Below are 71,328 nucleotides of genomic sequence, written 5' to 3' on the forward strand. Positions count from 1 at the left end.
TACTCCATTAAGGAAGATATTTTCTAGTCCCATCCATTTGTCTGCAAAATTCATGATGTCCTTGTTCTTAATAGCTGAATAGTATTTCCCTATGTAAACAAACCATGTTGTAGTCAATGGAAATGTTAGAAAAACCAATGGTCTCTCGGTTGGCCCACTGTCAGCATGGGTTGATTCTATCTTTTTCACATTTCATTTATCTCAACATTTGCGGATGTAATACATTTATCCATACACTGTTGTAGCCAAATCAGTCTATTTTTAAACCCTCATTTTTCTTTGCTGAATTCTATGTATGTACAGATAAATAAGAAAATCAATAAACATTTTACTATAATTTTTCATTTAAATGAAGTAATTCAGATGCAAAATCCACAGTTAGAGATTGTTCCCATCTTCTCCATGTGAGAAGGATTGTGGGGAGACTAAAACGACAATATTATAAACATACATGGACAGTTATGTACTCTGTTATGAGCAGGCTGGACACTGTGTTCTCCATAATCACATGACCTCTGAATTTCAGACACTTCTGTTACTTCTATTAGTATGCTGTTCTCTGGGATTTTTCTATCTGCAGTTTCCCAAACGTATATGTACCTTAACAGCACTATGTTACTTTATTTTTTTAAAGTAAATATAATAATATTTATTACAATTAAAAAACTAACTTGATCATCTTCATGGTGTCTTTCATTGATCCTGTATGATGTCCCACTCCATGCCCATATCCTGAGTAGTCAGTTTTTAACCCAGTGTTTATTTGATGGATGGAATGGGAAACAACAATGTATAGTGGCTGACTTGAAATTTCTGCTATCTATTGTTAAAATGGATGGGTTCTGCACCTTTTACCCATTCTGCACAACAGAAAAACTGGTGGGGGGAGCACCCCAATGCTCTGGGAATGCTGGGAATTGAAGATCAGGGTGAGGATTGGATGGTAGACACCTACTCTATCTACTAAGCTTGAGAAATTGAACAGTAGAGGGCAGCAAGGCTTCGTGTATCTAGATTCCATAAGCCACAACAAGAGAAGTAGAAGAAACACTCAGTAATGAATGCACAGAAAAAAGAAAGTTGGCAAACCATTAAAGGTTAGAACTTTAAATCTGAAAATGATTTCATTTGCACATCAATACCTAGGATTAAATTTTGTGTAGAAACAGAAATTTGAACAAATGCTTTGATATTGCATGAGCTTTGAATATTTATTCTCATATTCTGCAGTAAGTAGAAGGATTGTTCCAGGACTCTATATCACATGTAGTATAAACCGAGCTTAAAAGAAACAAAAACCTTGTCAGAGAGCTGCATCCCACAGTAGGTTTCCCTTGTCATTGATAGTCATGTTACTTTCTAGAGTGAAACTTGTGTTTTACCTTGAAGGAAAGGTGATGATTGCCATGTTGTCTCTACTTATGCTTTGTACACATCAAACAAAGCTACTTGGGGAAGTGTGGCAAAAACATAGATATACTAGAGTGAGAGCTTTTTATAAATTTTTTTTAAGAAAGTGAGTTTTTATGCCTTAGGGGATGTACAGATTCAAACATTATTATTACCACTATTTGTTATTTAGTAGCCAATTGATCGTATTCCCAAAATATATTTATTTTGTTTTTCTATTGACTCATGTTTATTCTCATAAAAGTAAAAAGAAATCTTTGGTTTTATTTATCTGTGTTTCATATTTGATCATTACAATCACTAAGCATTGTGTCAACTGACATGTACCTCCTAATGGTTTGAATATTTTCAATATTTGGTAGGCAAGAATAGCTTTATTAGGTTGATACATTAGACTAGGAAATGCTGTTAGCTCACTGTCTTGTCCTTTATATAGAGATATTATTGAAAGGAGAGAGTACTGAATTCTTGACCAGATCCATGTGCTATAAGTACTACCGTTCTTAACTGTGGTTGATCTGGTAACAGAGTGTCAGGATTAAAAGTTGGAAATTATGTGTGTTTTTCTGTGATTGGGTTACATAATCCAGGATGATATTTTGCAGTTCCATCCATTTCCCTATGAATTTCATAAAGTCATTGCTTTTGATAGCTGAGTAGTATTCCATCGTGTAGATGTACCACAATTTTTGTATCCATTCCTTTGTTGAAGGGCATCTGGGTTCTATCCAGCTTCTAGCTATTATAAACAAGGCTGCTATGAACATAGTGAAGCATGTTTATTTGTTATATGTTGGGGCATCTTTTCGGTATATGCCCAAAAGAGGTATTGCTGGATTCTCAGGATTTTAACTGTCCAATTTTCTGAAGACCCTACAGACTGATTTCCAGAATGGTTGTACCAGTCTGCAATCCTACCAATCACAGAAAAACACATATGGTATGCACTCATTGATAAGTGTATATTAGGCGATATTACCCTAGATGAATTACCCTAGATGCACAGAACACATGAAACTCAAGAAGGATGAACAAAATGTGAATGTTTCACTCCTTCTTTAAAAGCAGAACAAGAATACCCTTGGGAGGGGATATGGAAGCAAAGTTTGGAACAGATCCTGAATAAACACCCATTCAGAGCCTGCCCCACATGTGGCCCATACATATATAGCCAACAGACTAGATAAGATGGATGAAGCAAAGAAGTGCAGGCTGACAGGAACCGGATGTAGATCGCTCCTGAGAGACACAGCCAGAATACAGCAAATACATAGGCTAATGCCAGCAGCAAACCACTGAACTGAGAATAGGACCCCAGTTGAAGGAATCAGAGAAAGGACTGGAAGAGCTTGAGGGGGCTCGAGACCCCATATGAACAACAATGCCAACCAACCAGAGCTTCTAGGGACTAAGCCACTACCCAAAGACTATATATACATGGACTGACTCTGGGCTCCAACTGCATAGGTTGCAATGAATAGCCTAGTAAGAGCACCAGTGGAAGGGGAAGCCCTTGGTTCTGCTAAAGCTTGACCCCCCCAGTGAACTAGATTGTTAGGGGGAGTGCAGCAATGGGATAATGAGGAGGAGAACACCCATATGAAAGAAAATGGGGAGGTGTTAGTGGGATGTTGGCCGGGAAACCAGGAAAGGGAATAATATTTGAGATGTAAATAAGAAATACCCAATTTAATAAAGATGGAGATAAAAGGAATATAAGAAAAAATATGAACCAAATGTATTTACCAAGTATTTGCATAACATTCCATCCTAAAAGAAAATTATTTACCCTCTTCTCAGCACCTCAGAATCTTCCAAATCTTACCATATAATCCATCACAAAGTAAGCCTTAATAGATACAGGAAGATAGAAATAATCCCATGCACCCTATCAGATCACCACAGACTAAGGCTGGTCTTCAATAACAATAACCTCAAAATGCCCACATATACATTGAAGTTAAACAATGCTCTACTCCATGACAGCTTGGTCAAGGAAGAAATAAAGTAATTAAAGATTTCTTAAAATTTAATGAAAATGAAGATACAACATACCCAAACTAATCGGACACAATGAAAGCAGTGTTATGAGGAAAACTCATAGCTCTGAGTGCCTGCAAAAAGAAACAATAGACAACATGCATCAGCAGCTGTACAGCACACCTGAAAGCTCTAGAAGAAAAAGAAACAAATACACCAAAGAAGAGTAGAAGGCAGGACATAATCAAACTCAAGGTTGAAATCAACCAAGTAGAAAGGAAAAGAGCTATACAAATAATCAACATAACCAGGAACTGTTTCTTTGAGAAAATCAACAAAATAGATAAACCCTTAGCCAGACTAACCAGAGGGCACAGACAGTGTATCCAAATAAACAAAGTCAGAAATGAAAAGGGAGACATAACGACAGAATCTGAGGAAGTTCAAAACATCATCAGATCCTACTACAAAAGCAAATATTCATCAAAACAGGAAAATCTGAAGGAAATGGACAACAACAACGTGTTCCCTGAACATAAAGGCATCTTATTAAAATCCAAAATTCTTTGATTCCAAAATTAAAGAACGTCCTTCACTTGATGCCCTTTCTATTGGAGGTGGACTCTAAAAGTTCCCTCTTACCACTGTAGGGCATTTTCTCTATAATATCTTCCTCTCAGTCCTGAGAGTCTCTCATCTCCCAGATCTGAACAGATTTATATTTCCTTTTCTTTCATGGCTACCTCATATAAAAAACGACTCATTTATGTTGAGAAAAATGGTAATGTAGATGACTTGGAGATGGTCACAATGGAAGCTAATAGGAGAAGAATAAATACACACGCACACACACACACGCACACACACACACAGTACTGACTCTGCAGAATAGAATTCTTACCCTTTTCTGAGGACAACACATATTATTGAGAATTACCTGTTAAAATAATTAATTTTCTAAAACTATTTCTATATTCTTCTTTCCACCATTCAGTACAAAACCACTTTTATTCAATGATGCATATTTCTATAATCCAACTATCCATTCTCTTTTCATAGGTCAACTGTCATTCACAGTCTTACAATCATTCATCACACCTACCATTCATGCGTGTGTCTTTTCAGTTGCTCTCTCATGTATTTGGAGCATAAATATGTAAATAGTATCTACAGAAATAATTTCTCACAACTTCCCTGTTGACCAAATGATAAGGTATAATGTGCTAAAAAATTAATAGCTTCAAGCGCTTAGAAGTACAAAGTTGTACAAGGTACAAAAATTATGCTTATAGTTTGTTAAAATGTACATCCACTTTTCCGTGCTTCCTCCTTGATAAACATGGTTGACCATATGGACTAAAGGTAGTTTTATAGTTACCTCCTTTTACCTCACTCTACCTTTACTCCCATGTGCTTATCTGTATTTGCTGTCATCTTAACTGCTTTCTGATCTCTGCTCTTTCACTGATCAGAGACAAACAATACTACTGTGTGCAAGAGTCATCTGCATGGAAACATTTCTCCTCCAAACGGCTTTCAAGGAAGCCATTCCTCAATTGAAGAAGGCTGCCACAATTGTTCTACTTCTCCCAATATTTCATTATTAAATCTCAAAATAACTAAAAAATACCATTTAACTATGGGCAGTAGTTTACAGCAATACACCCATGCTTCTCTTTCTTCTGATTAGAAACAAAATAATATGAATAAATGTTATGTTCAACAATCACATTGATGATAACTCTATTCCCTGTGTTTGACTGAGAGGTGAATAAACATCTCCCCAAATATTCCAGGGATTATATAAATGCCCAATCTCCAGCTTCTACTAAAACTAATTTTCTCCATAGGAGAAAGGGAAACTCATGGGATTACTGATGAAACTGTTTTCTGCGTAGTCTTCCTTTTCTGACTATGATGATTTCATGCTTAAATAACTGTAGATAACACTGATTAGGCCAATGATTGTGAAATACAGGGAGATTTCATGAACTTTCACAGTGAATAGAGCCAACATACTTATGAGTCACCAAGAGTAATTCCTCACTATCTACACACAGGTGAGTGTCGACTTTAAAGTTTGTGAAGTTCTTGAGAGATATGGGCATAAAAGAGATAGTATGTGTTAATACCATTGTGGTTCTTCCAATGGATGCTTTCCAGAGCACAATGGTTGAGTCTATGTAGGCTTTTGAATGAAACGATGGACGTTTATTTATTCCAATATTTTCTAATTCAAACACAAATGAGGTTTTTTTATGGTTATCACTCATGTTTTGAACCTAAGAAGGTTAGACCAACATGGACACATAGGTCTGCATAACAATAAAATTTACTCAAAAAAACAAATGAATAATACTGTAGTAATAACTTTGTGATAATAGCCATGGGTCTGGAATCAGAAAAATCTGCCCGGCATGAATGTCAATCATCTTTTTTTTGCTTTCTGAGTACTAGGAAAAGGAGAATTACCAAGAGGAATTCTCAATTTACAACGTCATGGCGGGGCAACTGATTACCAAATTCAAAAAAGAAGCAATGTCTTCAGGGAGTGCAGGACTTGAAACCAGTCAGACATCAGCTCAAATCTATTATTTTAGCAGCTGTAGGGCATTAAACAAATTAGTCACCCCATTCTCCCTTTAGCCTACTTATCTATAACATTATTGTTAATAAAAACATTTCACTTTAGGATTCTTTCATTCAACAAACATTCACTAATAAAAATGTACTTTGACTCCTTGATCCATGGTAATTAAATGAGATCATTAAATGGTCATTATGTGTCAGTATTCTGAACACCCTCATACAGTAATGGGACGACTAAGATGAAGATTTTATACTATTCCAGTCACAGTGGAGATGTGTGGGAGTTTTGCTGAGAGCGGAATATGATCTGATACCTTTAGTTTACTCATATACAAAGATCCACATGTTGTCTTTCCTGAGAAAAATGGGGAAAGCAGCAGGGTAAAGCACAACTGTAATGCCTGTCAGAGGGACTTGCACTCACCCTACTGCTCCATCCCACACAGCAGAAATTAATGGATATTTTCTGTATGTGTTTGCTTTTGTTTTCCCAGATAAATTTGTTCTGAGAGTGATGGACCTGTTGGTGAAGTTAGATGATGACATTCTTTTATAAAGAGTTTGGGGGTTGGGGATTTAGCTGGGGTTGGGGATTTAGCTGTGGCTGGGGATTTAGCTCAGTGGTAGAGCGCTTGCCTAGGAAGGGCAAGGCCCTGGGTTCGGTCCCCAGCTCCAAAAAAAAAAGAACCAAAAAAAATAAAAAGAGTTTGTTGGTTTAAGGTTTGAAAACAGTATATACAGCAAACAGAACATTGAAATAACACCTGTATGATAAATAAAAAAAACAGACTTATTTAAAAAAAAAACACTGAGGGTTTTATTCATTTAGGAACAATGGAAGGTAAGTTTAGTTTAGTTTTTGTTTTTGTTTCATTTTACGTTACTGTGTGTGTGTGTGTGTGTGTGTGTGTGTGTGTGTGTGTGTGTGTGTGTGTGTGTGTGTGTTTCTAGCATTACTTGATATATTTCTTGGATGTTTGCTGTATACTGAGATAGTGAGGCAATAGAGATGCTTTGGAATTTTTTTTACTATTATATAATAATTGTTAACCTGTGTGAATTGAATGTAATAATTATGTCTTAATCTTATCTACGTATTCTTCCATCATCTCTTCCTTCCCCCCTACTCTTATTCCTGTACTCTAACAACCTCTGCCTATTTTTATTTCAGAACATATTTCAGCTTATATTTATAAAGGAAAAAGGACACTATGTGACCTTATGTATTTATGTTAATTTGCTTTATTGGATCATACAGTTTTATTTGCTTTCCTCTAAAAACAGTGTTTAACTATTTTTATTTCTGATAAACACATATATTTTATTAGCAACACATATTCTTTATTAACTCCCTTTAACACATCTTATTGATCTATACTTTAGCACTTGCAAAAATGCATTAATGAACAAAAGCATAATATGCACTGATTTCATTTCCAGTTTTGTATGTACTCAGGCAGGGTATGTCATATGACAATTTTATTTTGAGGTTTTGTTTTTTACAAAAAGCACAATAGTGGCAGAACTACTATATATATATATATATGATAGATATATATACATATATGATATAAGATATATATGTGTGTGTGTATGTGTGTGCTTCCAGTATAGCAAACGTGTATTTTGGAACCAAATCTCTGTTTTATCCAATTCTGTGCTTCACACTCTGCCTATCCATGCCAAATTTCTAAAGTAATATTTGTAAACTGAGGACACTTTTATCCCAGGATGCTCTTGACTTTGGAATTTTAAGGTGTCCAGAAGATCCTACTAACATCTCACAGATAGTGAGAGTAAGGCACTCTTTTTACAATACACAGATGTCAGAGACTTAACTGGGCAGGATACAGCACTGGACAAAGTCAAAGACTGATTATTATTTTGTCCTAAAAAGCACTGGTTTCCTTTATCTCTGCCTTAAGAAGTTCTTGCTGGCCATAGAAGAAGCTTGGAACTTATTAACTCTTCATGAACAAGAGAGAAAAGAAAGAAAAATAAAGTGAATCATTTGTACAGATAACATGTACAAGCACACACACTCTTGTTGATCCCAACCTCCTGTCTCATCCATAAGTGTTCTTACATACCTGCATACATAAACATATACCTATACACATATACATAAATATAGACAAACAAACACATTCATATTACATTTGGTAGATGGGACTGAGCTCCACAAACCACACATATGGGGCAGAGCCTCCCTAGTCACGCATGTACATTTGGATAGATGTGGCAGATCCCCCCTAAACTACCACCTTATTTCTTCCCTCTGATGTTTTTTAATTTTTAGAAAAGTGATATCTAGAAAATTACCTTTATAGATAAAATGTTACATAAAAGGGGAGTTAAAAAGATGTTGATAATAAGTTCAAAGCAGGTTTCATTCTATAACCTTATTTTAGTTCAGAAAAAGAATTTTTCATGGCCTCACTTTATCAAAATGCATACTTCATCCTTGGTCCTGACTTAGAATGAATGTTTTTCCTTGAAAACAAATTGGCCCCAAGCCTATTTCTCTTAGTGTAATTGTGAAAACTCATTCTAGTCCTTATTATTCTATGGGGAGTGCTCATATTCTATTCTTGGTTTTAACTTTATTACATATTTCTGGTAAAACCATCTCCTTAAATTTTCTTCATAGGACTATTTGAATCATATAAAATTATTTTTATTTCATTGGTTATTTTATTTATTTAAATTTCAAATGTTATCCCCCTCCCTAATTAAACTCCCTATCCCCAGTCTCATCACCTCTGCTTCTATGAGGATGCTTACCAACCCACTCACCCACTACCACATAGCACACTAACATTCCGATAACTGTGTCATCGACCCTCCAGAGGACCAAAGATCTCCCTTCTCACTGATGCCAGATAAGGCCAGCCTCTGGTACATATGCAACTGGAGCCATGGCTCACTCCATGTGTACACATTGGATTGGATTGGATTGGATTTAGTCCCTGGGAGCTTTGGTGGATCTAAACAGCATTAACTCATAAAAGTTCATCTCCATGTCACCCTTCAGAAAGTTTTCTCCATAGGGCAGATTGATGACCAGGAATTATTAGGCTATATAATAGTGACATAAAAGGCATACCAACAGTAAAAAGCCATCGTGAGATGTAGTCTCTAAGGATCCTGCATTCTTAGAGCACACCTACCACAAGTCAAGCAATATTGTGGGCCATGCCCAAAAAAATTTACTTACATGTTTTCAGCCTTTCCTATATGGCTTCTGAAACCCAAGAGAGTACCCTGTGGCAAAACTTTTTCTTCAATAATGCCAAGTAATAAAACTCCTGATGTTATTGAACTGGAAAAGGTAATGAAATATTTCAAGGGCTTGTAAGCAAGAGTTATCAGGGTCTAGCAAAGGGGAAGTTTTATTTGACTTGTTCTAATAATGCACTGGATAACTGTAGAGAAGAAATTTATTGAGTAGGTTCAGGCTTGGAAAAAGCATAATGTTTAGTAATAATAGCAAGAAGAAATAACTTATCATCAAAGATTTCAAAATCTTTTACCATGTAGTCAAGACTAGATGGCTAGACATGTATCATATTTTTAAAATACTTTTTAATTTTGCATTTACATGTAGTAATTGTTTACATAAATATTTATATTTTAGTATACTGGATTTCAATACATATTTATATATCAAATCACTGTAATTTTCATTTTTCTGGCATCAGACATATATAATTTCATCATGTTGTGCATAGTCAAACCATTTCTCACAGTTACTTTGAAATGGTCAATTAATTTTATCAAGAACTCTAATACTGCTATAGAGCAGTTGAAAGTTTTTTCTCATCCAACTGACAACTCATCTATACCCATTAATTATTTTGTCTCAATAATATTATGTATTTTAAGCCTACTTTTAACTTAAAAATATGTATCTTTCTTAGTCAAATTTATATACCTTGATATAATATTCTTCCTTTCATTCATGTGTACTATGTGAATTTGGATGTACATAACTCGTGTGTGTGTGTGTGTGTGTGTGTGTGTGTGTCTGTGTGTGTGTGTGTGTGTGTGTGTGTAATAGAAGACAATGTTGGCTGTCTATTTGTTTATTATTATCTGCAATATTGCTTGAAAGGTGGTCTGTTGTTTATTCTGTGTACTATGCTCCCTGACCTGTGAGACTCTGTAATAATTATATCTCTGATCACTATCTTCCCAAAGGAGCATGAGAATTCAAAGACCTGTGGTTAGCACCCAACATTTGCATCTGTATTGGCAGTTCAACGCATGTCATCATATTTACGCATGAGCCAGTTCTGTAGCCCCAGCTCTTTGATAAGTGGTTGAATCAAACACACACACACACACACACACACACACACACACACACACACACACACACACTTTATTCATTTACTCATATATTAGCAAGTTATATTCATTTTTCAAATATTCTGAATAAGGTTATAATAAAGATAAAAGTATATCTATTTTTAATATATTAACCTCAATTGATTTCTACAAACACCACAACTATGGCTTGCTCAGTAAGTGATTTTAAAATATTTCCACACTACAGAATTGGTATTATTGAGCACTTACCACATGACATCATCCTTTGATTTCGCTTTAACAGCAGTGCTAGTAACCATGATCTTTGCCAAATATTTTTTGGAAGAAGAAAATTATGTCAACAAATTATCCAAGATCACTCTGTTGCAACTTAAAGTATTTAAGCCCAGAATAATTATATTTTTCCCAAGCTCATGCAAAGCATATGCATTATTACTATTTATCTGCTATAATATTCCATATTCTAGCTGCCTGAAAAAAATTGTCATCTTACAAACTTACTCCAATGTCTTTCTGTGCATTGATGTTGGTGAAATTGTGCATGCCAAATGAAATCTAGCTCAATGTCAACATTGCTGAGAAAATATTTTCCTGATTTAAGTGTGTGAGGGCTGCTGGTTCTTGATCTTAATACTTGACCATTTTAGTCACCCTGTAAATCTATATCCGATATTTTAAATCTACTTCTGTATCATGGTATTGTTATACCTAAAGAATACTTTAGGTATCTTTAAAACTACATAAAATAAAGCACACTGCTCAAAATAAAATTAAGCCATCAATAATGACTTGTTTACTGATGACTCCATAATAACTCACATTGTGAAAACCTAAGTCTACTTTCATTAAACCTATGTTCATGGTATCTTCATGTTTTGTACTCCATAGAATATTAAGAGCAATTTTATCCCATGATGACTGATGACAGATTTGTTTCTGTCTATACTTCTATCCCAGCATTTATGTATAGTCCCTTGTATGCTGTACTGAGTCCCTAGATGTTACAAAAAGTTTGCCATACTTCCCAAATCTCACCAGAGCATCCCAGGGATGAATGTTATATTAACATCTAGAAGTCTAGTATTTGTAATTTTCACCCCAAATATTTTAACAAAAATCAATAGTATTTTTTTAATTTTATATTTGTACTTTTATGTGATAAACACTTGTGTGGGCTTATACATCCATAAGCAGGTGGGTTCATTTTTTGCAGACTTCGCGCACACACACACACACACACACACACACACACACACACACACACACACACATATATATATATATATATATATGAAGGCATTTTATTACATGGAATCTTCACTGTTTCTCCATGTGATATATTGATGCCCAGTCTTTCAATTAAACCTAATTAGCCCAAGTGACTACTCTAGATATCCAGCTTATTTAAAGGATTCAATGTCTCTACCTTGTAAAGAATAGAATTATAACCACGCTGCTATACCTACTTGGCATTTATAGGGTTCTGGGTATTTTAACCTTGTCAATCACACTTGTTGACTATACAGCATGCATTTTGCCCACTGATCCATCTCTCTAGATTCAGTGGTTATCATTTAAATTGAGAGTTTTCTTCAGATATTCAAATTGCTTGCTTTCTGCTCTGTATCTAGTAAACATTATTAACTGAACAAGGCTCCATTCTCTTACTCATTTTACCTGTGGATGTATACATTTTCTCAGGATGGCTACCCAAGTAGCCAGTAAAACTTGAGAGAAGGGGTTGGGAATTTAGCTCAGTTGTAGAGTGTTTGCCTAGCAAGCACAAGGCCCTGGGTTCGGGCCCCAGCTTCAAAAAAAAACAAAAAACAAAAACAAAAACAAAAACAAAAACAAAACAAAACACAAAAACAAAAACAAAAAAACTTGAGAGACATCTTCATGAGAGATGCAAGTGACTTGCCATTTTGGGTTTCTTGATACATCTGTTATTCCTTGAGTTAAGCATTGTACATTAGACATAAAGCATATGAACCAATCAGAGTTCTTCAACTTTATTTTGGTGAGTCTCTTCAGCAGATCAGGTTCACCTGAACTCCTTTTCTCTCTGGTGGCTGCCATGTTTATCATTGGCCTTCTGGGAAACACTATTCTACTCTTATTGATCCAGATTAACTCTAAGCTACATACACTCATGTACTTCCTGCTCAGTCAGCTTTCCCTCTTAGATGTTTCCCCGATCACAAAAAAAGAAAACAGGTCCACAGGAGTGCTGACACACAGGCCTACAGGGTGATCAAGCCACTGTAAAGACAGAAGACAAACTAATACCAGAGACAACCTGATAGCAAGAGGAAAGCACAGGAATCTAAGCAACAGAAACGAAGGTTATGTGCCATCATCAGAGCCCAGTTCTCCCACAAAGAAAATATTAGACATCTAAACACAACACAAAAGCAAGATTTGGATTTAAAAATCATATTTTATGATGATAATGGAGGATTTAAGAAGGACATAAATAACTCCGTTAAAGAAATACAGGACGGGGTTGGGGATTTACCTCAGTGGTAGAGCACTTGCCTAGCAAGCGCAAGGCCCTGGGTTCGGTCCCCAGCTCCGAAAAAAAAAAGAAAAAGAAAAAACAACAACAAAAAAACAAGAAATACAGGACAACACAAATAAACAAGTAGAAACCCTTAAAGAGGAAACCTTAAAATCCCTTAAACAATTAAAGGAAAACACAACCCAACAGGTGAAGGAATTGAAAAAACACATCCAGAGTTTAAAAATGGAAATAGAAACAGTAAAGAAAGCACAAAGGGAGACAACCATGGAGATAGAAAACCTAGGGAAGAGATCAAGAGATCAAGAGTGCAAACATCACCATCAGAATACAAGACATAGAAGAGAGAATCTCAGGGGCAGAAGATACTATAGAAAACATCGAAACAACTGTCAAAGATAATGTAAAACCCAAAAAGTTCCTAGCCCAAAGCATCCAGAAAATCCAGAACACAATGAGAAGATCAAACATAAGGAGAAAAGGTATAAAAGAGATTGAAGAAACCCAAATTAAAGGACCAGTAAATATCTTCAACAAAATATAGAAGAAAACTTCTCTAACCTAAAGAAAAAGATGCTCATAAAAATACAAGAAGCCGGTTGGGGATTTAGCTCAGTGGTAGAGCGCTTGCCTAGGAAGCGCAAGGCCCTGGGTTCGGTCCCCAGCTCTGAAAAAAAGAACCAAAAAAAAAACAAAAAACAAAAAACAAAAACAAACAAAAAACAAAAACAAAAAAAATACAAGAAGCCTACAGAACTGCAAATACATTGGACCAGCAAAGAAATTCCCACCGTCACATAGTAGACAAAACACAAAATGCACAAAACAAAGAATATTAAAAGCAGTAAGCAAAAAGGTCAAGTAACATGTAAAGGCAAACCTGTAAGAATTATACCAGACTTATCAACAGAAACTATGAAAGCCAAAAGATTCTGGGCAGATGTCATACAGACCATAAGAGAACACAAATGCCATTCCAGGCTACGATATTCAGCAAAACTCTCAATAAACATAGATAGAGAAACCAAGATATTCTATGACAAAGCCAAATTTCCACAATATCATTCTACAAGTCCAACCCCACAAAGGATAACAGATGGCATACTCCAACACAAGGAGGTAAACTACACCCTAGGAAAAGCAAGAAAGTAATCTCCTTGCAACAAAACAAAAAGAAGAGACACACGTAAACATAATTCCACCTCTAACAACAAAAATAGCAGGAAGCAACAATCACTATTCCTTAATATGTCTTAACATCAATGAACTGAATTCCCAAATAAAAAGATAAAGACTAATAGACTTGATATGTAAAGAGGATCCAGCATTTTGCTGCATAATGGAAACACATCTCAATGAGAAAGACAGACGTTACCTCAGAGTAAAAGTATGGAAAACAAATTTCAAAGCAAATGGTCCCAAAAAACAAGCTGGAGTAGCCATGCTAATATCAAATAAAATCAACTTTCAACCAAAAATTAACAAAAAAGATGGGGAAGGACACTTCATATTCATCAAAGAAAAAAATCAAACAAGATCAACTGTCAAATCTAAATATCTATGCTCCAAATGCAAGGGCACCTACATTCATAAGAGAAATCACACATTGCACCTCACACAATAATAGAAGGAGATTTCAATACCCGAATCTTGTCAATGGATAGGTCACGGACACAGAAATCAAACAGAGACATAGAGAAACTAACAGAAGTTATGAACCCAATGTACTTAACAGATATTTACGGAGCATTTCATCCTAAAACAAAGGAATATACCTTCTTCTCAGCATCTCATGGTACCTTCTCCAAAACTGACCATGTAATCAACCACAAAACAGGCCTCAACAGACACGAAAAATTCAAATAATCCCATGCATCCTATCAGAATTCCATAGGCTAAGGCTGTTCTTCACCAACAACAAAAACAAGAGAAAGCCTACATATACAGGGAAGTTGAAGAACACTCTACTCAATGATAATTTTGTCAAGGAAGAAGTAAAGAAATTAAAGACATTTTTAGAATCTAATGAAAATGAAAGCACAACATACCCAAACTTATCGGACACATTTCTAAGAGGAAAACTCATAGATCTGAATGTCTCCAAAAGAAAGAGGAGAGAGCATATATTAGCAGCTTGACAGCACACCTAAGAGCTCTACAACAATATGAAGCAAACAAACCCAAGAGTAGTACAAGGGAGTGAATAATCAAACTCAGAGCTGAAAATCAACCAAGTAGAAACAAAAAGGACTGTACAAAAAAAAAAAATACAGGAGCTGGTTCTTAGAGAAAATCAACAAGATAGATTAACCCTTAGCCAGACTAACCAGACTTCACAGAGAGTGTATCCAAATTAACAAAATCAAAAATGAAAAGGGAGATCTAACAACAGAATCTGAGGAAATTCAAAGACTCATCAGAACCTACTACAAAAGCCTATATTCAACAAAACTGGAAAATCGGGAGGAAATTGACAATTTTCTAGACAAATATGAGCTGTCAAAATTGAACCAGGATCAGATAAACAATCTGCAAATCACATACCTCCCAAAGAAATAGAAGCAGTTATTAAAAGTCTCCCAAACAAAAAGAGCACAGGACCAGGTGAGTTTAGTGAAGAAGTCTATCAGACCTTCATAGAAGACCTAATACCGATAATGTCAAAACTATTTCACAAAATAGAAACAGAAGGAGCACTACCAAATCCCTTCTATGAAGCCACAATTATGCTTATACCTAAATCATACAAAGACCCAACAAAGTAAAAGAACTTCATACAAATTTGCCTTATGAATATTGATGCAAAAATTCTCAATAAGATTCTCATAAACAGAATCCAAGTACACATGAAAATGATCATCCAACCTGATCAGGAAGGCTTCATCCTAGGGATGCAGACATGGTTCAATATATAGAAATTCATTAACATAGTCCACTATATAAACAACCTCAAAAAAAAAGACATGATCATTTCATTAGCTGCTGAGAAAACATTTCACAAAATTCAACATCCCTTCCTGGAAAGATCGGGAATTCAAGGCCCATACCTAAACATAGTAAAAGCCAGGAACAGCAAACAAGTAGCAAACATTAAACTAAATGAAGAGAAACTTGAAGCAATTCCAATAAAATCAGGGACTAGACAAGGCTGCCCACTCTCTCCCTAACGATTCAATAAAATACTCGAACTCCTAGCTCAACCAATCAGACAAAATAAGGACGTCAATTGGATACAAAATAGAAAGGAAGAAGTCAAAAATCCACTAGTAGCAGAAGATATGATAGTAAACTTAAGTTACCACAAAAACTCCACCAGAGAATTCATAAACCTGACAAACAACTTCATCAAACTCTCTGTATATAAAATTAACGCAAACAAATAAGTAGCCTTCCTATACTCAAAAGATAAACAGGCTGAAAAAGAAATTAGAGAAATGGCAGCCTAGTCACAAGTAATATACCTTGGTGTAACTCTAATTAAGAAAGTGAAAGATCTGTACAACCTGAACTTCAAATCTCTGAAGACAGAAATTAAAGATCTCAGAAGATGGGAAGATCTCCCATGCTCATAGATTGGCAAGATTATTATAGGAAAAACAGCCATTTTGCCAAAAGCAATCTACAGATTCAATGCAATCCCCATCAAAATTCCAACTCAATTCTTCATAGAGTCAGAAAGAACAAATTGCGAATTCATTTGGAATAACAAAAACCCCAGGATAGTGAAACCTATTCTCAACAATAAAAGAACTTCCGGGAGAATCACCATCCCTAACCTCAAGCAATATCACAGAGCAATACTGATAAAAAACTGTATGGTATTCATCCAGAGACAGGCACGTTGATCAGTGGAATAGAATTGAGGACCCAGAAATGAACCCACACACCTCTGGTCACTTGATCTTGGACAAAGGAGCTAAAATCATGGAGTGGAAAAAAAGATAGTATTTTCAACAAATGGTACTGCTTCAACTGCATGTCAGCATGTAGAAGAATGCAAATCAATACATTCATATTACCCTGTACAAAGCTTAAGTCCAAGAGAATCAAGAATCTCCACATAAAACCAGATACACTTAAAATAATAGAAGAAAAAGTGGGAAATAGCACGAAAACATGGGCACTGGAGACATTTTCCTTAACAGAACTCCAATGGCTTATGCTCTAAGATCAAGAATCTACAAATGGGACCTCATATATTAGCAAGGTTCTGTAATTCAAAAGACATTGTCATTAGTACAAAATGGCAACCTATAGATTGGGAACAGCTCCTTACTGGTCCTACATCTGAAAGAGGGCTAATATCAAATATATACAAAGAACTCAAAAAGTTAGACTTCAGAGAATCAAATAACCCTTTTAAAATTGCTGTACAGAACTAAACAAAGAATCCTCAACTTAAGAATATCTAATGGCTGAGAACCACCTAAAGAAATGTTCAATATCCTTAGTCATCAGGGAAATGCAAATTAAAAAACCCAGAGATTCCACCTTATGGCAGTCAGAATAGCTAAGATTAAAAAGTCAGGTGAAAATAGATGCTGGTGAGGATGTAAAGAAAGAGGAAGACTCTTCCATTTCTAATGGGATTGCAAGCTGTAAATCAGTCTGGAGTTTCCTCAGAAAATTGAACATAGTACTACCTGAGTACTCAGCTATACAACTGTTTGGCATATAACCAAAAGAGGTTCCAACATACAACAAAGACACATGCTTCACTGTGTTCAAAACAGTCTTACATATAATAGCCAGAAGCTGGAAAGAACCCGGATATCATTCAACAGAAGAATATTGTACAGAAAATATAGTACATTTACACAATAGAGTATTTCTCAGGTGTTAAAATTAATGATTCCATGAAATTCAAAGGCAAATTAATAGAACTATAAAATACCATTGTGAGTGAAGTAACCAATACACAAAAGAACACACATGACATATACTCACTGATTAGTGGACATTAGCCCAAAAGTGCAAAATACCCATTGTACAACCTAGAAACTATATGGAGCTTAAGAAGACCAAAGTGTATGTGCATCAACCCTACAAGATGGGGGAACAAAATAATCATAGAAGGTAGAGGGAGGGAGGCAGAGAAAGGGAAAATGGGGGAGCAGGATCAGATATTGGAAAGGACAAGAGAGAAGTACAGAGGGCCAAAAAATCTTAGAGAAATATGTAGCACTGAGATATGGGGACCTGGGGGTAGGCACTAGGATGTCCCCAATCCCAGGGAAGTCAAAGGCTTCCAGGACCCACTGTCCATCATTTTCACCAAAATATTCAGCAAAGGGGAGCTGCAACCTGTAGAGAACACCTCAGGTAGACAGACACGGCCCCCAGTGGAGAGATGGGAGGATGCACCCATCTCAAACTGTTAACCCAGAAATGCTCCTGTGCAAAGGAAAGATGGGAGAAAATGGAACAGAGACTAAACAAAAGACCAGCCAGAGACCACCCCACCTAGGGATTCATCCCATCTGCAGATAGCAACCCCACACACTCTTGCTGATGCCAAGTCGTGCTTGCTGACAGGAACCTGGTATGGCTTTTCTCTGAGAGGTTCTACCAGCACCTGATTAATACAGATGCAGATACTCACAACTGACCATTGGACTCAGCACAGGGAACCTAGTGTCAGAGCTAAGGGTAGGACTGAAAAGATCAAGGGAATCATAACCATGTATGAAGAAGGATATCAACTAACCAGACCACCCTGAGCACCTAGAAATTAAACCACGAACCAAAGAGTATACGTGGAGGGATTTGTGTAAATACATATGTAGAACAGGATGGCCTTATTTGACATCAGTTGGAGGTGTGGCACTTGGTCCTGTGGAGGATTGATGCCCCAGTGTAGGGAGATGCGGGAGTTGTGAGGCAGGTGTATGTAAGTGATTAGAGGAGCACACTTATAGAGGCAAAGGGGAAGGGGAGACAGAAGGAATGGGATGAAATGTTTGTGGAGGGATCACCAGGAAGTGGAATATCATATGAAATATAAATGAGTAAAATGATTAATAAAAAATAATTGAAACAAATATAATTAAAGAATATGATTGACTTGTATGAATGCCAATAACATGTTAAATCTAATATTTGAGGTTTGTAATAAAACATAGTTTTCTTCAAGCTATGCAATAACTTCACACATGATTTAAAAGTTAAGAAATATTCATTGATTCATCTGTGTTTTGTCTCGGAACTTTTGAATTGAGTTTCTGTCTGGTCTTAACAAAATAATGTAGCATTTCGGGATAAAGATACACCCTAGCGGGGTTGGGGATTTGGCTCAGTGTTAGAGCGCTTGCCTAGCAAGCGCAAGGCCCTGGGTTCGGTCCCCAGCTCTGAAAAAAAAAAAAAAAAGATACACCCTAGCAGGCCCATACTGGAGGCCAGAATAGAAAACACTTCAACTGCTACCATGACTTTTCCCTTGGAGCTATGGTAGACAGGAAGGAAGGTGATCCAAACACTGCAGAACACCAGCATGCTGAATGTCAGGAACTTGGCTTCATTGAATGTGTCAGGTAGATTCCTGGCCAAGAAAGCCACTGTGAAGCTCACTAGGGCCAGAGATCCTAAGTATCCAAGAACACAATAGAATGCCATAACTGAGCCTTTGCTGCATGTGATGGTGATGCAGCCATGTTCAGAGTGTGTATCAATGTCAACAAAGGGAGGTGATGTCCATAGCCATATTCCATAGAGAATTATTTGGACAACTGTACAGATGGGAATGATGTATTTAGGTATCCTTGATACCATCAATCCCCTCATTCTTCTGCCTGGAAGAGTGATCCTGAAGGCCAGAACCACAGTAAGAGTTTTGGCCAAGACTGTGGACACGGACACAGTGAACAGAATTCCAAATGTAGTCTGCTGTAGGATACATGTTGTAGTATTTGGATTTCCAACAAAGAGCAAGGAGCAGAGAAAGCAAAATATAAGGGCCGTTAGCAGAATGTAGCTGAGAGTACGGTTATTAGCCTTCACAATGGGAGTTTCTCTGTGCTTCAGAAAGACCCCAAGGACAAGAGCTGTAAGTACAGAGAAGCACAGGGCCAGGCAGACAAGAGCCATCCCCAAAGGATCTTCATAAGCCAGAAATGTCACAGCTTTTGGCAGGCAGTGGGTTTGCTCTGTGTCAGCATACCAATCTTCTGGACACTTCACACACTCCTCTGAGTCTATTGGCAAAGCAAAGAATCACCAGCATAGCTCTGCATTGTCTCTAATTCATAGGATATCTTAGCCAAAGATTCTGAAGAACCTTAGCACAACCTTCCTTCTTTGTTGCTATGAAGAACCATAGCTCTAAAGCAGCATTTCTTATTTTACAGTATCTTTCATATATGTGGTAAAAGAAAACCTTTGGTGTTTGTGTTATAAATAAAAATTTTATTTACCTTGCATATTTATGAGATATTTTAATTATCTTGAGAGTAAGAAAAAATATATTGTGTCTTAGCAATTTGGTACTGTATAAGAACATAGCTAATACTTGGCCACTTGTAGTTGTCTCAATTTTATACACAGTGATCATGAGAATGTGCCAGTTGGGTTCTCAGAAAAAGTTGGATTTATGTTAGCTAAACTGTCTGAATTAATAACCTATGGGTCTGTTTTCATATGGTCATAGGGGCATAGGAATCTGTCCCCGAAAGTTTTATTTATAAAGGGTAATGATTCTATTCCTCAAAGTTTAGATATAGTGAAATTATTGCCTTAAAAATGATAATTCACATTTCCACCACTTTGGGTTCCTGTTTACACGTATTCATTTTAGGGAGGCATGGCATTTACATATATCTTTCAGTTCTACAATTGTAAAAGTTGATCTGTATTAATATATAAAGGAAAGAAGAACTTCCTGGAAAAACAACATAAAAGAAATAATTTTCTAAATTCTACCAAATTGAGAAGACACATAAGACAAATGGGAAAATTTTTTCCTGCCTAGGAGTTATATATTCCACTTTGATATGTGCTGTTACTTTTATTGCAATTCACACATGTTACATTAAATTAAAGAATTATATATATCCAATATTGATGCTCTCCACTGAGAAATATATTTTTCAGTTAGTTTCTTATTTTTCTCAATAATATTGATAAAATCATAAGCATATGCATTTCATTAATGTTTAGGCATATCATAATTTAACATCTTATAAATACCAGAATTTCTATTTTAGAATTGATATAAAATATTAAAAGTAAATAAAATTATGAAAAATTTCTATCCAATAATTTCATACTTAGTCACCAGTGAATTGATAAACAATTAATATTAGCTGTATATTTATGAATAGTATCATATTCATAAAAATTATATGACATCTTTCATATGCTTTATTATCCTTAACTTTTATTGTTCTTGAATTATACACTAACCACTTCACAAAAACTCATTAATTGTGATCATCTTTTTTCCACATCATATCGCTAGATCTGGATTCACCTTTGACTTTAAACTGCATCAATTTTTAATATATTTCTAGACATAATATTTTCCAATAGTCAATTTTTTTTTGGTTCTTTTTTTCGGAGCTGGGGACCGAACCCAGGGCCTTGTGCTTCCTAGGTAAGCGCTCTACCACTGAGCTAAATCCCCAGCCCCCCAATAGTCAATTTTTATAATGAAACTATTAAAATTACTTCAATCACTTAATAGATAATCAATAGGATTAATCTCAGAAACTGACCCTTGCCTCACGAGCATGTAACCACAACTATTTATGTCATCTCATAGCTGATTTGCTTATATTCATGTCAGTTTTCTGCCTTACTCACAAATTTTATTTCCATGTGTTACTTTCATCACTGACCTGTGAACAAGATGACAACATAAAATACAGCATATCCATTGATTTTATGCTTGACAGGATAGTTGACCGCCAAAAGAATGCATATTTATTAAACTGAACTTAAAATCTTTGAGCACCAGATCATTTTCAGTAACCTATCTGGCAATTAGTATGATATGGCTATGAAAGAGTTGTATTTTCAGTGTGATCTATATATTGGTAGAAAAAATAACAAGTAATAAAATATATGAAATTTCTGAGAAAAGTAATACTTGTCATAATATTTAGCTCTCATGCCTGCTTATCTGAAAAAATACACTCTTTCATGGGTCTAGTAATAGTCAAGAAATGTGACTGAAGCAGTAGTGTCAGTGTTTTATCTAGGCACAATACTACTTATCTATCATATAAATTAATTAAAATAAAAGGAGATTTTATCTTTAAGGTTCCTTTCAGGGTTTTTCTTATACATAATGCATGTGGAACAATATAGTCAGTCTGAAGAATTTCCTCCCAAACCATGCAATGACCTGTGGTGTTGGAAATCTCATTGGCAGGACATCGGAGACAATCAAAACAGCAGTCTGCTTTTCCTTCAGGATGCGATTTCTTGAAACCAGGATGGCAAGGCATACTGCACACCGAAGTGGAAAACTGAGAAAAATCAGATATGTGTAAATAACAAATCATTTTTCCTTCCATATCTAGTATTTTTCAAAATATTGACATATAAATGAACTTATTTTCAGTAGTCTTTAAATAAAATGCAATGTTACCAATGTATAAACATGGATTCTACTACATAATATAATGAATATGTAAATTAATTCATGGAAATATATAATCCTTCTCAGTAATGAAAAGGAAATAATTAAAGCCAAAAATTGCTGCTTAGAAGTTTGACTAGGATCCCGGCCCGCAGCAGCTCTCTGCTCCCAGACCCGGTGAGAGAGAGACCCAACTGCCTGGTCAGGTGGGCACTCCTGAGGCTGCAGAGCGGAAGAGACCACCAACACTGCTCACCCCTGCCCACATCCCTGGCCCAAGAGGAAACTGTATAAGGCCTCTGGGCTCCCGTGGGGGAGGGCCCAGGATCGGCAGGACCCCTGCGCCTGAGACACCACCGGACCCTGAAGGAAACAGACCGGATAAACAGTTCTCTGCACCCAAATCCCGTGGGAGGGAGAGCTAAACCTTCAGAGAGGCAGACAGGCCTGGGAAACCAGAAGAGACTGCTCCCTGCACACACATCTCGGACGCCAGAGGAAAAAGCCAAAGACCATCTGGAACCCTGGTGCACTGAAGCTCCCGGAAGAGGCGGCACAGGTCTTCCTGGTTGCTGCCGCTGCAGAGAGCCCCTGGGCAGCACCCCACGAGCGAACTTGAGCCTCGGGACCACAGGTAAGACCAAATTTTCTGCTGCAAGAAAGCTGCCTGGTGAGCTTGGGACACACGGAAGCAGAATTTCTCTAGAACCGGGCACGTTCTGGGTTTACCGGAAGTCCCACACCCGCGGATCCCGGCCCGCAGCAGCTCTCTGCTCCCAGACCCGGTGAGAGAGAGACCCAACCGCCTGGTCAGGTGGGCACTCCTGAGGCTGCAGAGCGGAAGAGACCACCAACACTGCTCACCCCTGCCCACATCCCTGGCCCAAGAGGAAACTGTATAAGGCCTCTGGGCTCCCGTGGGGGAGGGCCCAGGATCGGCAGGACCCCTGCGCCTGAGACACCACCGGACCCTGAAGGAAACAGACCGGATAAACAGTTCTCTGCACCCAAATCCCGTGGGAGGGAGAGCTAAACCTTCAGAGAGGCAGACAGGCCTGGGAAACCAGAAGAGACTGCTCCCTGCACACACATCTCGGACGCCAGAGGAAAAAGCCAAAGACCATCTGGAACCCTGGTGCACTGAAGCTCCCGGAAGGGGCGGCACAGGTCTTCCTGGTTGCTGCCGCTGCAGAGAGCCCCTGGACAGCACCCCACGAGCAAACCTGAGCCTCGGGACCACAGGTAAGACCAAATTTTCTGCTGCAAGAAAGCTGCCTGGTGAACTCAAGACACAGGCCCACAGGAACAGCTGAAGACCTGTAGAGAGGAAAAACTACACGCCCGAAAGCAGAACACTCTGTCCCCATAACTGACTGAAAGAGAGGAAAAGAGGTCTACAGCACTCCTGACACACAGGCTTATAGGACAGTCTAGCCACTGTCAGAAATAGCAAAACAAAGTAACACTAGAGATAATCTGATGGCGAGAGGCAAGCGCAGGAACCCAAGCAACAGAAACCAAGACTACATGCCATCATCGGAGCCCAATTCTCCCACCAAAACAAACATGGAATATCCAAACACACCAGAAAAGCAAGATCTAGTTTCAAAATCATATTTGATCATGATGCTGGAGGACTTCAAGAAAGACTTGAACACACTTAGGGAAGCACAGGAAAACATTAATAAACAAGTAAAAGCCTACAGAGAGGAATCGCAAAAATCCCTGAAAGAATTCCAGGAAAACACAATCAAACAGTTGAAGGAATTAAAAATGGAAATAGAAGCAATCAAGAAAGAACACATGGAAACAAGCCTGGATATAGAAAACCAAAAGAAGAGACAAGGAGCTGTAGATACAAGCTTCACCAACAGAATACAAGAGATGGAAGAGAGAATCTCAGGAGCAGAAGATTCCATAGAAATCATTGACTCAACTGTCAAAGATAATGTAAAGCGGAAAAAGCTACTGGTCCAAAACATACAGGAAATCCAGGACTCAATGAGAAGATCAAACCTAAGGATAATAGGTATAGAAGAGAGTGAAGACTCCCAGCTCAAAGGACCAGTAAATATCTTCAACAAAATCATAGAAGAAAACTTCCCTAACCTAAAAAAAGAGATACCCATAGACATACAAGAAGCCTACAGAACTCCAAATAGATTGGACCAGAAAAGAAACACCTCCCGTCACATAATTGTCAAAACACCAAACGCACAAAATAAAGAAAGAATATTAAAAGCAGTAAGGGAAAAAGGTCAAGTAACATATAAAGGGAGACCTATCAGAATCACACCAGACTTCTCGCCAGAAACTATGAAGGCCAGAAGATCCTGGACTGATGTTATACAGACCCTAAGAGAACACAAATGCCAGCCCAGATTACTGTATCCAGCAAAACTCTCAATTAACATTGATGGAGAAACCAAGATATTCCATGACAAAACCAAATTTACACAATATCTTTCTACAAATCCAGCACTACAAAGGATAATAAATGGTAAAGCCCAACATAAGGAGGCAAGCTATACCCTAGAAGAAGCAAGAAACTAATCGTCTTGGCAACAAAACAAAGACAATGAAAGCACACAAACATAACCTCACATCCAAATATGAATATAACGGGAAGCAATAATCACTATTCCTTAATATCTCTCAATATCAATGGCCTCAACTCCCCAATAAAAAGACATAGATTAACAAACTGGATACGCAACGAGGACCCTGCATTCTGCTGCCTACAGGAAACACACCTCAGAGACAAAGACAGACACTACCTCAGAGTGAAAGGCTGGAAAACAACTTTCCAAGCAAATGGTCAGAAGAAGCAAGCTGGAGTAGCCATTCTAATATCAAATAATATCAATTTCCAACTAAAAGTCATCAAAAAAGATAAGGAAGGACACTTCATATTCATCAAAGGAAAAATCAACCAAGATGAACTCTCAATCCTAAATATCTATGCCCCAAATAAAAGGGCACCTACATACGTAAAAGAAACCTTACTAAAGCTCAAAACACACATTGCACCTCACACAATAATAGTGGGAGATTTCAACACCCCACTCTCATCAATGGACAGATCATGGAAACAGAAATTAAGCAGTGATGTAGACAGACTAAGAGAAGTCATGAGCCAAATGGACTTAACGGATATTTATAGAACATTCTATCCTAAAGCAAAAGGATATACCTTCTTCTCAGCTCCTCATGGTACTTTCTCCAAAATTGACCATATAATTGGTCAAAAAACGGGCCTCAACAGGTACAGAAAGATAGAAATAATCCCATGCGTGCTATCGGACCACCACGGCCTAAAACTGGTCTTCAATAACAATAAGGGAAGAATGCCCACATATACGTGGAAATTGAACAATGCTCTACTCAATGATAACCTGGTCAAGGAAGAAATAAAGAAAGAAATTAAAAACTTTTTAGAATTTAATGAAAATGAAGATACAACATACTCAAACTTATGGGACACAATGAAAGCTGTGCTAAGAGGAAAACTCATAGCGCTGAGTGCCTGCAGAAAGAAACAGGAAAGAGCATATGTCAGCAGCTTGACAGCACACCTAAAAGCTCTAGAACAAAAAGAAGCAAATACACCCAGGAGGAGTAGAAGGCAGGAAATAATCAAACTCAGAGCTGAAATCAACCAAGTAGAAACAAAAAGGACCATAGAAAGAATCAACAGAACCAAAAGTTGGTTCTTTGAGAAAATCAACAAGATAGATAAACCCTTAGCCAGACTAACGAGAGAACACAGAGAGTGTGTCCAAATTAACAAAATCAGAAATGAAAAGGGAGACATAACTACAGATTCGGAGGAAATTCAAAAAATCATCAGATCTTACTATAAAAACCTATATTCAACAAAATTTGAAAATCTTCAGGAAATGGACAATTTCCTAGACAGATACCAGGTATCGAAGTTAAATCAGGAACAGATAAACCAGTTAAACAACCCCATAACTCCTAAGGAAATAGAAGCAGTCATTAAAGGTCTCCCAACCAAAAAGAGCCCAGGTCCAGACGGGTTTAGTGCAGAATTCTATCAAACCTTCATAGAAGACCTCATACCAATATTATCCAAACTATTCCACAAAATTGAAACAGATGGAGCCCTACCGAATTCCTTCTACGAAGCCACAATTACTCTTATACCTAAACCACACAAAGACACAACAAAGAAAGAGAACTTCAGACCAATTTCCCTTATGAATATCGACGCAAAAATACTCAATAAAATTCTGGCAAACCAAATTCAAGAGCACATAAAAACAATCATCCACCATGATCAAGTAGGCTTCATCCCAGGCATGCAGGGATGGTTTAATATACGGAAAACCATCAACGTGATCCATTATATACAAACTGAAAGAACAGAACCACATGATCATTTCATTAGATGCTGAGAAAGCATTTGACAAAATTCAACACCCCTTCATGATAAAAGTCCTGGAAAGAATAGGAATTCAAGGCCCATACCTAAACATAGTAAAAGCCATATACAGCAAACCAGTTGCTAACATTAAACTAAATGGAGAGAAACTTGAAGCAATCCCACTAAAATCAGGGACTAGACAAGGCTGCCCACTCTCTCCCTACTTATTCAATATAGTTCTTGAAGTTCTAGCCAGAGCAATCAGACAACAAAAGGAGATCAAAGGGATACAGATCGGAAAAGAAGAGGTCAAAATATCACTATTTGCAGATGACATGATAGTATATTTAAGTGATCCCAAAAATTCCACCAGAGAACTACTAAAGCTGATAAACAACTTCAGCAAAGTGGCTGGGTATAAAATTAACTCAAATAAATCAGTTGCCTTCCTCTATACAAAAGAGAAACAAGCCGAGAAAGAAATTAGGGAAACGACACCCTTCATAATAGACCCAAATAATATAAAGTACCTCGGTGTGACTTTAACCAAGCAAGTAAAAGATCTGTACAATAAGAACTTCAAGACACTGAGGAAAGAAATTGAAGAAGACCTCAGAAGATGGAAAGATCTCCCATGCTCATGGATTGGCAGGATTAATATGGTAAAAATGGCCATTTTACCAAAAGCAATCTACAGATTCAATGCAATCCCCATCAAAATACCAATCCAATTCTTCAAAGAGTTAGACAGAACAATTTGCAAATTCATCTGGAATAACAAAAAACCCAGGATAGCTAAAGCTATCCTCAACAATAAAAGGACTTCAGGGGGAATCACTATCCCTGAACTCAAGCAGTATTACAGAGCAATAGTGATAAAAACTGCATGGTATTGGTACAGAGACAGACAGATAGACCAATGGAATAGAATTGAAGACCCAGAAATGAACACACACACCTATGGTCACTTGATTTTTGACAAAGGAGCCAAAACCATCCAATGGAAAAAAGATAGCATTTTCAGCAATTGGTGCTGGTTCAACTGGAGGGCAACATGTAGAAGAATGCAGATCGATCCATCCTTATCACCCTGTACAAAGCTTAAGTCCAAGTGGATCAAGGACCTCCACATCAAACCAGACACACTCAAACTAATAGAAGAAAAACTAGGGAAGCATCTGGAACACATGGGCACTGGAAAAAATTTCCTGAACAAAACACCAATGGCTTATGCTCTAAGATCAAGAATCGACAAATGGGATCTCATAAAACTGCAAAGCTTCTGTAAGGCAAAGGACACTGTGGTTAGGACAAAACGGCAACCAACAGATTGGGAAAAGATCTTTACCAATCCTACAACAGATAGAGGCCTTATTTCCAAAATATACAAAGAACTCAAGAAGTTAGACCGCAGGGAAACAAATAACCCTATTAAAAAATGGGGTTCAGAGCTAAACAAAGAATTCACAGCTGAGGAATGCCGAATGGCTGAGAAACACCTAAAGAAATGTTCAACATCTTTAGTCATAAGGGAAATGCAAATCAAAACAACCCTGAGATTTCACCTCACACCAGTGCGATTGGCTAAGATCAAAAACTCAGGTGACAGCAGATGCTGGCGAGGATGTGGAGAAAGAGGAACACTCCTCCATTGTTGGTGGGATTGCAGACTGGTAAAACCATTCTGGAAATCAGTCTGGAGGTTCCTCAGAAAATTGGACATTGAACTGCCTGAGGATCCAGCTATACCTCTCTTGGGCATATACCCAAAAGATGCCTCAACATATAAAAGAGACACGTGCTCCACTATGTTCATCGCAGCCTTATTTATAATAGCCAGAAAATGGAAAGAACCCAGATGCCCTTCAACAGAGGAATGGATACAGAAAATGTGGTACATCTACACAATGGAATATTACTCAGCTATCAAAAACAACGAGTTTATGAAATTCGTAGGCAAATGGTTGGAACTGGAAAATATCATCCTGAGTGAGCTAACCCAATCACAGAAAGACATACATGGTATGCACTCATTGATAAGTGGCTATTAGCCCAAATGCTTGAATTACCCTAGATCCCTAGAACAAACGAAACTCAAGACGGATGATCAAAATGTGAATGCTTCACTCCTTCTTTAAATGAGGAAAAAGAATACTCTTGGCAGGGAAGGGAGAGGCAAAGATTAAAACAGAGACTGAAGGAACACCCATTCAGAGCCTGCCCCACATGTGGCCCATACATATACAGCCACCCAATTAGACAAGATGGATGAAGCAAAGAAGTGCAGACCGACAGGAGCCGGATGTAGATCGCTCCTGAGAGACACAGCCAGAATACAGCAAATATAGAGGCGAATGCCAGCAGCAAACCACTGAACTGAGAATAGGTCCCCTATTGAAGGAATCAGAGAAAGAACCGGAAGAGCTTGAAGGGGCTCGAGACCCCAAAAGTACAACAATGCCAAGCAACCAGAGCTTCCAGGGACTAAGCCACTACCTAAAGACTATACATGGACTGACCCTGGACTCTGACCCCATAGGTAGCAATGAATATCCTAGTAAGAGCACCAGTGGAAGGGGAAGCCCTGGGTCCTGCTAAGACTGAACCCCCAGTGAACTAGTCTATGGGGGGAGGGCGGCAATGGGGGGAGGGTTGGGAGGGGAACACCCATAAGGAAGGGGAGGGGGGAGGGGGATGTTTGCCCGGAAACCGGGAAAGGGAATAACACTCGAAATGTATATAAGAAATACTCAAGTTAATAAAAAATTATAAGCCCGTGGAAAAAAAAATAAAAAAAAAAATAAAAGCACAATATAGCAAACTAAAAAAAAAAAAAAAAAAAAAAAAAAAAACTGATGCTTATGAAGAAGATAAAAAAAAAAAAGAAGTTTGACTAAAATTAAAATTTGATGCAACCTACCTGTCTACTTCCTGTGGCCCACTCTATCATGTCTTCAGATAACAACAGTTGTTGATCATGTGCAAAATAAGGAGAGAACTGTCCTACTTTCACCTTTAGTACATAACCTTGTGGAAAATGCAAAACGTTGAGAATGTCATACATTGCATCTAAATTTCTTCCTTGATTAACAGTCACTGGGTCTCCTATAGGATTAATAAATCTTATATTCTTCAGAAAGTCATTTACCTAAAAAATGCGTAACTTTATTATTAAATGTACTAATACTTTAAGTAAAAATGTTTTGTGGAGGACTTTTTTTTACTCTTAAATCTCTCATTCAAAATTCTTTAATGCAAAGTAACTAACAAACATGTTAAAATGACAGTGTTTGTGTGTGTGTTGGTGAGTGTGTGTTTCATTTTTGTGTATTGAGTCTCTCACTTAACATGAACCTTATGGTTTTCTGGCTTTGCTTATTAGCCATTAAAACATATTTTTTACATTTTTTTCCTTTCCAATACTGGGATTCATCCTTGCCCAGTTTGTAACTGAGATGTTGGTACCCAATTTAGGTCCTAATTGATGTGGAGTATGTTAATTTTAAATGTCAACTTGCAACAACCTAGAGTCATATTTACCTGCATGCATCTAGGTATTAGCCCTTCCCAACTTTCCAATACTTTTATATCTACTTGTTGAAGATGCATATTGTGAAAGGCATGGGCCACGGCATAAACAGCATTATATATGTTGTAACGCTCATCATTCATGGCCATGTCAAAACTGTGCCACAGTAATAATTCCAATATAGTATTAGATAAGCAATGATTCAGTGTTTTGCATTCAGATACAGACACTGAACAGTTAAAATAGATCCATCCCAATCTCACCAGAGAAACAGCTTCTGGGTAAGCAGAAAAGTTTGTTTTCTGAATAAAATGCTTAAAAGTAGAAATCTCCCGATAATGGTGGGACAAAGACAAAGTCCCATGGAAAGAGTCAATGGTGAAGTCTCTGGACCTTGAGATGACATCCCATTGTGAGGTAGTGATCCACAATCTCCATATGCCTAACATTTCCCATCTTCTAAAGCTCACTTCTAGAGTAGAGTTCACATTACCATAAATGATGACATTTGCTGATGATGTCATTATTTGAAAATAATAAATCTCAGCCCTTTCTATGTATAACTGCATGTTTGCTGGGATCCTATTCACAAAAGCTAAACAAATGTCGTTTATCTTCATTTCTTCTTTCATATCTGAGAGAAACTGAACACCCTGGTCATCATCTAAGATAACCAGTCCCACCCATTTCCAGAGGAAATGAATCATCAAGGATACCATGGCAAGAACAAGGCTTGTGTCCTTTGGGGCGATCTGATATAGATGAGGAAACAGATCACGGTCACTCAGACTATCATAAAATGGTCCATATGTAACCTAAATAAAACAGAACACCAGAAGTAACATGAGAAGTGAAACTGCCAAGAAGTTAACATTAAGATCTGAAATTTAAAGCCCTCATGTGCAAATAGGAGAAAGGACTATGTGTTTACCACATTGAAATAATGTTTTCCTTCCTGTAAGCTGGAAAACTACTGACTTTCTCCATAGTCTATAAAATTCTTATTTCTAAATTGCACATTTTTCTATCAAAATTAAAGCATTAATATTACATGAGAAGAGTTTTCCTTTTTTAACTTATTTACATTATAAATGATAGAGAGATACCAGGTGCCAAAATTAAATTGGGATCAGATAAATCATCTAAACAGTCCCATAACTTCTAAAAGCATCCAAACCAATATTAAATCCCAGGACTAGATGGTTTTAAGACAGAGATGGATTTCTTTTTCTCTTCTTTGTTATCTGTTATGGTTATGCAAATCCACACAGACACTATCTCAGTATTCTTGAAATATCTACAAGCAGCATATCCTGAACTCCAAATGCCTCTGGACTGAACACACAGAAGAGGGACATGGAGCAGCACACAGCACAACATCCCACAACTGCATCTGCCTCCTAAGAGGTAGGCTTTATTCAGACACACAGAGATGAGACCCTACAACTATCCCACCCCTGCAGGAACCCAAGCCCAGCAGCCAGAGTTCCATCTTCCTTCCAGGGCACATCTGTAGCAGCAACGGTCAGGGGGCAGCATATCATGCCATACTCTATAGCTCTGGCTACCTCCCAAGACTCTGGTTCTAACCTGGCACACAGCATTCACAGATCATCACACGACTTCCCAGTCCACAGCCCTTCCTGGCTCTCAGGAAGTCTACTCAAACACAAGACATACATCCCCACCTGCCTGGAAGGAGTCCTATTTCAATGTAGGACACTCATGCTAACTAACACCAGATACAACTAGATGGTGAAAGGCAAGTCAAGAATATAATCAACAGAAGCCAATGCAATATGGCACCATCAGAACTCTTCTCTCCTAGTCCAGCAAGCTTTAAATATCACAACACACCTGAAAAGCAAGACAGTAGCCTTAACTGCCATCTCATGAATGTGATAGAAGACTTAAAGAGAAGAAAATAATTCGCACTAAAAACACATTCAAACATACAGAAGCCATTAAAGAGCAAACAAATACATCCCTCAAAGAAATACAGGGAAATGCAAACTGGTAAAGGAAATTAATGAAACAGGCCAAGACCTAAAATTAGAAATAGAAGCAATAAAAATGCAAATGGAGGAAGCCCTTAAGCTGTAAAACCTAAGGAAAAGAGAAAGAACTATAGACCTATGTATTAACAACAGAATACAAGAGAAGGAAGAGAGAATCTTAGGCATAGAAGATACTATAGAAGAAATTGATACATTTCTCAAAGAAACCACCAAGCATAAATTTTTCTAATTCAAAACATCCAGAAAATTTGGGGCACAGTGGAAAGACTAAACCCTAAGAATAGTAAGAATAGAAGAGGGTGACGATTTCCAGTGCAAAGAGCCAGAAAAAATCTTTGACAAAATTATAAAGAAAAGCTTCCCTAACCTAAAGAAAGAGATAGCCATACACGTAAAAAAGCCTACAGAACACCAGATATCTTGGACAAGTACAGAAATTTCTCATGCCACATAAAAATCAAACTACTAAATATAAAGAAAAAGAAAGAATATTAACAGCTGTAAGAGAAAAAAACTAAGGAACATATAAAAGTAGACCTGTCAAAATTACACCAGACTTCTCAACAGAGCTCTAAAATGCAAAAGATCCTGGACAAATATCATACAGTCTGTAAGAGAACACAATTTCCAGACAAGACTATGATACCCCTCAAAACTCTCAATAATTATAGATGGGGAAAAACTAGACATTCCATGACAAAACCAAATTTAAAGTGTATTTCTATGAATCCAGCCTACAAAGAATATGAGGATAAAAATTCCAAAAAAGGGAGGGTAACTACACCCAAGAAAACACAAGAAATGTGTCATAACAAACACAACAGAAGAGAATCACACACACACACACACACACACACACACACACACACACAATTACCACATGAAACAACAACAAAAAATGACAGGAACTAACAATCATGGATCATCAATATCTCTCAGCATCAATAAACTCAATTCCACAATTAAAAACAACACAGACTAACAGACAGAATAGGTAAACAGGATCAATCACTCTGCTGCATACAAGAAACACACAGCTCAGCAACAAAGACAGACAGTACCTCTGGGTAAAGGGCTGGGAAGAAGTTTTCCAAACAAATGTATCAGGTGTAAAAGAGATAGGAGAAAGGCCCAGTGGACCAGGGGAAGGAATGGAAATCTGTATCTGCTTTGGGGATCTCTAGGAAGTCCCAGAGACCTGGGATAGGGAAGGCTACCAGAAGTCAATGTGGTTGACCTTAGCTGAGATGTCTAACAGTAGAGGCATGGAATCTGTAGAGGGCAACTCCTCTAGCCATGCAAGACCCCCTAGTGGAAGGATAAGGATACCAACCCACTCACTAAACTTTCAACGTAAAATTTGTCCTATCTAAAAGAAATGCAGGGATGGAACAGAGGCTGAGGGAAAGACCAACAATAAACAGCCCAACTTGAAACCCATCCCATGGGCGAGCATTAATCCCAGACATTATTAATTATGCTCTGTTATGCTTACAGACAGAAATCTAGCATAACAATCCTCTGAGATGCTGTACCTAGCAGTGGATGGAAACAAGCATTTACCCGCAGACAAATACTAGATGGAGGATAGGGGACACATATGAAGTGTTGGGGGATGCATTAAAGACCCAGTATAAGATGAGAACTTCACAGGCAGACCAAAAGAGTCAACAAATCTAAATTCCTGACAGTTCTCAGAGTCTGAGCCACCAATGAAAGAACATACATGGGCTGGAATGAGGCTCACCTGCACACATATATGGTGTGTGTATGTATGTATGTATGTATGTATGTATGTATGTATGTATGTATGCATGCATGCATGTAAGTATATAAAACAGAAAGGCAGTTCAGTATTCTTGGATCCTCTATCTGGCCTCAGTGGAAGAGGAAGCAACTAATCTGACAGAGACTTGATATGCCAGGGTGGGGAGATACCCAGGGGGTTTCCAGCCACTCAGAGAAGGGGTAAGGGATGGCAAAGGACTCAGTGAAGGATCAGCATTTGTGGTGTAAACAAATAAATAAAATATCAACAAGTAAAGAATGAAGGAAGAGAAGGAAGGAAGGAAGGAAGGAAGAAAGGAAGAAAGAAAGAAAGAAAGAAAGAAAGAAAGAAAGAAAGAAAGAAAGAAAGAAAGAAAGAAAGAAAGAGCGAGTGTATGTTTTAAACTCTACCCATTACATTTAACATCACCTGTGGAATTTTGAAGAGCTGCAGGAGTGTTGCCACTCGGGCAGAAACTGTCCATGTTGGTCCTGTAAGTGCTACATCACAGTCACTATACTCACAGATATAATTAGGAATAATCTCACCAGACTTTGAGAGCATGTTTAGGTTATTGAGATTTGTTGATGTAATGTCACACTGGTCACCAAGAAAGGTAAATCCCAAGGTAGAGTTAGGTAAAAGATTAGGGTTCCTGTTGATATCTTCTATGGCAAAAAGCATTACCAGAACATATGGGTATGTGTTCACTGGCAAACTGAAAACAAGACACAGTAATTACTGATGTGGCTCCAAACATAAGAATCTTCAAATCAAATACAATGAGTGTTATGTACTAATGATATTTATCCCCTAATTTCCTGTGTTGATACAATTCCCTTTAAGGGTAAATTAATACACAATATGCTTTTAGGAACTAATAGTTGATAAACGGGAGCCACTCATAATTTTTTCATTGTGAAAGTCCATAATAACTTTTCCTCTCCCTATTTACACTGGAATGTTGTCAAATGACCTAATTCCATTGATGAATCAGAAGCATGCTCTTAACATACCATTAATAGCAAAAAGGAGAGTATTTTTATTACTGCTTCTATATCAGTGCTTGTTATAAGTGTTTAAATTAATTATATCATCTTAGCTCAACACTTGAACATCATTTAAATCAAGAGATTTATCATTTTTCAGAATCTATAATCTGTTTTAAGGCATCTTGTCAGATGTTTGTGTTGATTTCTATATTCCATTGGCATTTGTTTTAAAGGGTCTCTCTAGCTCTCTCATTCTCCCTTTTTCTTTCTTGCTTTAATACTATTGATTGATTCTTCTCTTTTTATTTCAATTAAATTTAATGGTTAATCAAAATGTCCAATTTTGATGGTTGATCTTTTCAAAGAACTTTCTCGTTATTTCTTTGATTGCTCTTAAATTCTTTAATTTCTATCCATTAATTTATTTTCTGAATTTAAGTACAATATTCTGTCTAATACATTGTAATCAAAAGAAGAATGACCTTTGCTCCTGGCAAAGTAAAGCTTTTTGGCCCTCATATTACTCCATAAATGTAAGTATGTTGGATAAATAATTTGGTGAAAACAGTTTCTCTGTTAGCCATAAGTATATTTTTTAAGCCATGTGCACAATCTTAAATTTAATTTTTAAAAGATTCATGAGGGCCTTTACACTGCTTTCTGTGAAGTAAAAAATGGGAAACCAGGGAAAAAAAGATAGGGGTGGGCAAGAGGGAAACATGATCTTGTATTGGGAGGGGGAAAAGGACTGAAGCCCTGAGGGTCAACAGAAAGGATGGAAACAGGCAAACTCAAGAGAAAGGAGGCTGTGAAGACCCTGTAGAATGTACCAGAGACGTGGGAAGTGAGAGACTCTCAGAACTCATATGGGGGGACCGTAGATGAAAGGCCCTACAGTGGGAAGAGAGAACTAATTGAATCCACCTCCAGCAGAAAGACAGGACACTAAGTGAGGGATGGAGTTGTTATCCCACTGCCAAAGCACTGACCCATAATTAATCCTGTCTGAAAGAAATGCAGGGACAGAAATGAAGAGCCAGCAACAGACCCAAAGTAGGATCCAGCTCAAAGGGAGGCCACAAGACCTGACACCATTACTGAAGCTATGGGGCACTCACAAAAAGGGATCTACCATGACTGCTCTCCAAAAGACAAGTAGCTGAAAGAGTCAGATGCAGATATGTGCACCCAACCAATGAACTGAAGCTGATGATCCCTCTAGTTGAATTCGGCAAAATTTAGAGAAAACTAAGGAAGAGGGCAACTCTATAGAAGAACCAGCAGTCTCAATTAACCTGAACCTGTGGGATCTCTAATACACTGCAATACCAACCAGGCAGCATGAAACAACTAAGATGAGGCCTCCAACACACATACAGCAGAGGACTCCCAGGTCTGGGTTCAGTCAGAGAAGATGCACCTAATCCTCAAGAGAATGGAGACTCCAGGAAGTTTAGAGGTCTGGTGGGGTGGGTGAGGTGGGGAAATCCTTCTGGAGAGGGGCAAAAGTGTAGGGGGGGGTAAGGAGAACATATGGGAGGTATAACCCCCAGGGCAGGGTGTACCATGAGGGGAATAAAATCTGGAGTGTATAAATAAACAAATAATTAAAATTAAATGATTTTTTTTAAAAAACCTGGAAGCAAGAAACTGGAAATAATCCAGGTTTTCCTCAAATTAAGAAAGGATAAAGAAAATGTGGGTCATTTACACAAAGGAATACTACTTAGCTTTTAAAAACAAGGGTATCCGTTGAAGGAATCAGAGAAAGAACTGGAAGAGCTTGAAGGGGCTCAAGACCCCATATGAACAATGATGCCAACCAACCAGAACTTCCAGGGACTAAGCCACTACCTAAAGACTATACATGGACTGACCCTGGGCTCCAACCTCATAGGTAGCAATGAATATCCTAGTAAGAGCACCAGTGGAAGGGGAAGCCCTGGGTCCTGCTAAGACTGAACCCCCAGTGAATATGATTGTTGGGGGGAGGGCGGTAATGGAGGAAAGATGGGGATGGGAACACCCATATAAAAGGGGAGGGGGAGGGGTTAGGGGGATGTTGGCCTGGAAATCAGAAAGGGAATAACAATCAAAATGTAAATAAGAAATACTCAAGTTAATAAAGATTAAAAAAAAGGATATCATGAAATTTGCAGGGAAACAAACGGGTAGAACTAGAATGATGTAAGCCAGACCCAGAAAGACATTTATGGTATGTACTCACTTATAAGTGGACACTACCACTCTAGCTCTTGTAGTAGATCTTGAAGTCAGGAATGGTGATGCCTCTACAAGTTCATTTATTGTTTAAAATTGTTTTCACTATCCTAGGATTTTGTTAATCCAGATAAATTTGAGAATTGAATTTTCTATCTCTGTGAAGAATTGAGTTGGAGTTTTGATGGTATTGCATTAAATCTATATATTAGTTTTTGTAAGAGGGTCATTTTTATTATGTTAATTCTGCTGACCCATGAGCATTGGAGATCTTTCTATCTTCTGAGGTCTTCGACAATTTCCTTTTTCAGAAATTTAAAGTTCTTGTCATATAGATCACACATTTGCTTGGTTATACCAAAATATTTAACATTATTTCTAACTATTATAAAGGGTGTTGTCTCCCTAATTTCCTTCTCAACCCATTTATCCTTTGTGTAGAGAAAGGCTACTCATTTTTAATACAAAGAAAGACCAATAGATCAATAGAATAGAATTGAAGACCCAGAAATAAACCTACACACCTATGGTTACTTGATCTTTGACAAAGAAATCAAAACCATCCATTGAGAAGAAAAGACATTTTCAACAAATCATGCTGGTTCAACAGGTGACCAGCATGTAGAAGAATGCAAATTGATCCATTTTATCTCCTTGTACAAAGCTCAAATCCAAGTGGATCAAGGACCTCAACATAAAACTAGATATAGGGAATCTAATAAAAGAGAAAATGTGAAAAAGGCTCAAAGATGTTGGCACAGGAGTGGGGGTGGGTATTTCCTGAACAGAACACTAATGGCTCAGATTCCAGGATCAAAAATTGACAAATGGGACTTCATAAAATAGGAAAGCTTCTGTAAGGCAAAGGACACAGTCAGTAGAGCAAAAGAGCAACCTATATATTAGGAAAAGATCTTTACCAATCCCACATTCAATAAAGGGCTAATATCCAAAATATACAAAGAACTCAAAAAGTTAGACTCCAGAGAATAAACATCACTATTAAAAATGGGGTACAGAATTAAACAAAGAACTCTCAACTGAGGAATCATGAATGACTGAGAGGCACCTAAATAAATGTACAACATCCTAAGTTATCAGGGAAATGCAACTCAAAAAGACCATGAGATTCCACCTGACACCAGTCAGAATGGGTAAGATCAAAATCTCGGGCAATAGCAGATGCTGGCAAGATGTGGAGAAAGAGGAACACTCCTCCATTGCTAGTGGGATTGCAAACTGGTACAACCACTTTGAAAATCAGTCTGGAGGTTCCTCAGAAAATGGGAAATAGTTCTACCTGAAGACACAGCTATACCACTCCTGAGCATAGACCTAAATAATGCTCCAACATATAACAAGGACACATGTTCCACTATGTTAATAACAGTCTTATTTATAATTGGCAGTACCTGGATATATCCCAGATCGCCCTCAATGGAACAATGGAATCAGAAAATGTTGTACATTTACACAATGGAATACTATTCAACTATAAACAACGAGAACATTATGAGTTTTGCAGGCAAATTGAAGGAACTAGAAAAGGTCATCCTGAGGGAGGTATCCCAGACCAAAAGGATATGCCATGTGTTCACTGATAAGTGACTATTAGCCAAAAAGTTCAGAATACCCATGATATAACACACAGGCACTCAGAAGTTTAGCAAGAAGAAAAACCCAAGGGAAGACACTTTATTCCCACTTAGAAAGGGGAGCCAAATAATCATAAGAGGCAGATGGAGGTAAAGACCTGGAAGGGAGAGGGAAGGAGGAGAAGGAAAAGGAGAAAAATCAGGTCTGAGGGTAGGGGAAGAACAGTACAGAAGCCCAGAGGGCCGGGAGAGCAAATGGAAATATACAGCTCCTCAGGGAAATGAAAACATTACACAGCAGCAAATCTCAGAGGCTGAGATTAGATTGTAAAGAGCCTAGAATCTTCCAAGACCAGCCTAAGTTAACAGAGGCATTAAGCCACTGAGACAACAATTATAAAAGGAGAATAAAAAATCCTTTTACAAAATTTAAGTTGACTTTTTTCAAAAAAGAATGCCTACCAGTTATAGTTTGTACCTGATTCAAAGGAATATTTAAAGTAAATGTGTTCTGTATCCTTTCAGAAAGGAATTGAGATTGAATATAGAAAACAGAAACATGGGAATTATCAAAGTTGTTCTATTTTTCCTTCCAAAGCTATAGCCACAAACAATACAAAGTATTCAATCTAAATATGTACACTTTAATTATAATTCACTATCATTTAAATGATGTCTAATTTGTCTGAAAAGTCATTGGCCATGAAATTTGCCAGTTCAACCTCACCACAATCTCCCATTGTCTCTCTATTTCTTCATAGGGTAATTTATTAGCTGACCAAAACATCTTAAAACTGCTGTTTCTCAGTATATATTGCATGTATTACCCATGGTACATTTAGAGAGGAACAGAAAATGTCTTTCAAAGGAATAAGTTACACCATTGCACCTTTAGTAAATAGATATTACCCCACACAATATGCATCTTTACAAAATTATCTATCTTCATACATGGAGAACAGAACTTAAATAAGTAAAGGGTAGATACTTAAGACCTAGCAAAAGAAACGTTTGCAGGAGCCACCAGAATCAAAATATACACACTGCAAAATGTACAAAATTTGCTTGTGCAGTATTTAAATCACTAAAAGAAGAAAATTAAATGTATTATAATTGAAAGAATAAAATGAAAATAGTTTTAAATTAATATAGTAAGAATATCCAATAGCAGCAAAGATAACACAACTTATAACACTCATTTTTACTCTAAAATGTTGGTTCCTACCCATAATAACATCTGTGATATAAGATACTTGAAAGAGCTATCATTTCTTTCACTGACATCTTCTGTTATATCAGAAGTACGAGTATTCAGTAATAGATGCAGTTAGAATATATTAACTCTATAATTATTTGATTTTTTTAAAGGTAGAATATGCAATGAAACCTGACACTGAAAATTCCACAAATGAGTGATTGTGGTATTACAGGCTAGGGACAATAAAATGAAAGCAAAAACCACAAAAATATCAGTGTACAGTCCTCCCATAACTGTAGTAAATTTCATCACCAAAAACAACAGAACATAAGTGGCAGGATGTCCTGGGATGCAAATTTTCTGAAAGAATATATAATATGTATGAATACAACTATCCAAACAAAGAAAATTAATGTAAATTAGCTCTTTTTTCAGGATATGTATATATCATATTTATGTTAGGCAGTTGAAGGAACATTCTAATGCTAAACTAATTCCAGTGGTTTGAATTGTATTTCTAAGTGAGATAACTGGGCCCCAAGAATACAATGATAACTCTTGAGAAAAGGAGGAATCTATAAAGAAGAAAGATGGGGGTGCTATGTCTCCTATATCCCATCTTGATAAATAAAAGTATATAATAAAGAAAGACAAAATAAACTGATCCACTTCTAGAAGGGAAAAAAGAAAAACTAAATTTCAAGTGTTTCCTAAATTGATATGAGTTCGAAACGGGGAGAGTCACTTAATGCCTGTCTTCCCAGTTATATTTCAGTAACAGAAACATGAACACACAACGGAAGCACTCACGGAAAATCCAGCAGCACGCTGAAGTGATCTTTCACTAGATGAGCAGGTATTGTGGAAAGGATGAAACCACAGTCCTTCCTCATGTTGCTCTCAAGATGTTCATTGTGATTTATTCTCCAAAAACAAGTGGCTTCTGGAAAACTGCACAAGATGAAAGAAAGTCTCAGCAGCAGGAAGAACACAATCAAAGTGTACGCCTTTTCCATGTCTGCCATTCAGTAAGCCTGAACAGAGGTTACATGGGCAATCCCATGGAAACACTCTGATCATTTAGTCATGGACACGTGTGTGCCTGGTTTTTATTACCATTACTGACTGGAGAGGCAACTCAAATTGGTCATGAATCCTTGTCATTCAATCTGACCACAAACTCCCCGAGCTACTTTCTTCTGACTCTGACCAACTGTCCTTAGAGGAATGCAAACAATTGGCCCAAGGGCTTTACATTTGAAGTAAATATGAACCATAAGATGGAAAATATGTTTTTAAGATCGTCCATTCTTGCCTTAGGGTAGTTATTTCATTAATGTTCATGGCATCGATGTTCTGGGGATAGTTAGTCTCAGGCCTGTGTCAGAAAGCCATTTGAAATCTCATATATGAATTTCATCATGGGATCCAAAGCTAGAAATGAGGTTAATGAGGTTAAAAAATCATACATATACATTCCACACAGACCCTATGCAAACACCTGACCCATTATGATGTCATCATCCATTATATGCAGAGGTAGTCTCACATACTGACTTTTCAGCATTCAACAAAATATTCTGTATGGATATATTATTTCACAGTAGTCACACTTATGAATTCTACCTAAAAATAATGTCCTTTTATAATATAGAAAACCAATCACAAATAAAATTCAGAAGTTAATCTAATCCTTGGTCTAGTAACGTCTAGTCTATGCATCAATGTCAATGCAGATGCTAAACTTCATACATATATATCCTCTAAAATGTCACATACATTTCTGCTTATCCCCTTCTAAGGATAAAGATCTTGTAATGGAACACATATCACTCTGAACCTACTGTCCAATTTGGCCTGGGAAGCAAGGAGGCTAAATTTAGATCTCCATTACTTCCTTGTTTCCTCCAAATTCACCCCCAGTGTCACACCCAGATTTATAACAGCCCACATACCCTTACCAGCTACCCATCTCAGATGTGTTACAACTTTCCTTTCCAACTTACTTCCCTTCATGGCTACTTCTTGTAGCAAGGAAGGAGTCCCAGAGGAAGGAGAAGATCATCAGTCCACCCAAACAACTTCAACCCAAAATTTATGGTGTCTTCAAGATATGCAGTGACAAAGATAAAGCAGAGACAGAGGGAATAGCCAATCAATGACTGTCCCAACTTAAGACGCATTATATGTACCAATCTCTGACACTACTAATGATATTTTGCTATGCTTTTGGACAGGATAGTATAACTGTCTCCTGAGAGGCTTTATCCAGCAGTGGATGGGGACAGATGCAAAGACCCACAGCCAAATTCCAGATGGAACTCAATGAAACTTGCGGAAAAGTGGAGGATAGAATTCAGCAAGCCAGAGTGGTCAAAGACACCAGAAGAAAACCTACATGGTCAACTAACCTGTGCTCGCAAGGCAGAAGGGGCCACAAGGTTCAGGCTTCCTTGAGGCAGGGTAAGTATAGGAGTCATAAGTGGAGGGAGGAACTAGGCTTGACAAGCCTCCATTGCCAAGACCTGTAGCTATGGTGACAGTGTGGGAACAAATCTTACACACATATTCACACCTGTCACAATTTATAAACATGCTAAATTAAACATCCCTTGATGAAAAACTACAGAAACAAGTAGGCTGTGCTGGGTCCAAGTGAGGCTTGCAAACTGGGTCTAAGTATCCCAGTAAGAAGACCCCTCCCAATTCTCCTGAAGGCCTAAGAGAACCAAGGAAAAAAAAAACAACAGCCATATAGTAAGGGTTAAGATTCACAGTGTCTAGAGAGAAGGAGCAATTCTATGTAGTCCTCAAGTGGCAGTGATGGCAGAGCCCTGTTTGGGTTCCAAACAACCCATGACCAACTCCAGGGTGAGAAGACTGAGAAGCTAAAAGAACTGCCAATACATCCACCCTTGCTGAGTGGTAACAGAGGAATGGTACCAGTGCATCTGAGCACATAGGGAGGCAGCAGCAGCACTAGTGGCAGCTGGGCAGGGGAAAGTACTATGTGAAATGGGTGGAGTCAGCTCTGCAGTGTATAAAGTGTAAGGGAGCCAGGTCTCTGGGGACACAGGAATAAGAGACCCTCCATCAGGTCATAAGGGATCTGATGTCCCTATTAGTTTGATCTTGACCATCTTAGTGTTGGCCTTGGTAAACTCTAGGTTCAGGGTCTGTGGGTTCCTCTACCCAAGGTGGGCAGGAATGTGGTATGTCCTGTGCCCCTGAGGGTGGTGAGTCTCTGTGGGAAGCTGGGCTGCTGCTGTGTCAGGTTAAGTAGAAAAGAAAGGGGTCACATTAAGTTTGGCCAATGTGGGAAGCAGCAGAAGTACGTAGGCACTGCCAGTGAATCTGCTGCCTCAGGTTTTTCACAAAGACTTACTAGTGAGACCGAGACAGATGTGGGCTTTTTGCACACATTTTATACTAAAGGGTTGGGGTACTAACATGGGGCATAGAGCTGCATACCTTGTATCTCAAGTTATTGACACCCGGTGTGGTCACTACCAAGGGTAAGCGAACAGGACTCAGCACAGTGTTCTCCTGGATCATGGTCTGGTCTAAGCAGGGAGCAACAATGTGCTGTAGTTTTACAGGAGAAAGTCTGATGGCTGCAGATGTTCGGTAGCCAGCCAGAGACAGAGGAGAAGCAAGGGTTCTCAGTACGAAAAGGGACGTTCACCCCCATGACCACAGTGATGGCTTTGGGAGTAGGCAAAGAAGCAAAAGGACTGTGCTTGAGAATTACAAATGTGTGGCATGGGCACAGACATGGCCATGATGTGCCAGAACTGACAGCATGGAGGGAGGCACAATGTAATTAGTTAGGGTTGCTGGACCAAAAAACATCACCAAGTCCAAACAGACACCTTGAAGCAAGAGTGAAGACTGAAAAAGGAGGACAAGTCCTCAGCTAGGATGTAAAAACACACACACTGACACCACTCACAGGAATCACTTTGGGCTTCATGCAAAACCCATCCAAGTCAAAGCATCCAGTGGTAGAAACCACTGACCCAGGGTCTTAGAAACTAACGTATCAGTAATGCTGCAGAGACAGGAAGAAAGTGACCACTGGTTTATCAGCTTACTGTTTAATACACACACACACACACACACACACACACACACACACACACACAATGAAAATTCTGTTTGCAAAGAAAGAATATTAAAAGCAGAAAGGGAAAAAGGTCAAAAAACATTTAAAGGCAGATCTATAAGAATTACACAAAATTTCTCAATACAGACTCTAAAAGCCAGAAGATCATGGGCAGGTGTCATACAGACCCTAAGAGAACACAAATGCCAGCCTGGGCTACTATATCCAACAAAAATCTCAATTAACATAGATGGAGAAACCAAAATATACCATGACAAAAAAATTTACACAAAATCTTTATATAAACCCAGCCCTACAAAGGATAATGGATAGAGAACTCCAACACAAAGAGGGAAACTACACCCTATAAAATGCAAGAAAGTAATCTTCCTGCAATGAACCCCCCCAAAAAAAATAGCCACACAAACATGACTCCATCTCTAACAACAAAAATAACACAAAACAACAATCACTATTCCTTAAAATCTATTAACATTAATGGGCTCAATTCCCCAATAAAAAGACATGGATTATCAGACTGGAGAAGTAAACAGGACCCAGCATTTTGCTGCATATGGAAATGTACATCAGTGAAAAAGACAAACAATACCTAAAAGACTGGAACAAAACTTCCCAAGCAAATGGTCACAAAACCAAGCTTGAGTAGTCATTCTAATATCAAATAAAATTGACATTCAACCAAAAGTTATCAAAAAAGATAAGGAAAGACACTTCATACTCATCAAAGAAAAAAATCTACCAAGATGAACTCTCAATTCTGAATAACTATGCTCCAAGTAAAAGGTTACCAACATTCATAAGAGTAACTTTACTAAAGCTATCAGCATACAATGCACCACACACAATAAGGCTAGGAAACTTAACTGCAATATTCACACAAATGAGCAGACAATGGAAACAGAAACTAAAAAGAGACACAGAATAATTAACAGGAGTTTTGAGTCAAGTGTATTTTACAGATACCTATAAAACATTTCATCCAGAAAGTATACAACTTCTGCTCAGCAACTCATGGTACCTTCTCAAAAACTGACCCTATAATTTTTCACAAAACAGGGCTCAAAAGATACAAAGAAATTGAAATAATCTCAAGGATCCTATCAGATCACCACAACCTAAAGCTGTTCTTCAATGATGAAAATACAACAGAAAACACACACAAAAAAGGAAGCCAAACAATGCTCTACTCAATAATAACTTTGTCAAGGAAAAAGTAAAGAAAGAAATTAAAGACTTTTTAGAATTTAATAAAAAGGTAGGCACATCATGTGCAAACTTATGGAATACAATGAAAGGAGTTTGAAGAGGAAAACTCATAGCTCTAAGGCCTGCAAAAAATTGGGGAAAACATACACTAACAAGTTGACTGCATACCTGAAAAGTAAACACAAAAACTAGCAAATTCACCCAAGAGGAGTAGAAGGCAGGAGAAAAAATCATGCAGTACTGAAATCAACCAAGTAGAAACAAAAAGAAATATACAAAGAATCAACAAAACCAGGAGCTAGGACACAGAGAGGGTTTCCAAATTAACAAAATCAGAAATGAAAAGGGAGACATAACTACAGATTCAGAGGAAATTAAAAAAATCATCAGATCTTACTATAAAAGCCTATATTCAAGAAAACTTGAAAATCTGCAGGAAATGGACAACTTCCTAGACAGATACCAGGTACCGAAGTTAAATCAGGAACAGATAAACCAGTTAAACAACCCCATAACTCTTAAGGAAATAGAAGCAGTCATGAAAGGTCTCCCAACCAAAAAGAGCCGAGGTCCAGACGAGTTTAGTGCAGAATTCTATCAGACCTTCATAAAAGACCTCATAACAATACTATCCAAACAAAATTGAACAAAATTCTATTCCACAAAAACTATTCCACAAAATTGAAACAGATGGAGCACAACCGAATTCCTTCTATGAAGCCACAATTACTCTTATACCTAAACCACACAAAGACCCAACAAAGAAAGAGAACTTCAGACCAATTTCCCTTATGAATATCGACGCAAAAATACTCAATAAAATTCTGACAAACCGAATCCAAGAGCACATGAAAACAATCATCCACCATGATCAAGTAGGCTTCATCCCAGGCATGCAAGGATGGCTTAATATACGGAAAACCATCAACGTGATCCATTATATAAACAAACTGAAAGAACAAAACCACATGATCATTTCATTAGATGCTGAGAAAGCATTTGACAAAATTCAACATCCCTTCATGATAAAAGTCCTGGAAAGAATAGGAATTCAAGACCCATACCTAAACATAGTAAAAGCCATATACAGCAAACCAGTTGCTAACATTAAACTAAATGGAGAGAAACTTGAAGCAATCTCACTAAAATCAGGGACTAGACAAGGCTGCCCACTCTCTGCCTACTTATTCAATATAGTTCTTGAAGTTCTAGCCAGAGCAATCAGACAACAAAGGAGATCAAGGGGATACAGACCGGAAAAGAAGAAGTCAAAATATCACTATTTGCAGATGATAAGATAGTATATTTAAGTGATCCCAAAAGTTCCACCAGAGAACTACTAAAGCTGATAAACAACTTCAGCAAAGTGCCTGGGTATAAAATTAACTCAAATAAATCAGTAGACTTCTTATACACAAAAGAAAAACAAGCCAAGAAAGAAATTAGGAAAACGACACCCTTCATAATAGAACCAAACAATATAAAGTACCTTGGTGTGACTTTAAACAAGCAAGTAAAAGATCTGTACAATAAGACCTTCAAGACTCTGAAGAAAGAAATTGAAGAAGACCTCAGAAGATGGAAAGATCTCCCATGCTCATGGATTGGCAGGATTAATATAGTAAAAATGGCCATTTTACCAAAAGCGATCTACAGATTCAATGCAATCCCTATCAAAATACCAATCCAATTCTTCAAAGAGTTAGACAGAACAATTTGCAAATTCATCTGGAATAACAAAAAACCCAGGATAGCTAAAACTATTCTCAACAATAAAAGTACTTCAGGGGGAATCACTATCCCTGAACTCAAGCAATATTACAGAGCAATAGTGATTAAAAACTGCAAGGTATTGGTACAGAGACAGACAGATAGACCAATGGAACAGAATTGAAGACCCAGAAGTGAATCCATACACCTATGGGCACCTGATTTTTGACAAAGGAGCCAAAACCATCCAATGGAAAAAAGATAGCATTTTCAGCAAATGGTGCTGGTTCACCTGGAGGTCAAGAATGTAGATCGATCCATGTTTATCACCCTGTACAAAGCTTAAGTCCAAGTGGATCAAGGACCTCCACATCAAACCACATACACTCAAACTAATAGAAGAAAAACTAGGGCAGCATCTCGAACACATGGGCACTGGAAAAAATTTCCTGAACAAAACACCAATGGCTTATGCTCTAAGATCAAGAATCGACAAATGTGATGTCATAAAACTGCAAAGCTTCTGTAAGGCAAAGGACACTGTGGCTAGAACAAAATGGCAACCAACAGATTGGGAAAAGATCTTTACCACTCCTACAACAGATAGAGGCCTTATATCCAAAATATAAAAGAACTCAAGAAGTTAGACCACTGGGAGACAAATAACCCTATTAAAATGGGGTTCAGAACTAAACAAAGAATTCACAGCTGAGGAATGCCGAATGGCAGAGAAACACCTAAAGAAATGTTCAACATCTTTAGTCATAAGGGAAATGCAAATCAAAACAACCCTGAGATTTCACCTTACACCAGTGAGAATGGCTAAGATCAAAAACTCAGGTGACAACAAATGCTGGCGAGGATGTGCAGAAAGAGGAAGACTCCTCCATTGTTGGTGGGATTGCAGATTGGTAAAAACATTCTGGAAATCAGTCTGGAGGTTCCTCAGAAAATTGGACATTGAACTGCCTGAGGATCCAGCTATACTTCTCTTGAGCATATACCTGCAAGATTCCCCAACATATAAAAAAGAAACGTGCTCCACTATGTTCGTAGCAGCCTTATTTATAATAGCCAGAAGCTGGAAAGAACCCAGATGCCCTTCAACAGACGAATGGATACAGAAAATGTGGTACATCTACACAATGGAATATTACTCAGCTATCAAAAACAATTTCTTTATGAAATTCATAGACAAATGGTTGGAACTGGAAAATATCATCCTGAGTGAGGTAACCCAATCACAGAAAAACACACATGGTATGCACTCATTGATAAGTGGCTATCAGCCCAAATGCTTGAATTACCCTAGATGCATTGAACACATGAAACTCAAGGCAGATGATAAAATGTGAATGCTTAACCCCTTCCTCAAACGGGGGAACAAGAATACCCTTGCCAGGAAATAGAGAGGCAAAGATTAAAACAGAGACAGAAGGAACACCCATTCAGAGCCTGCCCCACATGTGGCCCATACATATACAGCCACCCAATTAGACAAGATGGATGAAGCAAAGAAGTGCAGGCAGAAAGGAGCCGGATGTAGATCTCTCCTGAGAGACACAGCCAGAATACAGCAAATACAGAGGCGAATGCTAGCAGCAAACCACTGAACTGAGAACGGGACCCCCGTTGAAGGAATCAGAGAAAGAACTGGAAGAGCCTGAAGGGGCTCAAGACCCCTTATAAACAACAATGCCAAGCAACCAGAGCTTCCAGGGACTAAGCCACTACCTAAAGACTATACATGGACTCACCCTGGACTCTGCCCTCATAGGTAGCAATGAATATCCTAGTAAGATCACCAGTGGAAGGGGAAGCCCTTGGTCCTGCTAAGACTGAACCCCCAGTGAAAGTGATTGTAGGGGGAGGTCGGCAATGGGGGGAGGGTGTGGAGGGGAACACCCATAAAGAAGGGGAGGGGCAGGGATTAAGGGGATGTTTGCCTGGAAACTAGGAAAGGGAATAACCTTCGAAATGTAAATAAGAAATACTCAAGTTAATAAAAAAAATAAAAAAAAAAACAGGAGCTAGTTGTTTGAGAAAATCAACAAGATAGAAAAACCCTTAGCCAGAATAACCAGAGGGCACAGAGACAGTATAAAAATTAACAAAACCTGAAGGAAAAGGAAAAACATAACAACAGAAACTGAGAAAATTCAAAACTCAGTTAGATCCTACTTAAAAAAAAAAACTATACTTAACAAAACTGAAAAATCTGGAGGAAGTGAACAATTTTCTAGTTAGATATCAGGTACCAAAGTTAAATCTGGATCAGATCAACCACCCAACCAGTCCCATAACTCCTAAAGAAATAGAAGCAGTTATTAAAAGTCTTTCAACCAAACAAACCCCAGGACTACATGGGTTTAGTGCAGAATTCTATCAGGCCTTCCTAGAAGATTTATATCGAATACGGTCCAAATTACTCCAAAAAATAGAAACAAAAGGATTACTACCCAATTCCTTCTATGAAGCCACAATTATGCTTATTCCTAAACCACACAAAGACAAAGAAAGAGAACCTAGGACCAATTTCCCTTATGAATATTGACACAAAAATCCTCAATATGATTCTTTCAAGCTGAATCCAAGAACACATCAAAATGATCATCCATCATGATCAAATAGGCTGCATCCCAGGGATGCAGGGATGGTTCAACATGTGGAAATCCATCAATGTTCGATGTAATTCACTATGTAAACAACCTCAAAAAGCAAAAACAAAAACCACATGATTATTTCATTAGATGCTGAGAAAACATTTGATGAAATTCAACACTGCTTCATGTTAAGTCTTGGAAGATCAGGAATTCAAGGCCCATACTTAAACATAGTAAAAACCATATACAGCAAACCAGTAGCTAACGTCAAACTAAATGGAGAGAAGCTTGAAGCAATCCCACTAAAATCAGGGACTGGACAAGGCTGCCCACTCTCTGCCTACTTATTCAATATAAAACTCAAAGTCCTAGGCAGAGAAATCAGACAACAAAAAGAGGTCAAAGGGACAAATTGGAAAGAAAGAAGTCAAAATTTCACTATTTGCAGATGATATGATAGTATAGTTAAGTGACCCCAAAAGCTCAAAAGGAGAAGTACTAACCCTCATAAACAACTTCAGCAAAGTGGATGGATATAAAATTACCTCAAACAAATCAGTAGCCTTCCTCTACTCAAACAATAAACAGACTAAGAAACAAATAAGGGAAATGACACCCTTCACAACAGTCAAAAATAATATAAAATACCTCTGTGTGACTCTAACCAAGCAAGTAAAAGGCCTGTATAACAAGAACTTCAAGTATCTAAAAAAAAAGGAATTGAAGAAAATCTCAGAAAATGAAAACATCTCCGGTGCTCGTGGATGGGCAGGATTAATATTGTAAAAATGACCATCTTGCAAAAAGCAATCTACAGATTCAATGCAATCACCATCAAAATTCCAAGTCAATTCTTCAAAGAGCTAGAACGAGCAAATTGCAAATTCATTTGGATTAATAAAAACCAAACATAATGAAAACTATCTGCAACAATAAAACAATTTCTGGTGTAATCACCATCTCCGACCTCAAGCTGTATTACAGAAAAGCTGTAAGGTATTGCTACAGAGACAGGCAGATAGATCAATGGAATAGAATTGAAGGCCCAAAATTGAACCCAAACACCTATGGTCACTTGATCTTTGACAAAGGACCTAAAGCCATTATGGGGAAAAAAGACAGCATTTTCAGCAAATGGTGCTGGTTCAACTGGAGGTCAGCATGTAGAAGAATGCAAATTTACCCATTCTTATCCCTTTGTACAAAGCTCAAGTACAAGTGGATTAAAAACCTCCACATCAGATACACTGATACTATTAGAAGAAAAGTGCAGAAGAGACTCGAATACATGGGCACAGGAGAAATTTTCCTGAACACACCAATGTCTTATACTCTAACATCAAGAGTTGACAAATGGGACTAAATTTGTCCCATAAAGTTGCATAAGCTTCTATAAAGAAAAGGACACTGTTTAGGACAAAACAGCATCCAAGGGATTGGGAAAAGATATTTATCAACCCTGTATCTGATAGAGGGCTAATTTCCAATATACAAAGTACTGAAGAAGTTAGACTCCAGAGAGACCAATAACACTATTAAAAAATAGGGTACAGAGCTAAACAAAGAATTCTCAGCTGAGGAATAGTGAATGGCCCAGAAACACCACCTAATGAAATGTTCAACATCCTTACTAATCAGGGAAATGCAAATCAAAACAACCCTGAGATTCTACTTCACACCAGTCAGAAAGGCTAAGATAAAAACCTCAGGTGACAGTAGATAGTGGCGAGGATGTGGAGAAAAAGTAACACTCCTCCATTGATGGTGGGATTGCAGTGTGGTACATTTAAACAATATAGTCCTTCTCAGCTATTAAAAGCAATGAAAATCTTAGGCAAATTGATGGAATTAGAAAATACCATCCTGAGTGAGGTAACCCAATCAGAAAGGAACACACATGATATGCACTTGCCGTTACATGAATATGAGCTCAAAAGCTTGGAATACCCAAGATACAATCCATAGGCCACATGAAGCTCAAGAAGAATGACCAAAGTGTGGATGCTTCAGTCCTCCCTAGAAGGGGGAACAAAATACTCACAGGAGGAAATATGGAGAAAAAGTGTAGAGCAGAGACTGAAAGAAAGGCCTTCTAAAGACTGCCACACCTGGGAATCCATCCCATATTCAGTCACCTAACCCACACTCTACTGCAAATGCCAAGAAGTGCATGGTGATAGGAGCCTGATATAACTTTCTCCTAATAGGCTCTACCAGAATCTGAAAAATACAGAGGCAGATGCTCACAGTCAACCATTGGACTGCGAATGGAGTCCCAGTGGAAAGAGGAGATGGTGAGTAGGAATTGGTTCATAGTGATCTTAAAATGCTTTCTACTGAGTTTGGGGCGTTTCTCTGGGAAACCTAAGAAAATTGTTATGGGAAATTCACTACATTCTCAGGTAAATTGGCTGTTTTCTTGCTGTCCAGGTTCTCTAGAACAATCTTTGGGTAAGAAGAAGCAGGTCCAGTAGAAGTTTGTGTATCAGTGGGAATTGATTGGAGCATATGTGATTTGCTTTTCTGGAGCTATCCTGGATGTAGATTTTGAGTAAACGTCTGAATTTAACAATATGCTAACACACACACACACACACACACACACACACACACACGTTTTAGAGATAGAGAATAAAGTTAAGTATGTTAGAGTATCGGAGGAACAGTTGCTATATAGAAAGAATTAGGTAGTGCTACTTTGGTTTCTACTTTGTGAAATAGTTTGAAAAGTACTGGGATTAGATCTTCTTTGAAGACATGATAGAATTTTGCACTAAAGCAATCTGGCCTTCTAATGTTTTTGTTGAAAAACTTCTATTGATTGCTTTGATTCCTTTTGGGGTCATAAGACTGTTTAGAGCATTTGTCTGATCCTTATTTGATTTTAGTACCAGATATCTGTCAAGAAAATCATCCATTTCATCTATATTTTCCAGTTTTGTTGAATAGAGACTTGGGTAGTAGGGTCTGATTATGTTTTTAACTTCCTCAGTTGCAGTTGTTATTCTCCCTTTTCATTCTTGATTTTGTTAATTTGGATACTGTCTCTGTACGCACTAGTTTGTCTGTCTCAGGGTTTATTTATCTTGTTGATTTTCTCAAAGAACCAGTTCCTGGTTTGTTGACTCTTTGTATACTTCTCTTTGCTTCTACTTGTTTGATTCCAGCCCTGAGTTTGATTATTTGCCAACATCTACTCCTCTTGGGTATATGTGGTTCTTTTTGTTTTAGAGCTTTCAGATGTGCTCTTAAGCTGCTCGTGTATAATCTCTCCAATTTCTCTATGGAGGCTCTCAGGGCTATAACTTTTCCACTTAGCACTGCTTTCATTTTGTTTCCCTAAGTTTGGGTATGTAGTACATTCATTTTCATTCAATTCTAAAAAGTCTTTAATTTCTTTCCTTTTTCAAAGTCTGATTATTTCATTGTTACTCTTTTTTTAAAATTTTTATTAGATGTATTTCTTTACTTACATTTAAAACGTTATTCCCCTTCCTAGTTTACTGTCCATAAGCTCCCATTCCCTCCGCAATGCCTCCCCTGCCCCATACAAATATTCTACCTGTACATCCCCCTTATTGTCCCCCATATTCCCCTGCACTGGGGGTCCAACTTTGGCTGGACCAAGGGCTTCCCCTTCCCCTGGTGCCCCAACAAGGCTGTTCTCTGCTACATATGCAGTTGGATCCCTGAGTCAGTCCATGTATAGTCTTTCGATAGTGGTTTAGTCCCTGGAAGCTCTGGTTTGTTGGCATTGTTGTTTTTGTCAGGTTGCAAGCTCCCTCAATTCTTTCAATACTTTAATTCCCCTCAAAGGGGTTCTATTCTCGGTTGGATGGTTTGCTGATAGCATTGACCTCTGTATTGGACCTGCTCTGAATGTGTTTTTTTTTAAAAGATGTATTCATTGTATTTATATGAGTACACTGTCACTTTCTTCAGACACATCAGAAGAGGACATTGAATCCCTATTACAGGTGGTTGTGAGCAACCATGTGGATGCTGGGAATTGAACTCAGGACCTCTGGAAGAACAGTCAGTGCTCTTAACCACTGGGCCATCTCTCTAACCCTCTGGATATGTTTTAAAGGTAATGCTAAAAATATTTCCTTTAAAACATTTAAAGTATTTCAGTATGCTATGAATAATATCCAATGCACTTAGTCCATTTAACATGGTGTCTATAAAATGTGATTGTGTAGATTTGTCAATTCATGAACAGTTTCATTCAAACTATATTCACAGTAAAAATGAATTTCAAATAAAATCATTAGTCTCCCTCTTCTAAAAAGAATAGGAGTACATTATTTTAGCTTCTATTATTTGAACAAGGACATAATTTTAAGCTAATCGTTTTTATCTCATGAGTAGTAGGTCTTTTTTGAAATGAGATTGTCTTAAGAATTCTGTCAGTCATTTAAATAGTGCATGACTGTGAAAACCACACTTTAACATGGAATTAGGGCTGTGGAAATGGTAGTAAGGTGAGTTAGTTGAACAAGCTCGATCTTGAATAGGAGGTAAGGAAAATTGTAATTGTTAAATTTATCAGAAACACATGGAAGCTTTTTTCATCTCATAATTATGACTCTTCGATGTTTTATACAGGAGTGCGGGCATGTTTTGGGGATAAACCATTTGATTGCATCCCAAATATACATGAATAAACATAGGCCTGTTTTGTTAAACAGAGATATGTGGGGAATTATGCCTTTCTTGAGAACTGCCATCAGGTATAAGGCATCATGGACCAGATAAGTCACACATATAATGAGTGAGACATCACAATGCAATGATATTTATTTCAAATATTTACCTTATGATTATAAAAGAATTTCTACTTTGATTTTGTGTTTAAATCCTTATAGTTCTAATCTGGCTCAGAGTCATAGAAATAACATAATTATTTAAAGGATATGCCTTAGGGGATCTTATGGGCTTTAATAGAATAGTGAATGAGGAAAATAATAAAATCCACTGAATGCATATGTGAAACTTAAAAGTAGAAATATAAATGAATTTTAAAAAAGAATATGTGTCTCAATACTATAACTTTGCCCCTTTGAAGCAGAAGTCTTAATTAATCATATATTAATAGCTAATGTTTACAAACTGAAAACTCAAAATTGTCACAACATTGCCTCGAAGCCCTAATGCTCACTTTAACCGCATAGAAGGATGAACTAGTCATGGTTCATGTTGTGTTGTGTATCATGTTAGTTGCTCTAATCCAATTTTTTGTCACCTAGCACTAAAAGCTACAAGTATGAACTGAGAAAATCATATATCAGTAGTCAAAATTAACTTCTACTCTGTAACCATTCAACATGCTTTATCTTGCAATAATTATTAATGAAACCAAGGTCTGGTCATAATTCCCAGCTATGAAATACCACCAATTTTGACACCAGTTATTTTCATATATGACTCCAATATAATTTGAGGCATATTAGACAAGTATCCATTACTTCTTTTATTTAAGTTATGGCTTAGAAGAATAAAGTTTAACACTATCTGATAACATTTACCAGCAATATTTTCATTGCTGTGAAAGCGCCTCAGACTGAGGTAACATAAGGAAGAAGATTTGTTTTATTCATAATTATAGAAGATGGTCCACCATTGCAAGTAGAAAGCATGACAACTAAAAATGCCCTGCCATAGTGGTGGGCTTGAGGCAAAATTTCTTCATATCATTTTCCTTTGTATTTATTTTATCTGATATATTACATCCTGGCCTCAGTTTTCCTTCCCTAAACTACCTCAACTTCTCCCCAAGTCTTATCCCCTCCAACTCTACTTCTCTTCCAACTCTTCTCCTACAGGTTCCTTCCTCCTACCTTTTGTGTTTCTGCTCAAATGGGAGGGTACTGTGGTACATGGAAGCCCAGGAACCACAGAGCTCTGTGATGGTTCTGTGTCAAAAAAGAAGGGTATCCTGAACCACTGGGTCTCAGGAAACTTACAGTTCTGAGCTCACACAGTGTCTTGGTGGAAGGGTATGCAGAGACATGGGAGCTCAGGAACCACACAGCTCTGGGGATTTCTCCTAGTATGAGGTCTTGCAGCTCCCAGGGGAGAATATCTGCAGCTTCACTGCTTGTAAGCCTCATCCCTGTGATTTCTTTGTTCCTTCTTTCATTGCTTCTTTTCTGCTTGGTTTCTGCAAAAAGAATGACACATGAGGCCAAAAATCTCAAAAACGAGATATATTGTAGAGTCCAGGGTGTGGAAAGACAAATCCAGGAATGGCTGCCCTCTTCACATGGAAGTTGATAGCAGGAAATGAACAAAGGAAAGTGCTTATAGAATTTCTTAGGGGACAGAACTTTCAGAGCAGAAATGTCCAGCGTGAGGATTGGTGAGGTGTCAAATCCTGAACTGGGGTCTAGAGGAATTGGTGTTTTTAATATCCTTTTACCTGCACAGTGCACATTGGATACAGTGGGACTTCCTTCTCAGCTATACCAGGCTTTTGCTGATCCACCACTTTTGAAGTATGTTGGTGAGGGGGCTTATGAGGAGGTGCCTCCATTCCTGCAGTGGTTTACAGTTCCTGTGGTGGTCTTTCAGGAAGGCTGTAGGATGAGGCATGAGGATGTTATGAAACAAGATGGCAACACCATGGAAGAAATGTCTCATGATGGCAGTAGGCTGAGACTACACAGCTGTAACCAGCCCTGCGGTCCAGAAACCTCCAATATCTGAAGGGACTTGGTCAACAGCTCCCTGCACCCAAATCCCATGGGAGGGAGAGGTACAACGTCAGAGGGGCAGACACTCCTGGGAACCCAGAAGAGACTACACTGTGCCCTTCTGGTTGCCGCCCTCACAGAGAGCTCAAAAGCAGCTGCCCAGGAGAAACTTCAGTCCCAGGGCCAGAGGTAAGACCAAATTTCTGCCCAAGTGGCCTGCTTGGTGGACTCAGGACACATGCCCACAGGAAGAGATAACGATCAGTACAGGAAAGACAACAGGCCTGAAAGCAGAACAATCTGTTCCCATAACTGGCTGGAAGCAAACAGAAAAGCAGGTATACAGCACTCCTGACACACAGGCCTAAAGGATGGTCTAGCCACTGTCAGAAATAGAAGAGCAGGGTAACACAAGAGACAGCCTGATGGCGAGAGGCAAGCTCAGGAACCAAAGCAACAGAAACGAAAACTACATGGTATCATCAGACCCCAATTCTCCCACTAAAGCAAACACTGAATAGCCAAACACACTGGAGAAGCAAGACCTTGATTTTAAAGCACATTTGATCATGATGATGGAGGAATTCAAGAAAGACATAAAGAACTCCCTTAGAGAAATGCAGGGAGAAATAAATAAACAATTTGAAGCCTATAGAGAGGAATCACAAAAATCCCTAAAAGAATTCCAGGACAACACAATCAAACAGGTGAAGGAATTAAAAATGGAAATAGGAGCAATAAAGAAAGCACAAAGGGAGATAACTCTGGATATAGAAAACCAAAGGAAGAGACAAGAAGCCGTAGATACAAGCATGAACAACAGAATACAAGAGATAAGAGAGAAATCTAAGAAGCATAAGATTCCATAGAAATCATCAACGTAACTGTCAAAGAAAATGGAAAATGATACTGGTCCAAAACATATAGGAAATCCAGAACTCAATGAGAGGATCAAACCTAATGATAATAGATATAGAAGAGAGTAAAGAATACCAGCTCAAAGGACCAGTAAATATCTTCAACAAAATCATAGAAGAAAACTTCCCTAACCTAAAGAAAGAGATTCCCATAAACATACAAGAAGCCTACAGAACTCCAAATAGATTGGACAAGAAAAGAAACCCTTCCCATCACATAATAGTCAAAACACAAAATGCACACAAAAAAGAAGAATATTAAAAGAAGTAAGGGGAAAAGGTCAAGTAATATATATAAAGGCAGACCTATCAGAATCACACCAGATTTCTCACCAGAGACAATGGAAGTCAGAAGATCCTGGACAGATGTCATACAGACCCTAAGAGAACACAAATGCCAGCCCAGGTTACTGCATCCAGCAAAACTCTCAAATAACATAGATGGAAAAAGCAAAATAATCCATGACAAAACCAAATTTACACAATATCTTTCTACAAATCCAGCCCTACAAAGAATAGTAAATGGTAAAGCCCCATATAAGGAGGCAAGCTACACCCTAGAAAAAGCAAGACTAACCATCCTGGCAACAAAACAAGAGAAGAATAGCACACAAACATAATCTCACATCCAAATACGAATAAAACAGGAAGCAACAATCACTATTCCTTAATATCTCTGAACATCAATGGACTCAATCCCTAATAAAAAGACAAAGATTAATGAGCTGTATATGCAATGAGGACCCTGCATTCTGCTGCCTACAGGAAAAACACCTCAGAGAAAAAGACAGACACTACATAAGACTGAAAGGCTGGAAAACAAATATCCAAGCAAAATGTCTGAAGAAGCAAGCTGGAATAGCCATTCTAATATCAAGTAAAACTGATTTCCAACCAAAAGTCATCAAAAAAGATACGGAAGGACACTGCATATTCATCATTGCACCTAACACAATAATAGTAGGAGATTTCAACACCCCACTCTCATCAATGGACAGATCAAGGAAACAAATTAAACGGAGACATAGACAGACTAAGAAAAGTCATGAACCAAATGAACTTAACAGACATTTATAGAACATTCTATCCTAAAGCAAAAGGATATACCTTCTTCTCAGCTCCTCATGGTACTTTCTCCAAAATTGACCATATAATTGGTCAAAAAACGGGCCTCAACAGGTACAGAAAGATAGAAATAATCCCATGCGTGCTATCGGACCACCACGGCCTAAAACTGGTCTTCAATAACAATCAAGGAAGAATGCCCACATATACGTGGAAATTGAACAATGCTCTACTCAATGATAACCTGGTCAAGGAAGAAATAAAGAAATTAAAAACTTTCTAGAATTTAATGAAAATGAAGGTACAACATACCCAAACTTATGGGACACAATGAAAGCTGTGCTAAGAGGAAAACTCATAGCGCTGAGTGCCTGCAGAAAGGAACAGGAAAGAGCATATGTCAGCAGCTTGACAGCACACCTAAAAGCTCTAGAACAAAAAGAAGCAAATACACCCAGGAGGAGTAGAAGGCAGGAAATAATCAAACTCAGAGCTGAAATCAACCAAGTAGAAATAAAAAGGACCATAGAAAGAATCAACAGAACCAAAAGTTGGTTCTTTGAGAAAATCAACAAGATACATAAACCCTTAGCCAGACTAACGAGAGGACACAGAGAGTGCGTCCAAATTAACAAAATCAGAAATGAAAAGGGAGACATAACAACAGATTCAGAGGAAATTCAAAAAATCATCAGATCTTACTATAAAAACCTATATTCAACAAAACATGAAAATCTGCAGGAAATGGACAATTTCTGAGACAGATACCAGGTACCGAACTTAAATCAGGAACAGATAAACCATGTAAACAACCCCATAACTCCTAATGAAATAGAAGCAGTCGTTAAAGGTCTCCCAACCAAAAAGAACCCAGGTTCAGACAGGTTTAGTGCAGAACTCTATCAGACCTTCATAGAAGACGTCATATCAATACTATCCATAATATTCCAAAAATTGAAACAGATGAAGCACTACTGAATTCCTTCTATGAAGCCACAATTACTCTTATATCTAAACCACACAAAGACCCAACAAAGAAAGAGAACTTCAGACCAATTTCCCTTATGAATATCGATACAAAAATACTCAATAAAATTCTGGCAAACCGAATCCAAGAGCACATCAAAAAAATCATCCACCATGATCAAGTAGGCTTCATCCCAAGCATGCAAGGATGGTTTAATATACGGAAAACCATCAATGTGATCCATTATATAAACAAACTGAAAGAACAAAACCATATGAACATTTCATTAGATGCTGAGAAAGCATTTGACATAATTCAACACCCCTTCATGATAAAAGTCCTGGAAAGATTAGGAATTCAAGGTCCATACCTAAACATAGTAAAAGCCATATACAGCAAACCAGTTGCTAACATTAAACTAAATGGAGAGAAACTTGAAGCAATCCCAGTAAAATCAGGGTCTAAACAAGGCTGCCCACTCTCTCCCTACTTATTCAATACAGTTCTTGAAGTTCTAGCCAGAGCAATCAGACAACAAAAGGAAATCAAGGGGATACAGATTGGAAAAGAAGAAGTCAAAATATCACTATTGGCAGATGATATGATAGTATATTTAAGTGATCCCAAAAGCTCCACCAGAGAACTACGAAAGCTGATAAACAACTTCAGCAAAGTGTCTGGGTATAAAATTAACTCAAATAAATCAGTAGCCTTCCTCTACACAAAAGAGAAACAAGCCGAGAAAGAAATTAGGGAAACAACACCCTTCATAATAGTCCCAAATAATGTAAAGTACGTCGGTGTGACTTTAAATAAGCAAGTAAAAGATCTGTACAATAAGAATTTCAAGACTCTGAAGATTGAAGAAGACCTCAGAAGATGGAAAGATCTCCCACGCTCATGGATTAGCAGGATTAATACAGTAAAAATGGCCATTTTACCAAAAGCAATCTATAGATGCAGTGCAATCCGCATCAAAATACCAAACCAATTCTTCAAAGAGTTAGACAGAATAATTTCCAAATTCATCTGGAATAACAAAAAACCCAGGACAGCTAAAACTATCCTCAACCATAAAAGGACTTCTGAGAGAATGACTATCCCTGAACTCAAGCAGTATTACAGAGCAATAGTGATTAAAAAAAACAAAACAAACAAACAAACAAAAAAAACAAAAAAAACTGCATTGCATGGGTACAGAGACAGACAGATAGAACAATGGAATAGAATTAAAGACCCAGAAATGAACCCACACACCTAAGGTCACTTGATTTTTGACAAAGGACCCAAAACCATCCAATGGAAAAAAGATAGCATTTTCAGCAAATGGTGCTGGTTCAACTGGAGGTCAACATATAGAAGAATGTAGATCGATCCGTGCTTATAACCCTATACAAAGCTTAAGTCCAAGTAGATCAAGGACCTCCACATCAAACCACATACACTCAAACTGACAGAAAAAAAAAGTGGGGAAGAATCTTGAACACACGGGCACTGGAGAAAATTTCCTGAACAAAACACCAATAGCTTATGCTCTAAGATCAAGAATCGACAAATGGGATCTCATAAAACTGCAAACCTTCTGTAAGGCAAAGGACACTGTGGTTAGGACAAAATGGCAACCAACAGATTGGGAAAAGATCTTTACCAATCCTACAACAGATAGAGGGCTTATATCCAAAATATACAAAGAACTCAAGAAGTTAGACTGAAGGGAGACAAATAACCCTATTAAAAATGGGGTTCAGAACTAAACAAAGAATTCACAGCTGAGGAATGCCGAATGGCTGAGAAACACGTAAAGAAATGTTCAACTTCTTTAGTCATAAGGGAAATGCAAATCAAAACAACCCTGAGATTTCACCTCACACCAGTGAGAATGGCTAAGATCAAAACCTCAGGTGATAGCAAATGCTGGCAAGGATTTGGAGAAAGAGGAACACTCCTCCATTGTTGGTGGGACTGCAGACTGGTACAACCATTCTGGAAATCAGTCTGGAGGTTCCTCAGAAAATTGGACATTGAACTACCTAAAAACCCAGCTATACCTCTCTTGAGCATATACCCAAAAGATGCCCCAACATACAACAAAGGCACGTGCTCCACTATGTTCATAGCAGCCTTATTTATAATAGGCAGATGCTGGGAAGAACCAAGATGCCCTTCAAGAGAGGAAGGGATACAGAAAACGTGGTACATCTACACAATGGAATATTACTCAGCTATGAAAAACAATGACTTCATGAAATTCATAGGCAAATGGAGGGAACTGGAAAATATCATCCTGTGCGAGATAACCCAATGACAGAAAAACACACATGGTATGTACTCATTGAGAAGTGGCTATTAGCCCAAATGCTTGACTTACCCTAGATGCACAGAACACAGGAAACTCAAGAAGGATGACCAAAATGTGAATGTTTCACTCCTTCTTTAAAAGGGGAACAAGAAAACACTTGGCAGGAAATAGGGAGGCAAAGTTTAGAGTAGAGGCAGAAAGGACACCCATTCAGAGCCTGCCCCACATGTGGCCGATACATATACAGCCACCAAATTAGATAAGATGGATGAAGCAAAGAAGTGCAGGCCGACAGGAACCAGATGTATATCTTTCCTGAGACTCAGCCAGAATACAGCAAATACAGAGGCAAATGCCAGCAACAAACCACTGAACTGAAAACTGGACCCCAGTTGAAGAAATCAGAGAAAAGACTGGAAGAGCTTGAAGGGGCTCGAGACCCCATATGAAGAACAATCTCTCACCTGATTAGCCTGAAGTAAGTAATGAGGTCATCGGAAGCTTGGCCTCAGAGAGGATTCATGGCATCTCCTGGGGACTGGTTGGAACTGGGGAGGACTGGAATAGTTACCATGAGAGTAGATTAGTATAAAGAAGCCAGCCTATCCTCTGTTGGTCCCTGTGAAGGCACCGATCCCAGCTCCCAACCACACTCATGTAAAGATGCAGCAAGAGGTTTGTGATGAATCATCTCGATTGCCAACTTGGTGAGACCCGAATCACCATTGAAACACATCTCTAGGCATATCTGTGAAAGAGTATCTGGATTAAGTCAGCTGAGGTGTCATCCTAAATGGGGGTGGTGCTTTTCAATGGGCGGGAGTCCTGGACAGAATGAAAAGGGGAAAGTGAACTGTGAACTGACTTGTTCTCCCTCTCCCTCTCCCTCTCCCTCTCCCTCTCCCTCTCCCTCTCCCTCTCCCTCTCCCTCTCCCTCTCCCTCTCCCACTCTGTCTCCCTCCCTCTCTCCCTCTCCCACTCTGTCCCCTTCCCCTCCCCCTTCTCCTCTCTTCCCCATTCCCCACACCGCCCCTCCCCCTCGCCCACCCCCTCCCCCCTCTCATATGTTTATCTGGATGTGTGTGTGTGCATGTGTGTGTATGTATGTACACAACATAAAACCTGCACAGACCTTTTGGAAAGCAGTATGGCAAAATGTCTCCTAAGGTTTGACAGCTTATCTCTGATGCCTATACTTAGAAATGGTCCTTAAGAAGGAACAAAGTACAGTATGCTAAGGGATATTTTATTTACTTCTTTATTGGACAACTGGAGAACACAAACACAATTATTAAATGTTTATTTGACAGGACAAGAAGTGACAAATATGAATAACCAACTTGAGCAAATCCCACAGACATGCCTAGAAGGCAAACAGAAGGACTGAAGTGTGCAAATAGTGCTGCATATTTCTTAGAACCACGCACACATACACACGCCAGTTTATTATGTGCTGAATGTATTTATAATGTACTGCTGAACAGTCATCAACTTTCAGAAAGCGGTTAAGTGAGATAGTAGTGGAGGGAAATGCAAGTAAGGAGGATTACACCAAGGATAAGACTTTCTGGGTAATACTGTCCCACTCACGCAGCCATCCACCCATGAGTCTCTGTCTCTGTCCCTCTCTGTGAGGAGTGAGCCTACGGCCTTCTGTGTGCTGGGCACACAGTGTACCACTGAGTCTCACCCCTAAACCCTGATTCCTTATTTGATAATCTTAGTGCTGGTACGGTGTTCATTTCATTATCACAACTTTTTGCATCTCAGAAATACTTTGTGACAAATGCAAAATATTACCTGTATGGAAGAAAGGATTTTTGAATGTTTTCACAACAAAGAAATGATGAATGTTTGAGGAAGTAGGTTATTTCCCCATTTGAACATTACAAAACATGCATGGATCCAAGCATCTTCTGGCACATTGAAAACAGTGAGATTTTATACTGTTATGAATGGGTTTAAAGCAAACACACAAACTAGGCGGCTGGAGAGATGGCTCAGCAGTCAAGAGCTTGGTCTTGCAGAAGTTTATATCCCAGTACCTATACAGAACAGCTGAAAAATCCAAGGGAATGGTTAATCCCTTCGAGCCTCTGTGGGTTCCCAAACAATTGTTTGCACACACAGACACAGACATACACACACAAGCACACACACAGATTTTTAAAAGTATTTTTTTAAAAAAATGGAAGACTGTGGGTGAATGCAACTGAATGATATTATGTACAGGTCCAGGGTTTGACATGAAAAAAATTAAATTAAAATATGATGCAGCTACCAAGTAGTTCCACAGAAAGCCAATGCACTAACGCACTAATGCACATTGTGACATTCATTGTTAAGTAAATTGCATACCCGGAACAATCACAACTTTGCGAAGCTACCAAAAGCCTTGCAAAGAAATATCCCATAGTTGGGTGTGGTTAGCCCCAACACTTGGGAGGCAGAGGCAGGCAGATCTCTGTGAATATGAAGCCAACCTGGTCTACATAGAGTTCCAGGGACCCTGACACTTTTCCTCCTTGAATCTTCTTCCTTGTTCTTTAAAAATATTTATTTTACACCCTCCTATGACTGACTGTGGTTGGTGTTAATATAGTTGAGACATAACGAAGCCAACTGGGTACGGTGGCACATGCATCTTACCCTGACCTTTTAGAAGCTGAGCTAATGAGTCTGAGGGCAGTGTGGCTTAACACTGTGAGTTCTTAGCCAGGCTGAACAAACATGGCGACATTGTACTCCAAAACACCAAAAGAAAAGGGCTTATTTGACTTCACCTTGCCACCTTCAGGTGCAGATGCAGATAGAAATTGATGATGCTCTTCCTCCTTGTTCCAAAAGTCACCTGTTGTAGCTGGGCCAGGTGGCACAGGGATATAGGAGGCAGAGGCAGGAAGACTGTAAAGTCACCCTGTATTACAGTGAAAACAACTACGTAAGTTAAAATGAATTTATGGTAAAAACAAAAGGGGGTACAGAAGGTTCGTTGGTTAGAAGAGTGTATTGCTTTTTAAAAAATAATCCTGAGAGCCAGGCGTTGGTGGCTCACGCCTTTAATCCCTGTCCTCTGGCAGGTGGATCTCTGTGTTCGAGGACAACCTGGTCTACAGAGTTCCATGACTATCAGACATGTCTCGAAAAACCAACCAACCAAACATCAAACACCGTGTCTCTGTAGTCATTAACTCACAATGGGTCCCTTGCTTTCTGCCTCTTGATGTTTCTTTCCTTTATTCCATAATGCTGGAATGAAATCCAAGGTCTTGCACATCCTACCAAGTGCTCTCTCTGCACCGGCCATGCTTCCAGGCCTGCCTCCTACTCCTCATAACCAGAGGAGTGGGGTCCTTGTAGTAGAAGGGTTACTTCTGTAACTGATGTCGCTTTATGTCCTGTCTGTCTCCATAACTGTGCCTCCATGACCCTGCGAAGAGCGTCGATGTCTTTCCAGTCACCACATAAGCTTTGTCGTCATGTGTGATGGAAAATCCATCCAATCCCTTTCATCTGATTGACATCAGAGGTATCTATTTCTAAGGATTATTCAAGGATTACCCGTAAATCTTCAGAGCCCAATCCCAGTGAGTTTTAATCTCTGCTGCATTTGGCTTAGATTTTGGTTTTTCTTTAAAAAACAAGCAAACAAACAAAAACCCTTCTATTCTTTTTCTATCTATCTTACGATTGATGTTATCTTGTTTAACATTTGGTCAGCCCTTATGTTTGCAATCGCATGGATAAAACAGATCTGTATTGCAAAGACCAGGCTAGGTAAGCTGTGGGGCTTTATTCGAAAACAGAGAATTACTCAAAATAGAGAGCTTGTCCTACCTTGAGCTTCAAAAACCGAAATTTAAATAAAGTTTAAAAAAGACATCTTTTATCACTGCTCCCAAACCCCATGGGAGAGAGCCCTCACCAACTAACTGGTCAGGTGGGCACTCCTGAGACTGCAGAGCGGAAGAGACCACCAACACTGCCCACCCCTGCCCACATCCCTGGCCCAAGAGGAAACTGTATAGGGCTTCTGGGTTCCCGTGGGGGAGGGCCCAGGAGCAGCAAGTCCGATGCGTCTGAGACACCACCAGAACCTGAAGGGACCGATCAGATAAACAGTTCTCTGCACACAAATCCTGTGGGAGAGAGAGCTAAACCTTCAGAGAGGCAGACATGCCTGGGAAACCAGAAGAGACTACACTCTGCCCACATCTCTGACTCCAGAGGAAAACACCAAACACCATCTGGAACCCTGGTGCACAGAAGCTCCCGGAAAGGGCAGCGCAGATCTTCCTGGTTGCTGCCCCCGCAGAGAGCTCATAAGCAACACCCTACCAGCAAACTTGAGCCTCGGGACCACAGGTAAGACAAAACTTCCTGCTCCAAGCGACCTGCCTGGTGAACTCAAGACACAGGCCCACAGGAACAGCTGAAGACCTGTAGATAGGAAAAACTACACATCCGAAAGCAAAACACTCTGTGCCCATAACTGGCTGAGAGAAAACAGGAAAACAGGTCTACAGCACTCCTGACACACAGGCTTATAGGACAGTCTAGCCGCTGTCAGAAATAGCAGAACAAAGTAACACTAGAGATAATCTGATGGCGAGAGGCAAGCACAGGAACCCAAGCAACAGAAACCAAGACTACTTGGCATCATCAGAGACCAATTCTCCCACCAAAGCAAACACGGAATATCCAAACACACCAGAAAAGCAAAATCTAGTTTCAAAATCATATTTGATCATGATGCTGGAGGACTTCAAGAAAGACATGAAGAACTGCCTTAGAGAAACATAGGAAAACATAAATAAACAAGTAGAAGACTACAGAGAGGAATCACAAAAATCCCTGAAAGAATTCCAGGAAAACAGAATCAAACAATTGAAGGAATTAAAAATGGAAATAGAAGCAATCAAGAAAAAACACATGGAAACAACCGTGGATATAGAAAATCAAAGGAAGAGACAAGGAGCCACAGATACAAGCATCACCAACAAAATACAAGAGATAGAAGAGAGAATCTCAGGAGCAGAAGATTCCATAGAAATCATCGACTCAACTGTCAATGATAATGTAAAGGGGAAAAAGCTACTGATCCAAAACATACAGGAAAGCCAGGACTCAATGAGAAGATCAAACCTAAGGATAATAAGTATAAAAGAGAGTGAAGACTCCCAGCTCAAAAGAACCAGTAAATATCTTCAACAAAATCGTAGAAGAAAACTTCCCTAACCTAAAAAAAGAGATACCCATAGGCATACAAGAAGCCTACAGAACTCCAAATAGATTGGACCAGAAAAGAAACACCTCCCAACACATAATAGTCAAAACACCAAATGCAGGAAATACAGAAAGACTATTAAAAATAGTGAGGGAAAAAGGTCAATAACATATAAAAGCAGACCTACCAGAATCACACCAGATTTTTCGCCAGAGACTATGAAAGCCAGAAGATGCTGGACAGATGTCATACAGACGCGAAGAGAACACAAATGCCAGACCAGGTTACTGTATCCTTCAAAACTCTCAATTAACATAGATGGAGAAACCAAGATATTCCATGACAAAACCAAATTTACACAATATCTTTCTACAAATCCAGCACTACAAAGGATAATAAATGGTAAAGCCCAACATAAGGAGGCAAGCTACACCCTAGAAAAAGCAAGAAACTAATCGTCTTGGCAACAAAACAGAGAAGAAAAGCCCACAAACATAACCTCATATCCAAATATGAATATAACAGGAAGCAATAATCACTATTCCTTAATATCTCTCAACATCAATGGTCTCAACTCCCCAATAAAAAGACATAGATTAACAAACTGGATATACAATGAGGACCCTGCATTCTGCTGCCTACAGGAAACACACCTCAGAGAAAAAGACAGACACTACCTCAGAGTGAAAGGCTGGAAAACAACTTTCCAAGCAAATGGTCGGAAGAAGCAAGCTGGAGTAGCCATTCTAATATCAAATAAAATCAATTTTCAACTAAAAGTCATAAAAAAAGATAAGGAAGGACACTTCATATTCATCAAAGGAAAAATCCACCAAGATGAACACTCAATCCTAAATATCTATGGCCCAAATACAAGGGCACCTACATACGTAAAAGAAACCTTACTAAAGCTCAAAACACACATTGCACCTCACACAATAATAGTAGGAGATTTCAACACCCCACTCTCATCAATGGACAGATCATGAAAACAGATATTAAACAGAGACGTAGACAGACTAAGAGAAGGCATGAACCAAATGGACTTAACAGATATTTATAGAACATTCTATCCTAAAGCAAAAGTATATACATTCTTCTCAGCTTCTCATGGCACTTTCTCCAAAATTGACCATATATTTGGTCAAAAAACGGGCCTCAAGAGGTACAGAAAGATAGAAATAATCCCATGCATGCTATCAGAACACCATGGCCTAAAGCTGGTCTTCAATAACAATAATGGAAGAACGCCCACATATACGTGGAAGTTGAACAATGCTCTACTCAACGTTAACCTGGTCAAGGAAGAAAAAAGAAAGAAATTAAAGACTTCTTAGAATTTAATGAAAATGAAGGTACAACATACCCAAACTTATGGAACACAATGAAAGCTGTGCTAAGAGGAAAACTCATAGCGCTGAGTGCCTGCAGAAAGAAACAGGAAAGAGCATATGTCACCAGCTTGACAGAAAACCTAAAAGCTCTAGAACAAAAAGAAGCAAAGGCACCCAGGAGGAGTAGAAGGCAGGAAATAATCAAACTCAGAGCTGAAATCAACCAAGTAGAAACAAAAAGGACCATAGAAAGAGTCAACAGAACCAAAAGATGGTTCTTTGAGAAAATCAAAAAGATAGATAAACCCTTAGAAAGACTAACGAGGGGACACAGAGAGTGTGTCCAAATTAACAAAATCAGAAATGAAAAGGGAGACAGAACTACAGATACAGAGGAAATTCAAAAAATCATCAGATCTTATTATAAAAGCCTATATTCAACTAAACTTGAAAATCTGCAGAAAATGGACAATTTCCTAGACAGATACCAGGTACCAAAGATAATCAGGAACAGATAAACCAGTTAAACAACCCCATAACTCCTAAGGAAATAGAAACAATCATTAAAGGTCTCCCAACCAAAAAGAGCCCAGGACCAGATGGGTACAGTGCAAAATTCTATCAGACCTTCATAGAAGACCTCATACCAATACTATCCAAACTATTCCACAAAATTGAAACAGATGGAGCACAACCGAATTCCTTCAATGAAGCCACAATAACTCTTATACCTAAACCACACAAAGACCCAACAAAGAAAAGGAACTTCAGAACAATTTCCCTTATGAATATCGATGCAAAAATACTCAATAAAATTCTCGCAAACCGAATCCAAGAGCACATCAAAACAATCATCCACCATGATCAAGTAGGCTTCATCCCAAGCATGCAAGGATGGTTTAATATACGGAAAAACATCAATGTGATCCATTATATAAACAAACTGAAAGAACAAAATCACATAATCATTTCATAAGATACTGAGAAAGCATTTGACAAAATTCAACACCCCTTCATGATAAAAGTCCTGGAAAGAATAGGAATTCAAGGTCCATACCTAAACATAGTAAAAGCCATATACAGCAAACCAGTTGCTAACATTAAACAAAATGGAGAGAAACTTGAAGCAATCCCACTAAAATCAGGGACTAAACAAGGCTGCCCACTCTCTCCCTACTTAATCAATACAGTTCTTAAAGTTCTAGCCAGAGCAATCAGACAACAAAAGGAAATCAAGGGGATACAGATTGGAAAAGAAGAAGTCAAAATATCACCATATGCAGATGGTATGATAGTATATTTAAGTGATCCCAAAAGTTCCACCAGAGAACTACTAAAGCTGATAAACAACTTCAGCAAAGTGTCTGGGTATAAAATTAACTCAAATAAATCAGTAGCCTTCTTCTACACAAAAGAGAAACAAGCCTAGAAAGAAATTAGGAAAACGACACCCTTCATAATAGAACCAAACAATATAAAGTACCTTGGTGTGACTTTAAACAAGCAAGTAAAAGATCTGTACAATAAGACCTTCAAGACTCTGAAGAAAGAAACTGAAGAAGACCTCAGAAGATGGAAAGATCTCCCATGCTCATGGATTGGCAGGATTAATATAGTAAAAATGGCCATTTTACCAAAAGCGATCTACAGATTCAATGCAATCCCTATCAAAATACCAATCCAATTCTTCAAAGAGTTAGACAGAATAATTTGCAAATTCATCTGGAATAACAAAAAACCCAGGATAGCTAAAACTACTCTCAACAATTAAAGTACTTCAGGGGGAATCACTATCCCTGAACTCAAGCAATATTACAGAGCAATAGTGATTAAAAACTGCATGGTATTGGTACAGAGACAGACAGATAGACCAATGGAACAGAATTGAAGACCCAGAATTGAATCCATACACCTATGGGCACCTGATTTTTGACAAAGGAGCCCAAACCATCCAATGGATAAAAGATAGCATTTTCAGCAAATGGTGCTGGTTCAACTGGAGGGCAACATGTAGAAGAATGCAGATCGATCCATGCTTATCACCCTGTACAAAGCTTAAGTCCAAGTGAATCAAAGACTTCCACATCAAACCACATATACTCAAACTGATAGAAGAAAAATTAGGGCAGCATCTCGAACACATGGGCACTGGAAAAATTTTCCTGAACAAAACACCAATGGCTTATGCTCTAAGATCAAGAATCGACAAATGGGATCTCATAAAACTGCAAAGCTTCTGTAAGGCAAAGGACACTGTGGTTAGGACAAACGGCAACCAACAGATTGGGAAAAGATCTTTACCAATCCTACAACAGATACAGGGCTTATATCCAAAATATAAAAGAACTGAAGAAGTTAGACCGCTGGGAGACAAATAACCCTATTAAAAAATGGTGTTCAGAGCTAAACAAAGAATTCACAGCTGAGGAATGCCGAATGGCTGAGAAACACCTAAAGAAATGTTCAACATCTTTAGTCATAAGGGAAATGCAAATCAAAACAACCCTGATATTTCACCTCACACCAGTGAGAATGGCTAAGTTCAAAAACTCAGGTGACAGCAAATGCTGGCGAGGAGGTGGAGAAAGAGGAACACTCCTCCTTTGTTGTTGAGATTGCAGACTGGTTCAACAATTCTGGAACTCAATCTGGAGGTTCCTCAGATTATTGGACATTGAACTACCTGAGGATCCAGCTATACCTCTCTTGGGCATATACCCAAAAGATGCCCCAACATGTAACAAAGACATTTGCTCCACTATGTTCATAGCAGCCTTATTTATAATAGCCAGAAGCTGGAAAGAACCCAGATGCCCTTCAACAGAGGAATGGATACAGAAAATGTTGTACATCTACACAATGGAATATTATTCAGCTTTCAAAAACAATGACTTTATGAAATTCATAGGCAAATGAATAGACCTGGAAAATATCATCCTGAGTGAGGTAACCCAATCACAGAAAAACACACATGCTATGCACTCATTGATAAGTGGCTATTAGCCCAAATGCTTGAATTACCCTAGATAATGGAAACATAGAACACATGAAACTCAAGACGGA

At 38.3% G+C, this 71,328-nt stretch overlaps 1 protein-coding gene across 1 annotated transcript; it reads right to left on the reverse strand.

Annotated features, from left to right (window-relative positions):
- Positions 1 to 18,975: 18,975 nt before the first annotated feature.
- On the reverse strand, positions 18,976 to 41,555 carry LOC148004531 (vomeronasal type-2 receptor 116-like). The gene is made up of 7 exons (XM_087559452.1): positions 40,927 to 41,555; positions 34,529 to 34,829; positions 30,337 to 31,140; positions 29,717 to 29,944; positions 22,173 to 22,296; positions 19,204 to 20,022; positions 18,976 to 19,102 (listed from the first exon to the last, which is right to left on the reverse strand). Exons 1-7 carry the CDS (start codon positions 41,139 to 41,141, stop codon positions 19,008 to 19,010), a joined length of 2,586 nt encoding a protein of 861 aa, XP_087415578.1. The 5' UTR covers positions 41,142 to 41,555; the 3' UTR covers positions 18,976 to 19,007.
- Between the last annotated feature and the right edge of the window lie 29,773 nt (positions 41,556 to 71,328).

Source organism: Rattus norvegicus, chromosome 7, assembly GCF_021556685.1.
Source record: "Rattus norvegicus strain SHRSP/BbbUtx chromosome 7, alternate assembly SHRSP_T2T, whole genome shotgun sequence".
NCBI lineage: Eukaryota > Metazoa > Chordata > Mammalia > Rodentia > Muridae > Rattus > Rattus norvegicus.

What these genes read in the sequence shown, in the direction of transcription:
- LOC148004531 (XM_087559452.1), bottom strand. Translation starts at nt 41,141, where the DNA reads ATGGCAGACATGGAAAAGGCGTACACTTTGATTGTGTTCTTCCTGCTG. An exon ending in TAATACCTAGATGCATGCAG is followed by an intron (nt 29,945 to 30,336) that starts GTAAATATGACT and finishes CGCATTTTTTAG; the next exon opens with GTAAATGACTTTCTGAAGAA. An exon ending in GGGCCACAGGAAGTAGACAG is followed by an intron (nt 22,297 to 29,716) that starts GTAGGTTGCATC and finishes GATTTTTCTCAG; the next exon opens with TTTTCCACTTCGGTGTGCAG.